At 37.3% G+C, this 62629-nt stretch overlaps 1 protein-coding gene across 1 annotated transcript; it reads right to left on the minus strand.

Moving 5' to 3' along the window:
• Positions 1-888: 888 nt before the first annotated feature.
• On the minus strand, positions 889-18669 carry ALB (albumin). The gene is made up of 15 exons (XM_006046949.3): positions 18519-18669; positions 17753-17810; positions 16768-16900; positions 15308-15516; positions 14631-14763; positions 13091-13188; positions 11487-11616; positions 10352-10566; positions 9110-9242; positions 7603-7700; positions 6417-6555; positions 5595-5818; positions 3918-4050; positions 3176-3243; positions 889-1058 (listed from the first exon to the last, which is right to left on the minus strand). The coding sequence occupies exons 1-14, from the start codon at positions 18595-18597 to the stop codon at positions 3202-3204; spliced, it is 1824 nt and encodes a 607-aa protein (XP_006047011.1). The 5' UTR covers positions 18598-18669; the 3' UTR covers positions 889-1058; positions 3176-3201.
• Positions 18670-62629: the final 43960 nt, after the last annotated feature.

Consider the following 62629-nt stretch of genomic DNA (forward strand, 5'->3'; position numbering starts at 1 on the left):
AAGAGTCGGACACGACTGAGCGACTTCACTTTCACTTTTCACTTGCATGCATTGGAGAAGGAAATGGCAACCCACTCCATTGTTCTTGCCTGGAGAATCCCAGGGACGGGGGAGTCTGGTGAGCTACCATCTATGGGGTCGCACAGAGTCGGACACGACTGAAGCGACTTAGCAGCAGCAGCAGCAGCAGCAGTATATATAAGATATATCTGCAGTTCAGTCATCCACTGGGAGTCATGGGATCTATACCCTGCAGATACAAGAGGACTTATTGTATCCTTGCAATCATCTCTATCGTCTCGGTCTCCACATTTATTATTCAGCCCCAGTATATAGGCAAAAGCCATGCTTTATATGCTTTTGGAGAAGGCAATGGCACCCCACTCCAGTACTCTTGCCTGGAAAATCCCATGGACAGAGGAGCCTGGTAGGCCGCAGTCCATGGGGTCACTAAGAGTCGGGCACGACTGAGCGACTTCCCTTTCACTTTTCACTTTCATGCATCGGAGAAGGAAATGGCAACCCACTCCAGTGTTCTTGCCTGGAGAATCCCAGGGACAGGGGAGCCTGGTGGGCTGCCGTCTATGGGGTCACACAGTCGGACACGACTGAAGTAACTTGGCAGCAGCAGCAGCAGTATATGCTTTACCTATACCACAGTTCCTATTCTTTTATCCAGAATTATCATAATGTTAAAACATTACTTTGAATGCTTAGAATTCACAACTCAGAACAGTATTAATGTTTCTTTTATATAATTAACCCATAAGGAACTAGAAGTCCTCCATTGAAATGGGGAAAGAGAGAACAGTGGGACTTTTACAGCACCTAACGCAATTTTCAGGATGGCAACACATCTTTGAAAAATAACACTCATGGACAGTTATGTTAGAGTCTTTTCATTTTTTATTAATTGTAGCACAAACAAAAGAAGCAAAATATTTAAAGAAATTTATGTTCTTTAGAGAGGGTGTTGGTTTAACACCAACAGAAAAGAAAAACAGATGAATAAGCTCTGAGTTTTCATTTCTCTTTTTTCCTCTTACTCTCAGGGTAGGCTGAAAAACAAAAGATAAATATAATTACTGTTTATAAAATGGCATGTGCTTTTTCAAATATATTCAAATGAATGCCAGATTGCTTAGATTGTCTTTCTATTTCCATCAACGAAAACAATTCAAGCCTGTCCTAGACTCATGGCAGTTGAATTCTTCTGCCGGGCAAGGGGAAAGGACAGAGCAATAAAGTTCGTAAAGTCCTCTCTTCGTCATGATGTCAATCAGGGTTGAACATTATAACACCAGCTTTTCATCATTAATTCTCAGAGTCATTTACTTAACAACTACTATTTTTTGGCCACACCATGCAGCACAGCTTGAGTGATCTTAGTTCCCTAACCAGGGATTGAACCTGTGTCCCCTGCCGTGGAAATGTAGAATCATAACTATTGGATCACCAGGGAATACCTGACACCTACTTCTTACCTAAGTTAATTACAAACAAAAAAGTTGTCTTCTCAAAGTTAGACCTCTAGGAAGAAAATCTTGCCATTTCGGACTGAAACAAGTATACATTTTGAAATGCCCCCATTTGCAAAGATATGAAGCTGTTTCCTGTCCTGAATGCACAAAATATAGGTATTACCATACAGGCAAAGAGCAAGTTAAAATCTAATAGTGGAATAAACATCACAGTCAGTTTGAAAAAAATAATTCATGCTAAAGAACAGTTGGGCAACTTGTTTCAAAAATGAAGTTCATTCTATTTTTTAACTTCCCCCACAATACTATAATAAAATGGGTTAAACACATTTATTTATGTTCAAACATCTAAGTTTTAAAGTGAGCCTTTTTGTCATAAGAGAAATCCTCTTAAGACTTAGTATCTTGACACATTGGAAACTTAGTAGCAAATTATTTACTTGTAGTAGAAGTTCACACAAGGTAGACCTCTCATATTCACCAATGAAATGAATTTGTTTTTGAGCTATTTGGTTGAACCATGTGAAATCATTGCTATTCAATTGTTTTTGTACATATGAAAATGCACTTTCATACAATTCAGCTTATTACCTACAGGATCCCATTGCTGAGCCAGTACTTAGTAGAATGACTCTGTCTTCCATATCACATTAGGGCAGAACAAGATAGTGGTTAATTCTCAAGCTCTAGTGTGAATTTTTAATTTTGGCTCCACTTCTCACTGATTGGATGGTCTTTGGGTAAATTACTTAACCTATGCCTTGATCTATACTTTCCTTTTCTCATCTGCAAAATGGGAATAATAATGGTTTTCGACTCAGACAACTGTTTTGAGAATTAAAGAAGTATATATATATATTAACATATATATTTTATATATATATATAATGAGTTTAGAATAGTGACTGGCATTAATCAGTTGATCTTTGCTATTTTAATAACTAGGAGTTTCCCAGGTAATGCTAGTGGTAAAGAACCCGCCTGCCAATACAGAAGACATAAAGAGACGCAGATCCAATTCCTGGGTTGGGAAGATTCCCTGGAGGAGGAAACGGCAACCCACTCCAATATTCTTGCCTGGAGAATTCCATGGATAGGAGTCTGGTGGGCTACAGTCCATAGGGTCGCAAAGAGTGGGACACAACTAAAGTGACTTAGCATGCATGCATGCATTATAATTACTTTTTAAAAATAATTCTATTTACTTATTTATTTTTGGCTGTGCCAGGTCTTTGCTGCTCAGGCTTTGCTCTAGCAGGGAGTAGGGGCTGCTCTCTAGCTGCGATGTGCAGGTTTCTCATTGCAATGGCTTCTCTTGCTGCCGAGCATAGGCTCTAGGGTGCACAGGCTTCAGCAGTCGTGGCTCCCAGGCTTTATAGCACAGGTTCAGTAGCTGTGGTGCATGGGCTTAGTTTCCGCAGCATATGGGATCTTCCTGGATCCCATATGAGATTGGGATCCACGTTTTCTGCACTGGCAGGCAAATTCTTTGCCCCTGAGCCACCAGGGAAGCCCTATATAACTACTTTTTTAAAAAAATCTAAAGTATAGTTCCTGGAGGAGGGCATGGCAACCCACTGCAGTATTCTGGCCTGGAGAATCCCCATGGACAGAGAAGCCTTGTGAGCTGCAGTCCATGGGGTCGCAAAGAGTCGGACACAACTGAGTGATTAAGCACAGAAAAGTATAGTTACCTGAGATGCTTGTGGTTGTGTCGTGTTTAGGTTAAGGCTGTTTGAGTTGAAGTAACAAGTTTTGGACCCTAAATACAAAGAAATGACAGATATGGGGGAAATATTAGCACCACTGTTAGGATTTTTAAAAAGTAACATTTATACAGCCATTGGTGATTACAAAGTAATTTTTCATACATCACATCCTTTAATAACAGTTCAGTACTAGACTCTCTTGCAGAGAGTCGGACATGACTGAGCAACTGAACTTAACTGAACTGAACTAGACTCTCTAGAATGAGGCTCCCTGAGGAATAAAATACTGTCAAGTCCTAGGGGGAAATATTAAATGATTCACACATTTAAATAGAAATTTCCCCTGTAACCTATAAAATCAACTATTCATAGTCAACCAAATCACAAATTACCATTTTCAAGAAAATGTTAAACTAAATTAAGTTTTGGTTTGATGATTGTCTCTACCAAAATATTTCAGGCTTTAGAAATATTTCTGTCTAAATTCATAAACATACAACTTTGGAAACAGAACAAATATTAAAACACAACTACAGTGCAACAAGAGATTTTTTTTTAAAAAAAGAGTATTTCAGTCATTTGGTAAGACAATTGTATGAAGAATAAGATTCCTGTTCCACACACACATAATTTCTTTCAGGTACTTAAACCACTAACCCCTAGCTTGACCAAATGCAACAGCAAAGGAAATTAGACATATTAAAATGAAGACAAACAACTCCAGTACCTCCAAAGCAAAGCAGGCCTCTTTGTCATCAGCCGCGCAGCACTTGTCTACAAAAGCCACAAAATTCTCCATAACGGTTTTCAGTTGCTCCTCTGTTGCCTTGGGCTTGTGTTTCAACAGCTCAACAAGTGCACTGCATTTGAATAAAAACAACAAAAAACAGAAAGAAATGCACTCACTGAACAAAAATGGAGATGGTAAGAATGGTAGCAGTTCTGCTAAATATTCTAAGTTTTAGAGCCAGACAGCTCTGGATTTGAGGCCCAGGCTTGCCATTATAAGCTTCAATATTCTCACTTGCATAATGAGAATAAAATCCACCTTCACAGGGTTGGTGGAAGGATCAAATTAAGTAATCAATGTAAATTGCTCAACATTTGTAGTGTCAGTATATCTCAACTAATGGTTCTTTAGTAAATCACTGGAAAAGATGATGTCATTGCATTCATACGTTATCTGATTTGGGGAGTTATGGCATATTGAATTGTATAAATTTAAGAGCTAAAAATAATTTTTAAAAATGTACTTATCCTGGACTCCATTTAAAAAGTTTCTAATCTGAGAATGTTTCTCTTGGTATTTTGTAATCCACCCCATTCAAAGTTAATAACAATCTTGACCCAGGGATTGAACCCAGGTCTCCTGTATTGCAGGCAGAGTTTTTAAGTCCTGGACCACCAGGGAAGCCCTAATAATATAGAGACCATAGGAAATAAAACTATCCAACTCAAGGGAGCTGGTGGTTCTCTTTCTTTGACATCTGCAGACAATAGGGCTAGAGAAAGAGTCATATGGGCACAATATAACTTTAAAATCTTGCTCCATGATCAGAAGCCACCAGAGGTAATAACAACTTCATGTTGCTAAATTTCTTGCAATTATAACCCCTTGTGACAGCAATAAGGAATCAAGGGAATCAAGCCTCTGAACTCGAAATGCCAGATGTTTTTAATCCAAGTTCCATTCTCAAAAGTTAGATCTTAAGGGGCTGCCTTATCTGTAGGTTGATACAGAACAAACTGAAAGTAACTATTCATGCCCAGAATTAAATTCTCATATGATTTCTACTGACTAATTTGCTATCTACAAAAATGCATCAGTTAATTGTTCAGCTTATTCTACTGAATTAGCCTAAGATACAGGGAAGGCAATGGCACCCCACTCCAGTACTCTTGCCTGGAAAATCCCATGGACGGAGGAGCCTGGTAGGCTGCAGTCCATGGGGTTGTTGAGGGTCGGACACGACTGAGCGACTTCACTTTCACTTTTCACTTTCATGCATTGGAGAAGGCAATGGCAACCCACTCCAGTGTTCTTGCCTGGAGAATCCCAGGGATGGGGGAGCCTGGTGGACTGCCATCTATGGGGTTGCACAGAGTCGGACACGACTGAAGCGACTTAGCAGCAGCAGCAGCAGCCTAAGATATAATTCTGCTGCAGCTTTTATCCCACAAGATTATTCTGAATGGTTTGTAGGCAAGATGATGAGGGTTTTTTTTTTTTTTCTTTTGCTAAGAAAACAAAAGGCTATCCATTTTATTCTTGACATTTTTATCTGCTTAACATGGCCGATACTTCTGTACTTTGGGTCTATAATCACTATTTCAGAGAAAGCTGCTTGTTTACAGTTCTCACTATCAAGATTACCAACACAAAGAGTAGTGAAATACTCCTCACGTTTGTTTCTTGATTTGTTTCTCAGTATCGGGAAGTGTGCATATATCTGCATGGAAGGTGAACAATTTGTCATCAAAGCCTTTGGGTACATATGTTTCATCAGGTGTCAGAGCAGAGAAACATGGCCGTCTGTTCACCAATGACTCTGTGCAGCACTTGGTGACTTTTTCACTCACTGGTGTCTTCTCATGCAACACGCACAACCGGTTCAGGATCAAGCTCAGCTAAAAACAGGCAAGAACACAGAAGCCCAAAGAAAGCATAATGAAAAGTTTTCCAGGAACTCCTATCTTCCACTGGACCAAAACAAACTCTATCTTTTAACTCACAACATTGAATCCAAGGTTGATTTGAGGCAACAGTTTACTTTAGAACTACAGGTAAAAAGGGACTTTGAAAAATCTTCTCAATTAAATATGTCTACATTTTAGGAATAATATATTTGAGAAAATAATTGATGGCATAATTTAAGAGGAGTCCTGAGACATGTATTGGAGTAGGGAAGAAATAGTCTTATACTGATACATTAAAGGAAAAAAACCCCAAAAAGTAAAAATTTAGAAAATTCAAGGATGGAACATTAAAAATTCATGAATTTTTTTTAAAACAATTTATCACTTTTGGAATCTTATCTAAATCCTCTGATGGTCGAGACAATATAGGCAACCAAATCCTGGTTGCCACTACCATATAGACAATACACACACACACACACACACACACACACGTGAAAGCAAGCACTTTCACTTGCTTCTGAAAGCTTTGTCAACATCCAAAGACAAAAATTCGTCCTTACTGACAGCTCTATTCTAAAAGACTCACATAGTCTTCAGTACAGGGCATTCTTTCTGATTCCGGCTTTGTACAACACTTAGTGCCCACTACTCCTAGGCTTCTGGAAACCTCCACGAGAGTTGGAGTTGACACTTGGGGCACTTTCTTGGTGTAACGAACTATGAGCCTGTAACAACATAATCCATGTGTTTTCAGTCAGACAAGAAACTCTTTTTCTAACACATCAGGTCAAGCAGAGAACACTTAGCCAAAATCCACCAAGATGGTTTCCAGGGAAGACCTATTCCATTCATAAATTGTCTTCATCTTCACATGGGCGGAATAATGTGGGTGAAGACCTTGTCCTGAGCAACTAAGTAACCTAGCTGTGGATCCCACCTGTGCTATATAATCTTAGAAAAGTGGCTTACTTTATTATAATTCAGTGACATTAAAATACTTTTTAATTGCTTCTTTCTTTCAATAAAACCTACTGAGAGCTTAATACACATCAGCACTATCCTAAATCTGAAAGATATGGATGAATTTTCTCACCTATAAAACAGAAGGAAATACACCTGACTCAAAAGGGATGGTGCAAGGACTAAACGAAAAGAAACAAAGTATGCAATCAGCCTAACATGGTATCTGGCATGTAATAATCATTTACTAAGAATGCTAATCACTATTGAAAGTCCATGTATAACAATAATCTACTCAAGGGAAGAGACTGTATCTTGTTCAATGTTATTCCAAGCACCTATAGTTAAAAAAGTGGTAACAGGTGTAAGCTGAAAAATAAATATCACCTAAATGATGTGCCCCTTCCTGTCTTAACTTCCACAGATAAGGCTGTATTTAATCAGAACATTAGTCTATCACCTTATTGAGCTACAGCCACTGAAGACTTATTTTCTGCTCTGTAAAGCATTGTTTTTATTTTCTTCACTCATAAACTGTCTAACTGTCAAACAGCATACTCAGTTCCTATAACCCAATATTTGATATTTTTCCTCCCAGATTTGAGCCCAATTTTTTAAACTGCCCTCAAATATAAGCTCTTCACCCCATCAACTATTTTATCTCATTTTCTCTTGTCTTTCTTGATGGAGAGTGATTAGAAATAAGACTTTACTTTCAAAACTAAAAGTTCTATGATAGGTGGCCTATGAATATCATCTTAAATATTTACTAAATGAACAAGAAAAATTAGCCAATAAGCAAATATACTTACGCATTTTGGAATCCATACTCTCCAAGTTTTTCGAATTGGTCACAGTTTTGTTTGATTAAATTCTGAGGCTCATCCACAAGATGCTTAAGTTTGTCAAACTGAAAAAGAAAAGAATTGTGCTTATAACATTCTATATGAGGATCATCTGACTCATTTTCTAGTTGTTCAACTTTACTTCCCATCTCAAAGCTCTAGAACCCTCACTTCTAAAATGGAGATGAAAATGATACTCACCTCAGAGAATTACTCTGTAAACCTCCTGAGCTCATGAAATTAAAACAGAGCCTGGGATACAGTAAAAACCTAATAAACGGTGGCTATGGGCTTCCCTGGTGGCTCTGTCAATAAAGAATTTGCCTGCAGTGCAGAAGACCTGGGTTTGATCCCTGGGTCAGGAACATCCCCTGGAGAAGGAAATGGCAACTCGCTCCAGTATTGTGGCCTGGGAAATCACATGGACAGGGGAACCTGGTGGGCTACAGTCCATGGGGTTCCAAGAATCAGACATGACTTAGCGACTAAAGCATCAAACCACCTTGTAATTATAAATATATTATAATTATAATATTATATTATAAATTATATTATAATTATAAATACTCGTTATTATTAAGCCATCTCTGCAGTTGGATCCCGAGCTCTCTAAGATAACAGATTTTGTCCTGGTCATCAGTTCTTGTGTGGCACTTGGCATATAACTAGTTTCTTGATAGAAGAAAAAATGACTTTCCTCTGATTCTTAAGTTTGAAAACCACTCTATGTACTGAGTGCTAAATATCTCAAACATGAACTAGTTGCTAAATATTTGCTGTTGCTGTTGTTCAGTCGCTCAGTCATGACTGACTGTTTGTGATCCCATGGACTGCGGCACACCATTTCCCTGTCCTTCACTGTCTCCCAGAGTTTGCTCAAACTCATGTCTACTGAGTCAATGATGCCATCCAACCATCTCATCCTCTGTCACCCCCTTCCCCCTCTGCCTTCAATCTTTCGCAGCATCAGGGTCTTTTCCAATATGCTAAAATTTTAGCATAGCTAAATATGCTAAAAATTCTTGAAGCAGATTTCTTCTACTTATTTAATTTCTTTCAAAACCATTCCTAAACTGTTTCAAAAGAGATTTGAAAATATTCTACATCAATAGATTTCACCATCTTCTCTAAGATACTAATTCTTAATTACTTAATAAAACTTGAAAACAGGTTAACCTTCTTTATATCTATGTTAAATTTCTTTTAATTAACATTTAAATTTGCCTTATTTTGTTCTCAGGAGTCTAAAAAGGAAAAAAATGCCTGGTCAAGATTATGTAAAATTAAGAGAGTGCTCTCTTCGACCTTTCTTTTTTATTGAAGGTTATTATTCCTATAATGTTTACAGGCACAGAACTGAAATCATCTTAAGAAGAGCTCTACATTGCATGATATAATAATCTGGCATCATTTTTATTTCCTGTTATTGGAATCATCAACCAAAGAGCTATATGTCTTCCTTCCAGAAACTTACCACTGTGGAATAGCATGCATGTGGATCATCTTTGGCACAGCATTCCTCCAGTGTGGCTTCATATTCCTTGGCAAGTCTCAATAGCACTGAGACAGCATATTCAGGATGCCTTCTTGAATATTCATACAAAAACCTAATTAAGATGACAATAATATAGATTTTGTTAGACAAATGAGCAAGAAAAACCACATAATTAACCATATATGTAAATCATATCCTAAAGGTTTGAATTAGACTAAACCAGGTGCAGTCAAGGACTAAGGGCTTGAAGGTTCAGAGTTAAAGCTATCAAACCCTGACTCTACCACTTGTTTTATTATATCCCCTTAGGTGACTTATTACAATTTTTGAGCCTTGGTTTCCTCCTCTGTGGAATGGGGATGATAATAGTATGTCTCAGAAGGTGAACTGTGAGAAATACATGATGTAATCTATGCAAAACACACACTGTTGGGCGCATATTATTTAATGAATGACACTTGTTACTATTAGGTACATCTTGTCTAATTTGGACTACACTTCAAAAATGTTCTGATAGATAACTAGAGACATATTCTTAATTTTTTTCTTCTCTGTATGAATAAACTCTTTATGGGTATGTCATTTTATAAAAGATTTAGTGCATAGGATACTATAATTGAGCAATAAAAATTTAAAGTTTATCACCACACTTACTGATTTTATATAATCATTGATTTTGTCATTTAATTATATGCTACCTTGCATGCTACTGGACTCTGGTCTTTTCAACCAAATCTGACTCATTTTCATTTTAAAGCACCTGGTAACAGATTCCATACTTTATAGTTCTTCGCTGGCATCAGATAGATAGATAGATATAGAGGCATAAAGATGTATTACATATATTCACACATATATAAGTTCTAGAAATACACTTTGAATGAATGCATGAATGAATAATACATATAATTTACATGTAAACAAAATATTTCTACATGTATTTCCAGAAATACTTCTAAGGAGTCAGGGGTGGGAGTAAAAATAAATTTTTATTATTACATTGTACTCTATTGATAGAGCATCTGCCATAAGCATGTATTATTTTATGACAATTTTTTAAAATCAATTTTTTCAAAAATGTTTAAAGGCCGGAAGAGAAAAGAATAAAGAAACATTGTAGGCAGTGTGAAAATTGTAGCAATTCCAAGGGAAAGCCTAGAATAATTTCCTAAATTCTGAGATCATATAAAAGTATGAAAGGATCATTTCTTATCCACTTACGAGCCCAGGAAGGCATCTTTTGCTTCCTGATAGTTTTTGCAAACTTCCTTATCTTCAGCAAAGTCAGCAGTTAATGCGGGCAGGTTTTCAGGCACGGCATCTTTTTCTGCCTCAGCAATGCAGTGGGATTTTTCCAACAAAGGCTTATCACAGCATTCCTTCAGTTTACTGGAGATTGTATCTTGATTATCACATATGTACTTGGTAAGATCTGCCTATAAGCAAGTAGGTGAAAAGTGTTCAGTGTAAACTGACATTCCTGTGCTTCCTCCCCAGACTTCTACTATGTTGACAGAACATATTCATTGTGTTCTAAGACCACACTTATACCGATATGCCTTCTATGAACATTTTCAGTCTGTGCTGCTAAGCCTAGAGGCACAGATAGAACTACTAAAACATGATTGGAAAAAAACTAGTCTTAATTGGGGCTCATGTCAGTTATTTATTAACTTTATACCTACTTTTAAAACACTTAAGTTTTTAAATTAAAACTCAGTAGTGTTTTTCTAAATATCCCCCCAAATTAAGTGCAGGCATCTTGAAACCAAATAACCAAATAAAATGCTGGAAATTTTTGAAAAGTTAGTCAAGATCATGGTCACAGACCCCACTTACAGATGTAAAATATCTGCCTTAAAGTTTTCAGAAAGTGTCCTGAGAGGTTAGGATTCTTGTCAATTTGAGAAAAAAAAGAGATATCATTCCAAATATTTGTATTTTTAATGTAGGGTGTTAATTAAGAGAGAACATAGAGGGGAAAATTACATAATTTCCAAAGCTCTCTTCAGGTTCCAGCCTTTCTCCAACTCCCTCCACCTCTTCAAGAAATCTTCTTAGAAATCTACCTTTGTGACTGTCCTACTTCAGATTTAAGAATTTGATCTCAGAATTTGAATGAAAGTGATTACAAATTATAAATGAGTTTATTAGATCATTTAGTGAATAGGATATCAGAGAGAAAAAAAGAAAGAGGGAGGGAGGGAGGGCAGAAGGAAGGGAAACAGGGAAAGGATTGAGTAGACCCAGCAGAGAAAACAATCTCAAACCGCTTTCAGTTGTTCTGATGCTAAACAAACTAATTCTACCAACTTAAGCAAGTATGTTACCATAAAGCATACTGAGGATTCTTTACCCTGTCATCCGCACATTCAAGTAGGTCACCATGGCAGCATTCCTTGTGGACTTTTGTGAGATCTGTCACTAGCTTGGTAACCTCTACAAACTCAGCCTTGGGAAATCTCTGGCTCAGGCGAGCTACTAACCTAAAAAGAAAATTCTCCCATCAAAATATTATTAACAGACAACGTTTTATGTGAAAGCATTAGGAAAATACCACACATAACTAGAAAATTTAGGCTCAAATAACATACAGAAATAATTTGTAAGATATAGTAGCTCTTATTTTAATGATAATTCTGAACCAAATGTTAGAGCAAAATGTTTCCTTAGGGCAGCACATAGGGAGGTTAAAAGTCCAGCAATTCATAAAAACAGAAATCAAAGAGGGATTCTAAAAAAGGTAACATGCTGAGAGGACCCAGGTTTAGAGCCCAGGAATGACTTCCAGATCTGGCTTTATAGCTTAATAATCATGAGACCCTAGGCCAGTTACTTAGCCTCTGTGAGCTTCAGTCCCCACAGAGTCACAACAACATGCTAAGTCAAAGCATTGTTGTGAGGATTAAATGAGATAATCTATATGAAAGCATTTTATGAACTGGGGAATGCCATACAAATTCCAGTTACCCCTTTTTTAAAATTATTAACCAAAGTACATTCTTCCTGACTTCTAAAAGCCTCTGAGAAAACAAATTTTGTTAACTTCTACAAAAATTAGAGAGTTTTGACTCAGCATACTTTTACCAAGAAATTGATTCAGCATTATCTCTGTACTCATTGATAAGATGTAAAACCTAACATCCACAAGCTTTCTCAAATCATTTCAGAGTCACTGAAATCAGGTAAAAGACACTTCCCCAAAACTAATCATACCCTGTTTAACTATGTATCATTTCATGTTAGGGTTGTTTTGTTTAGTGATTTTATTGATGGTAGGGATGACAGGCAAGATAGTTCAAGTGACAGTTTCTTGACAGCTTCCAAAATGTCTGTTTTCAATTGATTTTCTGCCCAATGTTGATTTATTGTTGACTAGAAAGTAAGGGATTGGTGGTGGGGATGGCAGGGGGTCGCAAAAGGGATTCCTTGGTCCAAATATTGAAGGATGCTTCTAGAGCTAGCTGATAATATCCAAACAGAGGCCCAGGCAAAAACAAGAGATTAAGAGCAGAACTGGTGCTACCAGAAAATAAGAAGAAACTTTGATGACTGAAATTAGTTATCAGAACATAAAAAGACAAGCAGACACCTTCAGATAATTGGTTGGAGGGATGGATGAGAGATAAAATTAGATAAAAGACCCTAACTATAGATCTATATAAACAGTGGATTATTATACTAAGATCACAATCGTTAAAAATACATGGAAGTTTAAACACCTGTCCTGGAAGAACATAAAAGTTGTCGTCTAAATTCTCTGACTTAGGGAAAAAAAGGTTAAAAATAATGACAAATTGTCTTTGATGCTCTGGTTTTCATCTCTATCAAATTTTTACCTTTTAGACAACCAAAAAGATGTATGTGAAAGCACTGTGTAAAATGACATATGATGAACAATTTTTTCAACTGAACCATCCATTTACATTGTGAAAAAGATGCAAACCAAATGTAACATACCATGCTTTTAAAGCTCTTTCTCCAAATTTTTGAATACTGGCACACCTGAGTCTCTGTCTGGCAGATGAAGTCAGTACTTTTTCTCTCATAGTTTCAATCTGCAAAAAGAAATAATTTGAGGAACATTAGAAGAGAAAATTTAGGTACAGACCACCCCTTCTGGAGCTCAGATGAGACTGCTGCTGCTGCTGCTGCTGCTGCTGCTGCTGCTGTGTCGCTTCAGTCGTGTCTGACTCTGTGCGACCCCATAGACAGCAGCCCACCAGGCTCCCCCGTCCCTGGGATTCTCCAGGCAAGAACACTGGAGTGGGTTGCCATTTCCTTCTCCAATGCAGGAAAGTGAAAAGTGACAGTGAAGTTGCTCAGTCATGTCCGACTCTTCGCAACCCCAAGGACTGCAGCCCACCAGGCTCCTCCGTCCATGGGATTTTCCAGGCAAGAGTACTGGAGTGGGGTGCCATTGCCTTCTTCGGAAATAGGGTTTACATAAATCAAAATTATCTCTGACAGTAGCAAGATTTAACCTTTTGAGCAAACCCCAATAGACCAGCATTACAACTGAAATGATTAACCTAATGTGTAGTTGCTAAGTCATGTCCAACTCTTTGCAACCCCATGGACTGTAGCCTACCAGGTTCTCCTGTCCATGGGAGTCTCCAGGCAAGAATACTGGAATAGGTTGTTATTTCCTCCTCCAAGATTAATCTAATACATAATGATAAATATGAGACTTTACCAAATTAAATCTTAAAGAGAAAATTTAAACCTCAATTCCCAAGTATTCATTATTGGCAAATAATTATTTTGTTCTATAGAAAGAGGAAAAGTCAGTCTGGTCATAGTGGAACCTCCAGGTGGTTAAGAACCAGCGTGGAGGTATTGCCAGGGAAAAGGGAATGAAAAGGAAAATTAGAACAGTGTACACTAATATCCAAGGGAATAGAACTCTGCTGACTTCTTAATTTTGCACATAATGCATTTTAATCCTTCCTCCACAACTCCCATAACATCAATAAACTCCTTAGAAAAGAGAATGCAGTGTAAATATTTACGGAATAAATCAATAAACCTAGGCTTCTAGATGCAGTTAAATTCTCCCCCACTTTGAATTCTCCCCTCCCCCAATAAAAAAAAAAAAGCCTCATGAAAAGAGAAAAATGGTGAAATGGTGTCCTCTTACTGTGCAATTTGAAAAATGAGTTTCTGCATTTCACTATAGCAACTAGCACTATAGAAAGAGGCAGGATATTTAGACACATACAAACCAGTTCCCTCTACCAGATCCACTTTGCAAATCTTGTTAGAAAAAGGAAATGGAAGACATAGCTCTTCAAAAAAGGTGAAAAGACATAGCCCTTAGTGAAGAAGACATAGCCCTTCAAAAAAGGTGAAAAATTCTTTAATTGGGGGAAAGAGGGAGGAGTTTAAACCATGTAAAGAAGTTTCTGCTGGAGGCTTCAGTTTCCTAAATTTAGCCATAAGATGTCCTGAAACTGAGGTTTGATTATGAATTGGTTCTTCTATTCATTCTGAAGAATACCTTTGGTAGCAGGCAGGCACCTTTATCTTCAGCTTGGCAGCATTCTTGAAAAACTCCATTATATTTATTAGCATAGTAAAGGAGTTCTGGTGCATAAAAGTAGGGATGTCTTCTGGCAATTTCATATAGGTATCTAAATTTTTAAACAAAAAAACAGTCACTTTTCTATAGCAGGAACAAATACATTTGTAATATACCTTCTCCCCAGAGCCTTCAAAATTCAAAGACTTCTAATCAACCAATTAAGCTCAATTTGCAAATGATGAACTTGCCTTTGTCATTCTTTAAGTCAGTGAAAAGGTCAAACTCACACACATATATATATACATATAAGTATACACGCATGCATAAAATAGTTTAATTTCAGTGATATGTTATTGACTAATTTGAAATAAATTCTGAGAATGCTAAATATATACGTATATCTTTATAATATCTTAATACATGTCAACTTCAATTATTTTCATATAGATCATATCCTGTTCTGCAAAAGATCTTTGATCACCTTTTTCATCATGTAGAATGATAATAAATATTCTATTTCTTTGAAAATTGTCATTAGAACAAAAACTTCAAGTCTTATTGTTGATAATAATTTTCATAATAGTAATTGTTATAGTGAATCTTGACATATTTCATAATTTTTTATTTTGAAGCTTAAAAATCTGATTACTTACTTTCCCCAAAACTTCTTTTCATCTGCCTTAAACTCGGCACACAAAGTATTGGGGTCTGGTTTCAATTTAGGGAGGTCTGGGCTATCATCTTTGTGTTTCAGGAAGCATTCATTTCTTTCAGGCTCTTGTTTCTCGCAGCAGTCGGCCATGTCACCATAGGTTTCACGAAGGGATGCAACTTTACACAATTCCTCTCCAAAGAGAGTGTGCTGCATGGAAGAGAGCAGGCTTCAAATTGCTGAGCAGCATTTTATTTTCCTTATACCCAAAGAATAGTACAAGAAATTAATATCTTGGTAAACCTTGGTTAGTATGTCATATAAAAATCCACTTTTTTTCTCAGATTTAGAGAGTTTCCCTTGATTTGACCATCTATGGGTGATTACCATAGGAATTAAGTGTCACACTATTACTTATAGTGGATAAAACAGAAGGGCAAAAAGAATGCCTTTAAGGAATGAACAAAACTCCTGTTTCCACCTGAGGTTAAAGGCCAGGAGAGAAATCATTAAAGTAAAAACTCAAGGGAAATTATCCTCTTAGTAGCAATGAATTCACATTAGGGAGGACAATGTTCAGATAGATTCTCATTTGATCTGCTCCTTTTCGAGAGGTCCAAATTTTTAGTAGAAACCATTCAAAACTGAGGAGTAACACTATCTACTATATATTAATTGTTACTGCATTAGAGTATAATTTTTTTGTTCTAGAAATTTTTGCCTCAATGCACAGTCCATTAAATGAATCCTTTCTGTATCAATTAATTTTGATTATGAAAGTAATTATAACTCCAGGGGAAATAAGCTTAAGACAAAATTTATTAATTTCTTTTAAAATATATTTTTAAAAATTCATATTTAGAGGAATATTATTGTGGGTAGTTAAAGAACTGATTCTGCCTCGAGGCAGAAGTACATATAGAGAAAAACAAGAAGGAAGCCTTCTGTGATAAACAAAAAATTGCCTTGTCCCAAGAAAGGCATATATAAAGCAGTAAGAGAAATAGAGACCTATCTTTGTATTAAAGATCTATCTGAAAATATCACAAGTTCAAAGTCCTGATTGTTTATTGTATGTAAAAATATGAATATCCCTAAAACAAGGAATACATAGCCATACTGTTGTTTTTACCTAGATAACAAGGTAAAAACTATCTATCATTATTAGTGTCTATGAAAAGAAATTTAACTTTAAATTAAAAAAAAGAAACTTCTAAAAATAAAAAATGTCCAAAAACACTATGACTTTTGTGTGTGGTTTCAGTAAAGCAATGTTTTTTAAAACTGTGAGTACACTAGAACATCTCTATCATCAAAGAAATGCTATACCCACTTTTGAGTGTTGCTTACAAATATAGTCTTTGATAATAATTGAGAAAACTAAAATGAGATATTTTTACTTTTTAAACATTCAAGATTATGTTACAGAAGAAATACTATTCAAAACCAGAATATACTTACAAGTGACTTATCACAACCGGCATGTGACTCATCAGCAACACATGTTTTTGCAAACTCAGTTAGTTCGTTCACTAATTTTACATGCTCATCATATGGACTCTGCTGGAGATACTGAGAAAAGGCAATCAGTACCCTGAAATAAAGATCACAGAAAAATGTTGTATAATAAATTTTTAATATACACTAGATTTCATGTTAGAAAACAAATAGTGTCTGTATATGTTCTATATTTTACACACCTTTCTCATGATTATTCAGAGATCCTATTGACGTCAGCTGTGTTCTGAGGCCTAACCACGTATATGTGGCTTTCTAAGAAAAAAGGATGTATATTTCCACCATGTTTAAATATATGTGTGTGCAGGTCAATATATGCATACTATCACATCATCTATGTGAGCAAGCAAGCAAAATGCATTCTAAATAGACTAATAGACAGGTCCTTCAACTATTAAAACAAAAATCATACATACATACACAATATCTCATTTAATCAGGCAATAGGATAAGACAGACTTTGAAAAACAAGCTATTTCCTTACCTTTTACTAGATTAAAAAATATTCAAATTGTCTCAAAAAACCACAGAAATATTTGCTGGGTAAAGAACTTAGTAAATGAGTTGTGAAAGGAGTCATATAGTAAAATGTTTTCTACCATGTAGATTATATAAGAGTTCCAGATCTACACTGTCCAAACAGTTTTCATTAGCCACAAATGACAATATATATTTGAAAAAGTTAAAATTAAATACTGTTTAAATTTTTGATCCTCAGTTTCAATTGCCATATTTAAAGTCCTCTATAGCCACAGTGGCCAATGGCAACTATATTGGTCAACACTGATACAGAATATTGCCACTGATGCAGAAAATCCTTTTGGAGAGTACTGTTCTACAGGCTTTGATGACGGGACTATAAGGACTTCAAAATTGCAACTAACACTATTAGAAACATTAAATTTGATTCTTCAGTATTTCAACTTACAGGCCTTTAAAATGTTCTTCTCCCAAATCTTTAAACCGATGAGCAATCTCACTCTTGTCTGGAGGGGAAAATGGGGGGAAAAAAAGATTTGCTTTAAATTCTGAAGAAACAACTGGTTATGATATTATTTTTTATGTTTCTCTCCATTTGACTTGGGTATTCATTTGCTCCAAGATATTGAGCTCTGATTCTGTACAGAAAATCTTAAGATGATGATTAAATGTTTCTTCTGCATTTAAGCAGAAGTGTTATTTAATCACCAATGATACTACTTGAAAAATCATTGAAGTCATTACATATTTATAGTTTTATATTCAAACTTGGATAAGATCTAATGCTCTTGCAATGTCTATTAACTGAGAGGATAGTCCAAAACGGAAAATATAAATACAAGTTCTATTTATAAGATTAAAATCACAAATTTTGTATTTTTTATATAAATTAAAGTACAGCGAACAGGCCTTTGGAAACTTGGATTTTTAAATTCTATCTTCAACTATATTTTGTGAAGTTTAAGTCACTCTGCAGAAACTCCTTCATGTGCAATAGGAAATTACAGTTACTAAACAATTCTCACTATTTTTTTCACCTAGGATGTTAGAAATATATTAATAAGGTATCTTCCTAAGGGTTCACAAATACAAAATATAGTAACAGTCTAAAAATAAACGCTAAAGGAAAACTTTCTTCATTAATGATTCAAGGTTTACTAAAACGTTCTTGTCTAGGAAAGAAAAGTTAAACAATTGAAAACTAGAATTCTTACGTGTATCTCGACGAAACACACCCCTGGAATAAGCAGAGCTGAAGAGAAGGAGAAGAGAAATAAAAGTCACCCACTTCATTGTGCCAAAGTTTTGTGGGGTTGATAGAAAAGATAGTATGATAGAGGGAAATCAGCACTAATATACTTCTTTAGCCAATAATTGTAGATTATTAACTAGACTCATCTTTGTATTTCATTGGTTCATAAGTGATTACAAAATTCATAGCATTCTTGCCAAAAAATTGTTTGACTGAATCCCTTGCGTATGTTTGCCATCTGGAACCGGTTTTTCCACAAGACCTTGTCAATTCAATAGTTGTGTAAAACATCTTATCAAATTTTACATAAGAGTTTAAACGATTTGTACCATTACTGTGTTCTCTATCTGTGATTTACTATTTGAACATTTTAGTTTTCAATATTTTCAAAAATTTGACCAAATCAATAACTTAGCTTGGAAATAAGATATATTAAGAGTTAATCTCTGAGCCACCTATGGCTGATTCATGTTGATGTTTAACAGAAAACAACAAAATTCTGTAAAGCAATTATTCTTCAATTAAAAAATAAATTAAAAAGTTAAGCTCTTAATTGTATTGTTACTAACTCAAAGTATACTTTAACTGATAAATAATGAAAGATGTACACATACACACATTTGAGTGATTCAATGTCTTTTCATTTTTCTGAAACTGTTCTGTCTGAAAAAGCTGATGATTTGGTTGCAAATTAAGGAAAGGCCATAGCAACAATGACAACTAAAATGGATACACATTTTCATCTCAGCTCTGGCCCACATGTGATTCAGTCCCCAGAGCAAAGTACTTAGAGGAAATGTGGATATTGCCCATGAAGCTTTCTGTTAAACAGGCATGGGGAAGAAAATGGGCACAACGGCTGGAGCCAGCACAATATACACAAGACAAGCTGAGCCTGATTACACCCTTAGTGCTTATAAGAATCCTAGATCTTCTTTACCAGGCATCATATCCTTTCCATCCCTGTTGCACACTTTTTTTCCTCTTTCTCTTTTAATAAAAAGTCACAATGCTTTTCTTTAATGTTATTTTAAATTTCAGAATAAATTAAATTTGGGGTCTAAAAACAAAGCAAAACAAAGATAATTTTTCAAAAATGTTTTTTCAAAGTTCTTTGCTTATTCTTCCCACCCAAGATTTGATCTCTACCTCTGAAAAATTATTTTCTCTGCCCTTTTGCTCTACAGATGAAGAACTATGGATTTCAATCAGTAGGAAAATTTACTTTCTCTGATACTGCTTTCTCTAGCTCCAATTATTATCAATCCAGATATTTCACTTAATTAAATAACTGAGTCAATCAAAACTGTCAGTCATGTTGCCCTATGGCACATACAAGCACACAGACTAGTAAGTGCTTAAGAGAAGCATTATTTTTCCTATTCAGTCATATGATACAAGAAATACACTTTCTATGATCTTATTTTATTTTCAGGATACTGATTAAGTAATCAAGCACAGAAGAAGAGATAATAGAAAAACAAGTGATAGATATTTAGATACATGACAGAGATGTATAATACACATATAGATGATAGCTGGCTAGCTAGAGCTGATAAAAGTTTTTTTTAATGGCTTAAGGGAGTTCTGAAGAATGGAGCCAAACATGCCTTTCTGGCCATAGCTGAACAGAAATAAATTAATATCTGCCTGTGGAATTATTTCCACTGGAGAAAAACATTTCTTTAAAGTCTGAAAATTTATATTGTAAAAGGAAAAAGGAAACTATGATAATTTTCTAAATAAAAATATAATGCCTTTTGGGGTAAATTATGGCATCTTTTATTTGAAGTCAGTATTAAACCCTGGCCTTTTCCTTAAAATGCATCTTCTGGGAAGACTTGATCAAATACACAGTCCTTATCATTGGACATAATTGTGTTACTAATTCCCCAAATCAGGCCCTTGTCATTCACACATACACTTTGTGCATATTTTTTATTTAAAAAATGAAAAGAATATTAGTTTCTCCACCTACTTTGTACTGTAATACTATATTGAAATATAATGGTAATATAGAAAACAAAAAAAATTAAATTTATTATGATTCTGGAAACAAAATTGATATTCCTATATTTAGTGAAAATCTCATAGTTTTCAAATAAAAACTGAAAACACCCAAATCTTTCCTTATAGTATGATAATGCATTTTCCATGTGTGTATCCTTTTGAACAATTAGCAGATATATGAGAAATTTAAATATTTAATTTTCAACATTATCTGCTTAAAATTTATCTTAATCAATCTTAATTAATAAGCAACAGTTCCCAAAATAAGGATACCTAGAGTTTTCTTTGATTAATTCTGAGGTATGTTTTAAACTGAGAATAAAACTACCTATTTGTTAGTTATTTCTAAAAATTCTCTTCTTTGAAGCTTTTATTTTTTTATTATTTTTTTAATATATAGTGTGGTTTTATTCAAATCAAATTGAAAAAGACAATATTTAACTATATATTTTCAAGTCAAGATAGTGGAGAGGAAAGAGGAAGCAGAAACTGGAAAAGTATAGTAGGAAAGGGCTTCTGGGGTTGCCGATTTTCTGTTTCTGGATCTGGCTTAGTAATGTTTCACTGTTCTTGTTTTGTAATTTTCTGTATGTGTTTGCTTCTTGGAAAAGATTGCATATAAATTAGTATGTTAAAACAAAATGAACGTTTCCAGAGGTTGACACCAAATCCTCTTTATCATTCAAATTTACTTTTTAAACACTTGATTTGGGTCTGCTATTTCAATAACACATTAAAACTCCTAGAAAATAATTCATTTCATTCTTTATTTTTTCTGTTAAATTCAAATGTATTTATTTTAGTTAGAGGCTAATTACTTTACAATATTGTATTGGTTTTGCCATATATCAAAATGAATCTGCTACAGGTGTACACGTGTTCCCAATCCTGAACCCTCCTCCCACCTCCCTCCCCATACCATCCCTCTGGGTCATCCCATCGCACCAGTCCCAAGCATCCTGTATCCTGCATCAAACCTGGACTGGCGATTCGTTTCTTATATGATATGATACATGTTTCAATGCCATTCTCCCAGATCATCCCCTCCCTCCCTCTCCCAGAGTCCAAAAGACTGTTCTATATATCTGTGTCTCTTTTGCTGTCTCACATACAAGGTTATTGTTACCATCTTTCTAAATTCCATATATATGCATTAGTATACTGTATTGGTATTTTTCTTTCTGGCTTACTTCACTCTGTATAATTGGCTCCAGTTTCATCCACCTCATTAGAACTGATTCAAATGTATTCTTTTTAATGGCTGAGTAATACTCCATTGTGTATATGTACCACAGCTTTCTTATCCATTCATCTGCAGATGGGCATCTAGGTTGCTTCCATGTCCTGGCTATTATAAACAGTGCTGCGATGAACATTGGGGTACAAGTGTCTCTTTCAATTCTGGTTTCCTCGGTGTGTATGCCCAGCAGTGGGATTGCTGGGTCATATGGCAGTTCTATTTCCAGTTTTTTAAGGAATCTCCACACTGTTCTCCATAGTGGCTGTACTAGTTTGCATTTAAACTCATATTTAGTTAATCATCAAAGGAATCTGGCATGGGAATAAATGCAAATATTTAAACCAAGAGTTATAAATATGGCTTAAAGAATCTAGTTTCTAAGTAAATAGGAAACTAGCTTCAATAATTTTTCAATGCTTTCCCATTTTTATGGAAGAAGTTTAAAGAGAGAGTGGTCAAGATTACTTCTGGACTTCCCTGCTAGTACAGAGGATAAGTCAAACCCAATACAGGTTTGACGCCTGGTCCAGGAAGATCCCATATACAGCCAAGCAACTAAGCCCATGCACGACAACTGCTGAGCCCACAGGCTCTGCAACAAGAGAACCCACCGCAATAAGAAACCCACACACAGCAATGAAGAGTAGCCCCTGATGACTGCAACTAGACAAAGCCCGCACAAAAGCAACAAGGCCCTGGAGCCACATGCTGCAACTACTGAAGCCCGTGCACCCTAGACTCTGCTCCACAACAAGAGAAGCCACTGCAATGAGAAGCCCCCGCAACTAGAGAGTAGCCCCGACTCCACACCTAGAGAAAAGCCTGTGCAGCAAGGAAGACCCAGCACAGCCAAAAATAAATTAATTAAATCATTTTAAAAAGAAAGAAGAGTACTTCATATGGAAATACTAATAATGTACTGATCATTTAGAAGCAAAAAAAACCTCATTTGAAATATAACTGGGAATTAAACCTGAGCCTTTTTCCCTTTTGTCGTTTGTTTTTGCATTCACTTCAACACGATAGAAAAAGCACAGTTTTGAAACAAATGAAATCTCTCTTGAGACCAGTCCCCCACTTATTTGTCATGCTAGCTATAACCTTAAACTTACACCCTCCAAACTTAACTCGAGATTCCTGAAGCTTTTCACCAAAGTCATCCAAATCAGGTTTCCTTCCATCTGTTCATTTTCTGGGTCCAACTCTTATGCCGTCTCCTTTTGTGATAGATTACTACCTCTTGGTTGCCTTCTCTTAGAAAAAAAAGTGAAACACATGCATCAGAATGCAACAACAATATCTGATAATAGCCTTGGTATTTAAATAGAGACTTTCTGCTGCTGCTGCTGCTAAGTCGCTTCAGTCGTGTCCGACTCTGTGCGACCCCATAGACAGCAGCCCACCAGGCTCCCCCGTCCCTGGGATTCTCCAGGCAAGAACACTGGAGTGGGTTGCCATTTCCTTCGCCATTGTGTGAAAGTGAAAAGTGAAAGTGAAGTCCCTCAGTCGCAACCGACTCATGGTGACCCCATGGACTGTAGCCCACCAGGCTCCTCCATCCATGGGATTTTCTAGGCAAGAGTACTGGAGTGGCTTGCCATTGTCTTCTCCAGAGACTTTGTAGAAACACTTAACTCAAAGTCATTCCAAAACAAGGGAAATTTGGATCTATTTGAAGAGAAATTTAAGAATAGGAAAATCTTTTCTTAGTATGCTTCCTACTATACTGTGGACTTGGATGTCTGTATGTATGGATAGGTAGGGTAGATCCTACATCGTGAAGGCCCTGGACTGCTTTCCAAAAAATACAGAAGGGTAGAAAAGTGAAAGACCATTAAGCATCAAACTAACTAACTGAAATATGGTAAGCAATTTAACTTATTCACTTGTAAAGATACATTTCCCATTAAAAAATAAGAAAATAAATTGTCCAGATTGCATGAACTTATATAGGCATTTCGAATACAAACACAAAATTGTAATATAATCCAAATATCAATTGTCCCCTCATCTCCCTCCATAAACACTTGATTAGTAAGAAAATTCTTTGCTGAAAATTTTGTAGGGAACAAAGAAAAAAAAGTTTACATTATAAAACCCACACTAGATCACCATTGTCAGCTTGTCCAAGTTCCCAAGACTCTGTCTCCAAATCTCCCATGGCAGGAGGGTCCCTTGTCTCCCTATCCTCATGTTACTTTGGGCCTCTAGAATTCACTATACCTTCTTTCAGATTTCCTAATCATTTTCTTCAAATTCCTCAACTCTTTACTATCGATACAGCTTAATTCATGTTAGTGTGAATTTCTAGCTCCAAGCTTGAACACACAAATCTGTTTATATCTTTATGCCATATGGGTCAAGTTGGATTAACTCATTGTTAAGGACCCTTCTACCCTGAACATTCTGTTATTCCATATAGTCAGTGAAAGAGTCATAGTGGGGCTTCCCTGGTGGCTCAGTGGTAAAGAATCTGCCTGCCAATGCAGGAGACATGGGTAGGATCCCTGACCTGGGGAGATCCCACATGCCACAGAGCAACTAAGCCTGTGCACCACAACTATTGAGACTGAGCTTTACGACCCATGAGCCGACAACTACTGAAGCCCATGCACTCTACAGCCCATGCTGCACAGCTAGAGAAGCCACCACAGTGAGAAGCCTTCACACCACAACTGGAGAGTAGCCTGGACTCACCACCAAGTAGAGAAAAGCCTGCGCAGCAATGAAGACCAAGCACAGACAAAAAATAAAATGAATAAATAAACATTAAAAAAGGAAAGAAAGAAAGAGTCATAGCATGAGAAAAGGGCCTGACAGAATGAATATAACAAGTTAGGGAATTGGGATACAAAGCTGAGAACTGGTCCATTGCTAAGCTGCCCAATGGCTCCTCAGACATTACTTTCTATCTAGATCTCTAGATGGCTCCAGGCTGAGCATCTGAAGTTTGCTCCCTGTGAACAGATACTCTGAGATAAAGATAATAGCAGGAGCAAGAGAGAAGCTGAACCCTGTCCAGATAAGAGACCACATATTTCTCATTCTCAAGGTCAAGGAAATCTTCCCAACTACAGATGCACAGAAAGGCTCCTCAGAGGTCAAAACGGAGGGGCCATCACTTCATAGTAAGTGATGTCAACCTACCCATAGGCCGCTTTGCTACAATCCATCTTGGCGAAGAGATGCAGTGCACACGTGAAAGGATCCTAAGATATACCCAATACAGACTCAGAACCAAGCAAAGCAAGATGATTGGCCAAATGAAACCAGAAGAAACGCCCCAGATGATTCAAACTCCCAAGGGCACGACGCTCTCCAAGTCCACTCATATGAGTCTATTCACACGTACACTTTCCCTCCGAATAAACACTTCACTTGTTTCACTACATTCCATCTCTTTGTAGGAATTCAATTCTACAAAGCCGACAGGTCAGGTCTTGTCACTGGCCACTGGCCCTGGTGGTCTAGCGGCTAGGATTCAGCACTCTCGCTGCCACAGCCTGACTTCAATCTCTGGCTGAGGAACCAAAATCCTGCTTCAAGCCACTGCAAGCTGAGGCCACATGAGATCAGTTCAGATTAAAATTTTTTTAATGAAAAGATCATTTAGCTTGTCTAAATTATAAAATGACATGTTCCCATATCTTTTCATCATTTTTCCAAACCAAGAAAAATATAGCTAATGCCTAAAATCCTTGTTTATCCATTCTTCATATAGCAACAAATAGTCTACAGACATAGAAATCGAGGTTAATGCTTAGTAACTCCTCTGTCACAATAGTAGCTACAGATTGAAATCAAACAGAAATTAATACACTGCTGAGGGTTTAATAGTGCTTACTCTCTTCATATTCTATACTTTTTTCAAAAGTAATTCAAGAGACAATACTTAAAAAGGAGATTAAAGTTACAAAATGGAACTATTTTTAACTTCCTATAAAACCACAAAGGTTGTGTAGCTAAAATATTCCTAAATTAAAAGGTCAGTGGATTAATTTAGAAAGTTTTCATTAGAGGATAAAATTTTTTTTCGCCTTGATGTCTTCTAAAGCTTAAACTTTAGCAGATGTTTTGCAATATTGCAGGGCTGGACTTTAGCTGAAACTTCTCTGGCATGCCACCCAACTGAGCCATGATATTTCAGTCTTGAACTTCTTGTCAGCTTTTTAACCATCTGTGTATGGGTTAACATCAAGAAATAAATAATTTGACTTAAAAAATTGTAACTATTAAGAAATATATCACATAAATAATTGGCCTAATTTTCTCTTTTTAAATAGAAATTCTTCTCTAGCCTAATTTTAATAAACTAATGTAAATATTTTAAATGATTTTAAACACAATTATTGCACATACAAGCATTGAATTGTTCAAAATTGGTTTTTCGTTATGTAGATACTGAATAGAACAAAACTCTTTTGTTAGAATAATATTTATAGGTTCGGAGTTTCTTTTGTAAAAAGTTATTTGATAATAATATATTTCAATAAAAATATGCATTCAAATGGCATAAAGAAGTAATTTCAGTAACGTATGACATTGACAATGCACTCCCTTTGCAAAATGCTCTTCATTTACAGTTGTGAGATATTTGGTATATTTAACACCAATAGTTTATTATATGAAATATATACAATTACTATTTTGATTGTAATTTTATACTAGATATTCCTTCATTGATTAAAATTACATAAATTGATGTCCCAGCATTTACTGTCTTAAAGGCAAATACTGTTACTGATAAGTTCAAATTTCTCTTTGTTATTACATAGAAGATTGGCAAAAAAAAAAAAATACACATTGAAAATCATGGTATCTAACAGCAAACATTGTCCTAGCATCAACAGACCCATTATTTACTTAGGAACACCAATGTTCTTGCTGACAGGGCACAATTCTGATAACAATGTTTCAGACTTATTTTATTACTTATTATTTTAAGCAGCACCACCTAGTCTTTCATTTATGCTCAGAATGTACTGAATGCTTACTAAATGTCAAGCATTTCCTAGGTTACTAGGATACAAAAGATTAATAAGATATAGTCCCTGACTTTTTAAGTTCTTGAAGACCTCCCTAGATCTTAAAAGCCACCTTTAATAGGGAAAATAGATACATGAAAGACAATTACAATTCAACATTGTAAAGTACTGTGCATGTAGAACAGAAAGTACTCTTGAGCTAATAAAGAAGTATCAGAGAAGCTCTAAATCCAAGGGCAATCTTGTCCGTAAATAAGATCTGTGGACTCTAGCCTTTTCAGGTAACTATGCAACTGAACAGACTGTAAAATTTCAAGTTTGCATTCTCTCTGTTCATGTTTGCTTATGGAGGAAATTTGCCTGAATAAATGGAATGAGTAGGTATTGGATTGAGGGAAGGAAAGAAGGTATAAATATGTGTAATTTCTAAATGCTTCATAAAATACAAAAACACAGAAAGCAAAGAGGATTCAATTTCGAAGATAATGAAATTCCCCGTAGAAGTGGAAAAGCAGGCTGGCAGTCAGAAAAGAAAAGCAGAACTTGCAATTATTTGGATTACAGGCAAAGCTAAGGATGAGATTGGTCACTTTAATAGTGATCCAAGAGAAATGTACTGTAAGCCCCAGAGAAATGTACTGTCCTTGTAGAAAGCTACAAAACTTCTATGGGGAAATAGTTCATCTAAGATGATTGACAAAATTAGAAGACCTCCCAAATATTTAGTGGTAAAACAGTGTTCTTGATCCAAATCATAGTTATTTAATAATATCATGAGTCTGGAGGTCTGAGAAGGAGCTCCAGGGATGTGACTTTTAAACTGAGAATTTTTAAAATGAGCATATGAAAGAAAATAACCATCTAGGCACAGGGTACAGAATGTGAAAATGCTTGAGAAAAGAAAGGGCATGAAAGAAACTGAGAAAGGATAGATGAAGAGTTAAGGAAGAGCACAATGTGCGATAAGATACATGAGTAGATGGTTTGTATGTCATCTTATCTACTGTAGTATTTTTGGTTTTCAATCTAAAAGCAATGAGATGTTGAATGATTTTATTAGCCCAATGATAAAATCTGATTTATGCTTCAGGAAATTACTCTGGTTGAAGTCAAGGGAAGAGATTAGAGAAGGCAAGAGTATATTTAGGAAGACTAGTCTTGGAACTAATGCAATAGTCCCAGGACCAGATGGTGAGATCTTGACCTGTATCAATGGTATAGAAATGGAGAGAGATGGGCAGATTGAAGAGATATTTAGCAACAGTACTGGTCTTGGCCCAAGCAAGAGATCCTCTTCTCTAAAATCCATGCTTTAGAAGGCCTCCTCTTGCCTCTTCCAGCTATAGTCTGCCTCGGCTATGTTCTGCTTCCAGCTATGCTCTGCTCACAAAATCAAGTGTATGTCTTCCTCTTTTTCTAGACCACGAGTCAGGTACCTGACCCTAAAATTCCTTGTCCAAACAGTTCTGAACCTCTTTGAGAACCAGAGAGCCTCTTACATGAGTACATCTTCCCATGGGCAGACCCTATCACTGATAGACTTACTCCAAGGCCTGAGAAGTGGCCAAGAGGCAGTTTTTTGAAGTGGTATAGACAAAGCTGGGATATGATGAATGCCATGTCCACATGTCAACAAGTAAGGCCCCTTCACAGAACAGGATAAGGGCTAGTTCTCTCCAGCACAAAACTCCAGAGAGATAAAATTAGCAGGACTGGATGGATTGAAAATGGGTAGTGAGAAAAGTAGAGGTGTCATAATAACTTATAGATTTCTGTCTTATATAATTCAGTGATTGTGGCATGACTCACAGGTCTAAGGAGCATTGGACAAAGACCAGAGCTATGTAAGAATATCATTAATATGATTTGGACATGTTTGATTTCAGATATCTTTGAGACATCTAACAAGAGATGTCAAAGATAAAAAAATAAATATAAGGAATCCAAATTGGAAAAGAAGATGTAAAACTGTTACAGTTTGCAGACAATATGATACTAAACATAGAAAATCAGTAGAATGCTAACAAAAAACTACTAGAGCTCAACAATTTGATAAAGTTGCAGAGTACAAGACTAATATACATAAATTTGTTGCATTTCTATATAACAATGAACTATCAGAAAGAGAAATTAAAGAAACAATCACATTTACAATTGCATCAAAAAGAATAAAATACCTAGGAATAATCCTAAGAAGGTAAAAGACCTGTATCCAGAAAACTATAAGACATTGATGATGATATAAACAGATATAAAGATATACTGTGTTCATGGATTAGAAGAATCAATATTATTGAAATGATCACACTACTCCAGGAAATCTACAGATTAAATGCAATTATTATCAAAATACCAATGGCATTTTTCAAAAAACTAGAACAAATAATTTTAAAATTTGTATGGAACCACAAAAGACCCTGAATAGCCAAAAAAATCTTGATAAAGATGAGAAAAGTTGGAGGAATCACTCCATGACTTCAGACTATACTACAAAGCTACAGTAATCAAAACAGCATGGTACTGGCACAAAAAGCAGACACACAGGTCAATGAAATTGAGTAGAGAGCCCAGTAATAAACCCACATACTCATGGTCAATTAATCTATGACAAAGGAGTCAAGAATATACAGTGGAGAAAAGACTGTCATCAAGAATACCACAAAGAAAACAAATGTTGACAATGAGAAAAGGGAATACTTGTACATTGTTGGCTGCACTGTTAATATAACCACTGTGAGTAACAGTATGTAAGTCTTCAAAAAACTCTAGAAGTATTACATAATCCAGCAATTCCACCCTTGGGTGTATATCCAAAAAAACAATAATGTGAAAAGATACATGCATCCCAATGTTTATAGTAACATTATTTACAATTGCCAAGATATGGTAGTAACCTAAGTGTCCATCAACAGATGAATGGATAAAGCTATGGTATATATTATACAATGAAATACTACTCATTCATAAAAAAGAATGAGATTTTGCCATTTTCAAGAACATGGATGGACCTGGAGAGGATTATGCTTAGTGAAATAAGGCAGACAGAGAAAAACAAGCACTGTATGCTACCACTTATATGTGGAATCTAAAAAAAATTAAAACTTAATGAATATAACAAAAAAAGAAACAGACGGACAGGTATAGAGAACAAACTAGTGGTTACCAGTGGGAGGAAGAAAGAGAGGAGGGACAAAATAAGTATAGGGGATTAAGAGGTAGAAACTACTATGTATTAAGTAAATAAGCTATAAGAGTGTATTGTACAGTATGATGATAATAATCCATTTTCTTTGGTAACTATAAATCAAGTACAATTTTTAAATTGTGAATCGATATGTTGTACATCTGAAATTTGTATAATATTTTATTTTATTTTAATTATTTTATTTATTTATTTTTTTACTTTACAATATTGTATTGGTTTTGCCATACATCAACATGCATCCGCCACGGGTGTACACATGTTCCCCATCCTGAACTGAAATTTGTATAATATTTTAAATCAACTATACCTAAATAGATTTTAAAAATTAAAGGAACACTGTAAAAAGGAGATGCCAAGTGAGACAGAGTTTAGAGGTCAGAGGCAGGGCCTGAGCTTGGAATACTATTTCTGAATCACAAAGCAGTGCAAGATTGAGATAGTCTGTTAAGAGAGTAACATAAGACAAGAAGGGGCACATTATGGAGTGGAAAGAGCAGAGCTCAAATAACAGGTGGCCAGAGAAGAGGAAACAAGTCAAGGCACTGTTATACCAGGGAATGTAAGGGAAGAGAATGTTTATGTTGGAATAGGTAGAGTCCCAAATGTTACTGACAGGGATGGTAGACAAAAATTGAAATTATACCTATTGCAAGGGCTTTACTAATGTTCTTAATACAGCTGTTTGTTGGAATGATGAGACCAAAAATCAGACTGTAGTGGCTGGAAAAGTACATGGGAGGAGAGGAATAAATAATACAGTATACATAACTCTTCCAAGAAACTTGGATGTGAAGGGGAGCAATGGAAGAGGGTTGAGGGTCAAAGAAAATTTTCACTGATGAGCGTTTAGAACCAGTGACCAGGGTTCCACTGATCGTGACTTTTCTCTATAAGGAAAGGATTAGTGAAAATTAAAGGATTAGAATTGAATATTTGAGGGGAATTGAGAACGTTGAAGTACTTGTGAAAAACGAGGGCATGCACTGAACAGAGAGACTTATTACCTGGGGCTAAATTGAAAAGGAAGAAAATTCTATTTCTGGCATTCACTCCTTCTTCATTCTCTCACGAAAGCTCATGATAAATCCTCTCTCCCATTACACTGTCCTCAGTTCAGTTCAGTTCCGTCATTCAGTCATGTCCCACTCTTCGAGACTCCATGGACTGCAGCACACCAGGCCTCCTTGCCCATCACCAACTTCCGGAGTTTACTCAAACTCCTCTCCATTAAATTGGTGATGCCATCCAACCATCTCATCCTCTGTCCTCCCCTTCTCCTTCCACTTCAGTCTTTACCAGCATCAGAGTCTTTTCAAATGAGTCAGTTCTTCGCATCAGGTGGCCAAAGTATTGGAGTTTCAGCCTCAGCATCAGTCCTTCCAATGAATATTCAAGACTGATTTCCTTTATGATGGACTGAATGGATCTCCTTGCAGTCCAAGGGACTCTCAAGAGTCTTCTCCAACACCACAGTTCAAAAGCTTCAATTCTTTAGCGCTCAACTTTCTTTATAGTCCAACTCTCACATCCACACATGACTACTGGAAAAACCATAGCCTTGACTAGATGGACATTTGTTGACAAAGCAATGTCTCTACTTTTTAGTATGCTATCTAGGTTAGTCATAACTTTTCTTCCAAGGAGCAAGCATCTTTTAATTTCATGGCTGCAGTCACCATCTGCAGTGACTTTGGAGCCCCCCAAAATAGTCTTTCACTGTTTCCACTGTTTCCCCATCTATTTGCCATGAAGTGATAGGACAGGATGCCATGATCTTAGTTTTCTGAATGTTGAGCTTTAAGCCAACTTTTTCACTCTTCTCTTTCACTTTCATCAAGAGGCTCTTTAGTTCTTCTTCACTTTCTGCCATAAGGGTAGTGTCATCTGCATATCTGAGGTTACTGATATTTCTCCTGGCAATCTTGATTCCAGCTTGTGCTTCATCCAGTCCAGCGTTTTTCATGATGTATTCTGCATATAAGTTAAATAAGCACAGTGACAATATACAGCCTTGACGGACTCCTTTCTCTATTTGAAACCAGTCTGTTGTTCCATGTCCAGTTCTAACTGTTGCTTCCTGACCTGCATACAGATTTCTCAAGAGACAGGTCTGGTGGTCTGGTATTCCCATCTCTTTCAGAATTTTCCACAGTTTGTTGTGATCCACACAGTCAAAGGCTTTGGAATAGTCAATAAGCAGAAGTAGATGTTTTTCTGGAACTCTTTTGCTTTTTCAATGATATAGCAGATATTGGCAATTTGATCTCTGGTTCCTCTCCATTTTCTAAATCCAGCTTGAATATCAGAAAGGTCACGGTTCACATACTTTTGAAGCCTGCCTTGGAGAATTTTGAGCATTACTTTACTGGTGTGTGAAATGAGTGCAATTGTGCAGTAGTTTGAGCATTCTTTGGCATTGCCTTTCTTTGGCAATGGCAACCCACTCCAGTATTCTTGCCTGGAGAATCCCATGGATGGAGGAGCTTGGTAGGCTACAGTCCATGGGTCTCAAAGAGTCGGACACAACTGAGCGACTTCACTTCACTTCACTTCTTTGGGATTGGAATGAAAACTGACCTTTTGCAGTCCTGTGGCCACTGCTAAGTTTTCCAGATTTGCTGGCAGCACTTTCACAGCATCATCTTTTAGGATTTGAAATACTCAATTGGAATCCCATTACCTCCACTAGCTTTGTTCGTAGTGATGCTTTCTAAGGCCCACTTGACTTCACATTCCAGGATGTCTGGCTCTAGGTGAGTGATCACTCAATCATGGTTATTTGGGTCACAAAGATCTTTTTCACATAGTTTTTCTGTGTATTCTTGCCACCCCTTCTTAATATCTTCTGCTTCTGTTAGGTCTATACCATTTCTGTCCTTTATTGTGCCCATCTTTGCATGAAATATTCCCTTGGTATCTCTAATTTTCTTGAAGAGACCTCTAGTCTTTCCCATTCTATTGTTTTTCTCTATTTCTTTGCACTGTCTTCTGCATACCTCAAATGAGTGTCTTAGAGGCATTTCAGTGTTACAGTTCTGTTAGGCTCATCAACCCCCAGTGGCATCCCACCTTCTCTTTGTGTGCCTCCTCTCTAATGGGCACCCCATTCTGAAACTGTCATTTGTGAACTTGAGGGCAAGTTCAGGTGAGTGTTAAAATTAACTCTGTAAAATCGGAGTCTCTCTTTACCTCAACCCCATGGCTTCCCTGGTGGCTCAGATGGTAAAGAATCTGCCTGCAATGCAGGAGACCCAGGTTCAATCCCTGGGTTAGGAAGATCCCTTGGAGAAGGAAATGGCAACTCATTCCAGTATTCTTGCCTGGAAAATTCCATGGACAGAGGAGCCTGGGAGGATGTGATCCATGGGGTTGCAAGGTGTCAGACAGAACTGAGTGACTAATACACACATGGTCCTAAAACCCTCAGCCCTTTATTTTCTCCACAAAGCTCTACATAACCTTCTTAGAAACAGAGGCATTTTAGATGACTGTTGTTCTGTCTGTGAATTTCTGAGTGGAATCTCAGACAGGTAACCAAGTGAAGAACCTCAGGCAGTGGTTCCATAGCTCTCAACTCTCACCCTGCAGGTGCTATCCCACTAGGAGAGAGGTTAACTGACTCTTGTAAATAGCCTGTAAGACCTGAACTTTGGTGCATGAACTTTGAAATCTCTATTTTGTTGTTCAGAAATTTATTTTGCTCTCTTTCTCTCTTTTTTTTATCATTAAGATTATTAGATCAATGTTTCCTTACAATTAAAATGCTGCAATTTGTATCCTACATGTCCAGTATAATAAGGTCCTTCAAGGCATACCTCATGTATTATGTTCACTATACCTAACACCAGATTCAGTGCATGCTTAGGGTATGGAAGCAATTCAAAACTTTCACTCACTGTCAATTTAATTTGATTGACAGAGAATCAAGTGCCCTAATGTGGTTAAGAGGTCATGAGCAACCTGATATTGATACTGTATGTCCTCCCACATTTTTTAATTTCTCATTGGAATGTAATCTGGGAATCAATTTAGTTGGAGGGATAAAATGGAGGTGAATATATTAGCAGTAGACTTCAATTCTGGCCAACTGAAAAAGCTGAGACACTCTTGCCATTAGGCATGTGAAGATATATTTATCAATAAATAGCCCAATAATATATCCCATTGACCCCGTAGCCACATTCATTGCCTGGAGAGTTGCTCAATTCTTAGCCTGTTGCTGTATGACTGACACTTCTTTGCACTCCCTATCCAAATCCAAGCCCCAAGTCACCACTGATTCCCATTTATAATCTTTTGCATGCAGTTTAGGGGAGTAAACAAACAGGGTGCTAGAAAAGTTCAAATATGAAAATCTTTCCAATGACTCAACCACCCTGTGTCACAAGGCCATCTGTAGAGAGATTTGTTCAAGGTCGCTTACTACCCTGGTACTATTGCTTCTTCATTAACCAAATTAAACTTATGGTTACAATAACTTAAACCAGTCCATTCAGAGGTTGCTTCTTTGGTTCATTTTGACTTTACCTTAAAATTGTGAGCATATTCCTGGGAAATATCAAATATGAGATGTGTCTGCAAGCATGAGGAGAAAAGGTATGAGTAACATTCCTTTACTGTCTAGGAAAAATCTGGTGTAGTCAGACATTAATACAGATGTCCTTCTTTTTAAACTAAAACACAATTTTATATTAAAAAAATATGATTAGATTGCATGCTATTTTTGACATTCCTTGCTATCCAGATCCTGGGGTATGTCTAACTAACTTGTTGGAGTCTGCCTGTAACCATGGTCATCTAGGAAGAATTTCTTACCCTGTGAACTTGAATTTATTTCCTAACACCTGATGGCACAATCCAAAATCAGTATTAGCTTGCTCCTTATTGCCAAAAATCTCTACAGTGCACCAACTACAACAAGATCCTGATTTCAACTATCTTTAGAACAGTTTTTCATAAAGGGTCACAAAATAAATTTCATGTAGTGACCAGTATTTTTTAGAAAAATGAAATGAGCAGAACTGATCAGAGTGCATTACATATTGTAGGGAAAATATCATTTTGTGGAATGTTTGCTATATATGTGTATATTAGTTCATCGTGTAAAATGTATTTCTTACTATGGTCACTGTTAAAACACTTGAAGATCTATTCCTCCACTTACATAAGCTCAGTATGTGAGTATGTTCAAAATCAATTTGTCATCTTCCCACCACAACCCTCATTTAATTTTTTTCCAAATTTATCCATTTGACCTATTATTCCTTAATTCTCCATGTCACTCATTTTTATAAGCTTGTAGTAATTTTAATATCTCTTTCTCCTTAACTTCAAGTATCCAATCTGTTCCTGAATAATTTTGATTCATTCTTTAAATCTCACATTTATCCTTAACTCCAAAATACTGACATAACTCTGGTTCAGGCTCTCACCAAATAATGCCTGAATTATTATAATAAACTCTTAATTAATGTTCATATCTCATATTTATATCTTCTAATTAATCCTAAGACATTTTTTCCTTGAAATTTTTTAATGTTTCCCTGTTACATTTTAATAAATTCCAGGCTCCTTACCTTGGTATGCAAAATGTTCAGAAACTTGATTTACTAGTTTATAACATCCATGAAAGCAGAGGCTTTATCTTTCAACAGTCCTTCAATATCCTCAGGGAATAACACATGATTGGCATGTAACAGATATGCAATAATATTTGTTGAATGGGTGAGTAAAAGAACAAACAAATAAATGTAGCATAATCTTTTACTTCTCTTTCACATATGAGTTCCCCTACTGAGTCAGGAATATTCGGTGTGACATTTTTCACAATCCTATAAAGTATATAACATTGTAATGTGTGAGAAGACTGTGCAAGGGGCTGCAAGGTCATCTTCATCTTATCCAGCCTACCAAGTTCATGTCCAGACCAAGGTCTCTGTTTATTAGGCAGTCTCCCACCATGATGACTCCTCTGCTTTCTATTTCTATTTCCTCCTCTTCAGAGCATACCTCAGAACTTTCTCTCCCCCAGTCTTATAGTCTTATCACTGTCTTCTAATCATTTCTGCTACTTTTACTAGTTCTTAAGCTACCTCTTAAATTTTATGGTCTGATTAAATTTTCATTTTTTGTAAGAGTAAAGATTTGTTCTCTGGTGGCTTAGTTGGTAAAGAATCTGCCTGCAATGCAGGAGACCTGGGTTCAATCCCTGGATTGGGAAGATCCCCTGGAGGAGGGCATGGCAACTCACTCCAGTATCCTTGCCTGGAGAATCCCCATGGACAGAGCAGCCTGGTGGGCTACAGTCCATTGGGTCGCAAAGAGTTGGACACGACTGAGTGACTAAGCACATTGCATTCTCCACAAAATCTCGGTCTAGTACTAGACGCTCAGTTCAGTTCAGTTCAGTTGCTCAATTGTGTCCGACTCTTTGCAACCCCATGGACTGCAGCACACCAGGCCTCCCTGTCCATCACCCAACTCCTGGAGCTTGCCCACACTTATGTCCATCAAGTCGGTCATGCCATCCAACTGCCTCATTCTCTGTCGTCCTCTTCTTCTCCCAACTTCAATCTTTCCCAGCATCAGGGTCTTTTCTAATAAGTCAATTTTTTGCATCAGGTGGCCAAAGTATTGCAGTTTCAGCTTCAACATCGGTCCTTCCAATGAATATTCAGGACTGACTTCCTTTAGGATGGACTGGTTGGATCTCCTTGCAGTTCAAGGGACTCTCAAAAATCTTATCCAACAACACAGTTCAAAAGCTTCTTCGGCACTCAGCTTTCTTTATAGTCCAACTCTCACATCCTTACATGACTACTGAAAAAACCGTAGCTGTGATTGGGCGGACCTTGGAGGCAAAGTAATTGTCAGTAAAGTAATGATGCCTCCTCCCTATAACTGCCATTTAAATTCACCAGAACAACAGGGAGAGAACACAGCCCTGCCCGTCAACAGACACCTAGTAGAGAAATGTTAAACCCATTAATTAAATTTAATTTTAAAAATTTATGAAATGATTGTATTATGGGAAATAGGAAACGTTATTAAATATCCATCTCTAGCAAATTTAAGACACATACAAGTAATTGCATACATTCTTCCATGTAGTATTTATGAGTATTCATTCACAATGTTTGTTGGGTGAACAAATAAGTAAACAGACAAACAGTTTCTAGTCTAGGATCTATAAACCCTTTGATATCCATAAAAGCATCATGAAAGTCCATGGGTTTTATTGGGCTTCCCTGGTGGCTCAGACGGTAAAAGCATCTGCCCACAATGTGGGAAACCCAGGTTCGATCCCTGGGTCAGGAAGAACCCCTGGAGAAGGAAATGGCAACCCACTCCAGGACTCTTGCCTGGAAAATTTCATGGATGGACTATAGTGGTGGACTATAGTCCACGGGGTCGCAAAGAGTCAGACACGACTGAGCAACTTCACTTCACTTATTGTCAATAGTGTAAATAATAATAATAGAAATTTTGCATTCACTCATGATGAAACTTCAAATATTAAGATCTCAAGTGCCTTTACACTAGGTTAGAGCTAGTTCAACTATACTGAAGCACTGCTGGGTGTGTCAGGAGAAAAATGCAGCAGTTTATTTAATAAACATTTATAAAGTGCCTACAATATGCCAACCCGTGTTCCTAGCAGTGCTCAGATTAGCTCATTTGCTCCTCAGGAGAAGCTTACAAGGGCAACACTGTTATTATCTTTATTTTACAACTGAAGAAACCGAGGTAAAGTAACTGAGGTTACGTAATTAGCCCAAGGTCAACAGTTACTGAGCAACAGAGCAAAGATTATGAACAAACATATGTAGAGTCAATTGGTAATGTCACTCAAAAAATTAGGGCAGTTGTCCTCCAATGATAGTCCTTAAAAACTTTCATTATACTTGCAAAGCCACATACACTGGTATTGGCAGAAGAAATATTTTTCCTTCGGTTTGAGCTGCAGAAGCTCCCATAAAGATCTACCCTTTGCATTTTATGCTTTATTCTTTGTTCTCCTAAAATCAAGTCTCTGTCACAGAGGCAAGACTTTTTACCTTTCCTGGGAGAATCTCAGAAGCTGCAGCAGCAAGATAGACAACTGGTGGAAGTGACAGTGCAAGATAAGGAAGAAAACAGACACTGGCAACCACACTGGGGACCAAACACTAAAGCATCCATAAATATTTCAAATTTCAGATGATCCAGCAATAAATTAAAGCTGGAATCTACTATTTTATTTTATTTTACTATTTCAAAAACAAGCACACAAATCCTTATCTTAAAATATTTTAACTCATATTCTTTTTAATCACTGCTCTTCCACTTCTAGAAGACCTATAGAAAGGATACTCTTCCATAACTCTAAAAGCCAAAGTCCTTCTAAGTCACGCAAAGTCCTGCTCATCCTAGGAAGATTAGGTTTGAGGTTATTTTCAATTTAGTTTTACTAACAATTGCCTTTCAAGCTCAGTGGGTTAGATAAGACATCTGTGGAATTTGTTTGAAGACAAATGGATGCTCAGATATAAAGCTGCTGGGTTAAGCAGAAGCAGAGTGGACTGGAATGATAAATACAAATACAAGCCATGTGAAGGTGATATAATTGATATTTTCACTTCAACTCTTGAAAGTGAAGTTGCTCAGTCATGTCCAACTCCTTGCAACCCCATGGGCCTACCAGGCTCCTCCATCCATGGGATTTTCCAGGCAAGAGTACTGGACTGAGTTGCCATTTCCAGGGAATCTTCCTGACCCAGGGATAGAACCTGGGTCTCCTGCATTGTAGGCAGATGCTTTACTGTCTGAGCCACCAGGGAAATCCAAGGTGGCAACCAGAAAAAAAAAACAAGGTATTCGTGGTAATGTGCATCTTCTCAGTAATAATTTCTTGGGAAATTTCTGGATGAGATCATATAGCCATGACATAGAACTGCTACTGTACATTTTTCTCTTTGTTATTTATTCATTCAGCTCACTCAAATGAATATCTAATGTCTCTTATATTCCCCACATATTTCTAGAGTCTCTGTCAGGTACTATATGGGTCAGTGTCATGTGTTGAGCACAGACTTGGGAATACATTTCCCAAGTTTAAATGTCAGTCCCACAATTGATTATATGGAATTAGGCAAGTTACTTCTGCTTTCTCTACTTCGATTTTCTCTCCTCCAAACTGGGGATAATGTTAATTCATGGGATCATTATAAGGATTAAATTAGTTAATGCATGTCAAGAGTAAACAGTGCCTGGCACATATTGACACTCAATGAATTTTAGGAAAAGCAGGCTGGGACTAGCACAGGCTCTTACTTTTGAGTGTGTTCAAATGAAACTGAACCTATAGACACACATGCAAGAGCACTTTAACTAAGAAGGCAAAACAGCATAGGGCTAACTGCAAATGGGCCTTTAGAGACGCTGAAGTTATCCAGACAGAAAAGGCCACAGGGAGCTCCGCAGAGCAGGGTGATCAGAGGTATGACTTAATCTAGGTCTTAGAATATGGGTTCCATCTGGACATTTTCCTATCCTCATTATTCTGACCATACAGTTATAAGGGACAAAAGCAAGATTTTAGGACTAGAAAAGTCCTTATAGATAATTGGTTCCATGTCTTTTGTTTTACAAAAAAGAGTATAAAGGCCAGGTAACCAGCTCATCATGCTTCCCAAGTGGTACTAGCAGTAAAGAACCTGCCTGCCAATGCAGGAGACATAAGAGACGCAGGTTTGATCCCTGGGTCAGGAAGATCCCCCGAAGGAAGGCATGGCAACCCACTCCAGCATTCTTGCCTGGAGAATCCTATGGACAGAGGAGCCTGGCGAGCTACAAGTCCATTGGGTCGCAAAGAGTAGGACATGACTGAGCACACACATACATATATATGTGACAATCAAAACCAGATTTACCTTGATAAAAAAGATAATAAATTTCTACTTTTACTTATTTGCAGTCCCACTAAGTTTCAAATGGTATTTTTGTGTAATATTGCTTGGTTATCCTTATGAATAATTCATTGGTTAGTCACATACACTCTCTGATTTAATGATACAATACCTATCTTGGCAACCATACCTATATATCTTGACCCTACACTTTAAATATTCTTGTGCAAATAATGAGATAGATTTATAGTTACATTTAATTTGGACAAAGAGTTAATTCAAAATCTTTCTTGAGAATATACATTGTATTATAATCAATTTGGGTCCTTTATAATATGCACAAAAATATGACTATGCACAGAAATTCCTCCCAAGGATTTTACAAGTTAAAAAGCAGAGAAAAGCCAAAAAATCTATGATACAAGACATTTAGCAATGAGGGCTAAATAAAGATATAGGCAAAAAGCACTTCTGTTCACTCAAAGTTTGGTTTCACATTTTAATATATAGAAATATCTCATCCTTTAAACTTTAGAATCACCTCTGATCATAGTTAATTTATTTTGCATACAACAAAGCATCCTGTAGAAATCTTTCAATATACTAAAGAATGAAATCATCTAAAGATTTTTTTAAAACTATAACATCAGGCCACATAACGCTGAAGGCCAATAACCTGATGTTTACACTTTAATCCTTTACCACAGACAATTTGCAAAACCTTAGGCAGACAGCAAATACTTTACAACCCTGATCAACAAAGAGTGAACTATGTCCATTGTAAAGTATACTCTGGGCAAATGAATTACAGAAAGTCCACACAAAGAAGTGACCTCCAGGGAGTAGCTTAGCTTTGGGGAGAAAAAGAAATGCTGAGTTCAGCATTTGTGTTATCAATCAGGGAGACCTTACCTGGTAGATATTTAATAAATGTCCCATCATTCTATAATGTGGTGATAATGAACAATTGTGAAGAGCTCCAATGGTAAATACAATCAAACAAGCACTAACTTAAAATATGACAGTGATCTAATTTGGGGAGATATTTTAAACTATTTGTTATGTCTCACATGTTCTGCTGAGTCCTCTTAACACGTCAGTGAAGAGGCATTTATAAGGGACAACCTGGTGAAGTAAAACTAGAGATTCTAGTATCGGTTTTCTATACCTGACATCACTTTACCTCTTCCAGTATGAAAAGTCTTAAAAGTATGGCTGTGGGTGCCATGCATGTGAGCATGCTCAGTCGTGTCTGACTCTTTTGCAAGTCCATGGACTGTGGCCCTCTGGGTTCCTCCGTTCCAGACAAGAATACTGGAGAGGGGTGGCGTTTCCGACGCCAGGGGAATGGGTGCCATCCTACACACAAATTAGCGAAATGATTCCAGGACATTAGACTTAGTTTGTTTGGAGAAGTTCTTTTTCCCTCTGACCTGCTGTCAAAACCTCCTAATGTACAATATAAGAAGAACCCACAGCTCTTATAACAACACTCTCATGTTCATAGAGAAGCAGCTCAGTGCACAGACTGTCTCGGTGTGATCTTCCCTCCACCATTTACTAGTTTTTGCCATCGGACAGGTTACTTCTTTATGCCCCAATTTCCTCAACTATAAACTGGGGACATGAGTTTGTTTTAAAGGATTCAATGATTTAATATATGTAATGTATCTAGAAAGTACCAGGGACACAGCAAGAACTCATGCTAAGTTGCTTCAGACTCTTTGTGACCCTATGGACCTTAGCCCTCTAGACTCTTCTGTCCATCATATTCTCCAGGTAAGAACAATGGAGTGGGTTGCTGTGCCCTCCTCCGGGGGATATTCCCCACCCAAGGATCAAACCCCCATCACTTATGTCTAACTGCATTGGCAGGCTGGTTCTTTACCACTGGCACCACCTGGGAAGCCATAAGAATTCAATAAATGTTGACTATTATTACTATATCATTTATTATTGCACTGTATGTTATAAACACACAAGTACATGTATATGTGGAAATTGTGATGTCCAAAAAAAAAAGAAAAGAGCAAACAAATGGGAATGAAGAGTCCAAGATGTTTAGCAAACAGGATATACTTTAGGTGTAGAGATAAAAAATGCACATAGCAACTCACATATAGCTTATTTTTTATTACTGATATGTGCCCAGATGACTCCAGGAAACGTTGGCTAGGTTAACCTACCAATCTTTGTAAATAACTTTTACATTCTCCCTGTTTCAAAGTCTTAATATAGTTAAAAGCAGCCAAGATTAATCTGGGATCCCTAAGGGGAAAAAGTTTTAAAAACTACTAGAAATTTGTTATTTTATTTCATTTTAAATATACATGTTACATGCCTAGAATAGTGCCAGGCACTGAGCAGGACCCTGATACGAGTGTTAAAACAGGAGTTAAGAGTCAGTTTCGAACTCTGCCACTAACAGGCTGTGACCTTGAAGTGAATTACATTTCTGTCTCAGGTTTACAGCTACAAATGCAAGAGATAATAGTGACTACCTCTTATTCTTAAGTGTCCTCTGGTGTTCAGCACTTAAATTTTTTTTAATGAATTGTCTCATTATTGAATAGTCTTACTTTATCATTCTCCAAAACATCACAGGAGAGATCATTTCTCTAAGGATTCTTACCTTTTGTCTTAATCTGATCAAAAATAAATTCCTCAGGATGCCCTTATTTTATAGCAAAATTCCCAAAATTTGGGGGGCGGGAGGGGTTGTTGAAACTACTGCCACTGGTTATTTACCAAATACTCACTAACTGAAGATGGTCTGACTCCATAAAATAAAATATCTGTACCTACATGATGGGATCACATTTGATCTAGTAACTTCTCCTTTCTACATAAAATGTTGATTTTTGTCAAAAGTAGTTAAGGTATTCTGTGCTAAATGCTTTGAAGGAGGGCTAAAAAACAATGGACAAAGAGTTCTCTTTAATGTTTGGGTGGCTTCTAAAACTTAAGTTCTTAGAGGAGTTGAAACTATTCCTGAAGTAAACAAAATGTTTGGGAGAAGGGCTTGAGGAAGAGCAAAGGACAAGAGACGAGACAAGAAATAATTTCTTAGGCTGGGGAGAGGAGACAGACATGGAGACAAATATTAAAAATACAGTCCCTGGCAAATAACATATGAAAGGATTTATATGTGGAATCTAAAATATGATACAGGGACTTCCCTAGTCATCCAGTGGTTAAGAACCCACCTTCAAATGCAAGGCACATGGATTTGATCCCTGGTGAGAGAGCTAAGATCCCACATGCCAAGGAGTAACCTAAGCCCTCCTGCCACAGCTAGAAAGAAGCTAGCACACCATAGCCAAGAGCTGAGGCAGTCAAATAAATAAATCTTATAAATAATAAATAAAACGTGATACAGGCGAATATACATACAAAACAGAAACAGACTCACAGACACAGAAAACAAACTTATGGTTACCAAAGGGGAAGGGGACAGGGGATAAATTAGGAGTTTGGTATTAGCAGATACAAACTACTGTATACAAAATTTAAAAAGTCCCACTGTAGAGCATAGGAAACGTCATTTAATATCCTCTAATAAGCCACAATGGAAATGATATAAAAAGAAATATATACACACATATGTGTGTACATACATACACTGAATGTACATATATGTACATATATATATATATGACTGAACCACTTTGCTCTATGCCAGAAACTAACATAACATTTTAAATCAACTATATTTCAATTTAAAACAAAAAGAATATGGTCCCTCAGAGTCAGAGAGAAAGACTTGTCTGAAAGATTCTTTTTCTCCAGAAGTGAAGGAAAGATACAAAAAAAATTAGTATCTTGAGAGAAGGACAGACCCTGTGTTCTACTCAGGAAGGGTTTGGGAGGGAGCAAGAACCTAAAGAGGAATAACTGTGGGGGGTGTCTTAAGTTATCCCAAAGTGAGGAAGATAAAAACAACTCTACTTAAGCAAGTTCAAAATTGAAATAAATTTCACTTAAAAAATTTAAAGACATTTGCATTCTTACTGCTTTATTCAAATACACACATGTATTTAAATAAATTAAAACTAATTTTTCTTTGAAAATTGATCTATATCCCCCAAATTTTTAGGAAATGTCAGGGGTATCACAATGCATGATACATTTAAGAACCTAGGATAGCACATATAATTTTAAAAATAATTTAAATAGATTAATTATTCAGACTTGTTTTTGCTATTATTTATAAATCATATAATTTTATGAAAATAAGTTATAGTACAAAGATTTTTCAGAAGAAACTGGATATAAGAGCCATATTCAAAATGTCCTTCATCTTGATTAAATTATCAATATCTCTAAATACATGTTTTTTCAATATAGTCACAATATTGCATATATTTGCACATATTCAGAAGCTTCCTTCGTAGCTTAGTCAGTAAAGCATCTGCCTGCAATGCGGGAGACTTGAGTTCAAATACAATTTTTCGGTAACTTCTATTAGTTACTTTCTTTAAACAATGGAAGTCAGATTTATGATTCAATCTGACAACCTGGATTTGCTACATTTCTTTCGGTTTTTATATCACTGTTAAGTATATTCAAGAATTTAATCATATACCATAGTAAGAATTTTTAGATAACTCTTTAGCTAACTTTGAAATATACTAAGCATTTAGTCAGTCATTCCACAAACTTTTACTGAGTGCCTATAGAGTACTAGGAATTATGCTAAGGTATAAGCAAAATACCTTGTTACCAATACACCACTGTTGAATAGTCAATAATAAATATTTTCAACATGTAGCTTTTAACACATTTTCATAAAATCCAATGTATTAGTGGAGATTATAGTGAGGTGATTACACTACTAGAATTCTGTAGTTTACAAAAAGCTTGAGAAATTAGAAAATTTCATTAATATGAAAAATGCATAGGAATAGCTAATTTATTTTTCAATTACATATCTTACATGAAATTGAAATGAAATGAAACAAAAACTTATCCTCTCATATTCCATTTGATTTACATTATTCATCCATATTAATATATCAGTTATAGATGTAATTTGACAATTTAGTAGTAAATTTTCAGAGGAAAAGAAAGAAGGAAAAAAGAAAAACCCACCTTGAAAAACATATATCAGTTGCAAGATGCTTCCTAATTTTAGAAATGCTACAATGATAAAATAAATATTCATTTTAGATTAGGAAACTAAGGTATTTAAAGACCATTTTGAAGTTATTATTTTATTTCCATTGAGCAGATTTATACTATTCAGAATGCAGAATACAAATTTAAATGGAATACTCCTTGAAAATTAATACACAACTTTTGTCAAAGAAATATCTAATAAAGTATCACTACTTCAGATAACAAATCTATCTGAACCTATCAATTGCAATCAGAATTTATCAGCTAATTTTAATATTGAAGATGTCACACATACCTTATCATACATTCTATCAATTCTGCATATACATCAAATTCATAGATCATTGTAGTAGCTGATGTTCCGGTCTCAAAATTCAAAAAATAAAGAAATTTTATAATAAATTGTAACAAATTTTATGTTTATAGCAAACTTGCATATACCATTGCAAGTTTGCTATACCAACAGAAAAATTATAGAGTCTATGAATTCAGGATGTATTTAAAGTGAATTTAATTTAATTTTATTCAAATTAACACAAAAGATGGTATTCTGAGTGCTGGGAAAAATAAACTAAGACGTATGTGATACCAGTCCAATTAGAGACTCAATCAGAGTAGAAAAATATATCAGACCTAATTCAGCCACCTAGTCTCAATGACCCTTCTATGTTATATATCGTTTTAAAGGTTGAAATATGTGAGATAATATACAGTCAGTCAGTCAGTTCAGTCACTTAGTCATGTCCAACTCTTTGGGACCCCATGGACTGCAGCATGCCAGGCTTCCCTGTCCATCACCAACTCCCAGAATTTACCCAAACTCATGTCGATTGAGTCGGTGATGCCATCCAACCATCTCATCCTCTGTTGTCCCTTTCTCTTCCTGCCCCCATTCTTTCCCAATATCAGGATCTTTTCCAATGAGTCAGTTCTTTGCATCAGGTGGCCAAAGTATTGCCGTTTCAGCTTCAACTTCAGTCCTTCCAATGAATATTCAGGACTGATCTCCTTTAGGATGCACTGGTTGGATCCCCTTGCAGTCCAAGAGACTTTCAAGAGTCTTCTCCAACACCACAGTTCAAAAGCATCAATTCTTCAGCGCTCAGCTTTCCTTATAGTCCAACTCTCACATCCATGCATGATCACTGGAAAAACCATAGCCTTGACTAGGTGGACCTTTGTTGACAAAGTAATGTCTCTGCTTTTTAATATGCTGTCTAGTTTGGTCATAACTTTCCTTTCAAGGAGTAAGCATCTTTTAATTTCATGGCTGCAATCACCATCTGCAGTGATTTTGAAGCCAAATAAAATAAAATAAAATAAAGTCAGCCACTGTTTCCCCATCTATTTGAGAAATATACAATAGGTCCTTAAATTGTTGTCTTAACTCTGAATTTGTTAATACCACAGTAATGAGTTACTAGACAAAGTAACTAGAAACCTAAAAAGCAATACTGAAATATACATGGGGCTGGCTAGACATTTTAGGTGACAGCCTGGCTTACAGTAAATGCACAACAAATATTTTATTTATTTGGTGAAAGAGAGAATAAGTGAGTGACTCAATCAACATTCCAACATCCTCAGTTAAAACATATGTCTCAGCACAAGTATCAACTTTTACATACAAAGGACCTTCAGAGTTGCTTGAAAGTAATACAAACTCTGACTGTCAATCTGCAATTTCTAAGCATCTAACTATTCCAAAGCCTTTGACTGTGTGGATCACAATAAACTGTGGAAAACTCTGAAAGAGATGGAAATACCAGACCACCTAACCTGCCTTGAGAAACCTATATGCAGGTCAGGAAGCAACAGTTAGAACTGGACATGGAACAACGGACTGGTTCCAAATAGGAAAAGGAGTACGTCAAGGCTGTATATTGTCACCCTGCTTATTTAACTTATATGCAGAGTAGATCATGAGAAATACTGGACTAGAAGAAACACAAGCTGGAATCAAGATTGCCGGGAGAAATATCAATAACCTCAGATATGCAGATGATACCACCCTTATGGCAGAAAGTAAAGAGGAACTAAAAAGCCTCTTTATGAAAGTGAAAGTGGAGAGTGAAAAAGTTGGCTTAAAGCTCAACATTCAGAAAACGAAGATCATGGCATCTGGTCCCATTACTTCATGGCAAATAGATGGGGAAACAGTGGAAACAGTGTCAGACTTTATTTTTCTGGGCTCCAAAATCACTGCAGATGGTGATTGCAGCCATGAAATTAAAAGATGCTTACTCCTTGGATGGAAAGTTATGACCAACCTAGATAGCATGTTAAAAAGTAGAGACATTGCTTTGCCAACAAAGGTCCATCTAGTCAAGGCTGTGGTTTTTCCAGTGGTCATGTATGGGTGTGAGAGTTGGACTGTGAAGAAAGCTGAGCACCAAAGAATTGATGCTTTTGAACTATGGTGTTGGAGAAGACCCTTGAGAGTCCCTTGGACTGCAAGAAGATTCAACCAGTCCATTCTAAAGGAGATCAGCCCTGGGATTTCTTTGGAAGGAATGATGCTAAAGCTGAAACTCCAGTACTTTGGCCACCTCATGCGAAGAGTTGACTCATTGGAAAAGACTGATGCTGGGAGGGATTGGGGGCAGGAGGAGAAGGGGACGACAGAGGATGAGATGGCTGGATGGCATTACCGACTCGATGGACTTGAGTTTGAGTGAACTCCGGGAGTTGGTGATGGACAGGGAGGCCTGGCGTGCTGCAATTCATGGGGTCGCAAAGAGTCGGACATGACTGAGGGACTGAACTGAACTGATTGCATTTAGGAGCACGACAAAACTGAGAACTAAAATATCGCCTGCTGTATCAGTAAGCAAAAGATGTTGTAGCCATCAGGTCTTTAATATTACAGCCTCCAGATGGTGAGCCCTCAGAGAACTCAGGGAAGAGACAAAAGGGCTGTTCACTACCAAGCCCATCTAGCAGTTAAGTGCTGCAGGCACCAGCAACAGTGTGCCTGAGGAGACTCGGGATACTGGCCCAGACAGCTGAGGTACATTATCAAAGGAATGATCATGGTAAGCCCAGACTCATGCATCTTCTTATACATAGAAAGGCACTAAATTTTTCAACTTGGTATATCAGGGTTTCTTTTATGAAATGTAATTTTTTGATGTTCCATCTACCTGGTCTTTGTTGCAAAAACTCCTATATATCCTTGATCCTCCCTTGCCACTTTGGAGCAGTCTCTCAGAGTTACCTGAAACGTTATGTCTCAGGCTTGAGTTATCAGTTTGTCCACTGAATAAAACATAACTCTCAACTTTTAAGTTGTGCACTATTTTGTAAGTCAACATAACAGTAAACCCATTATCTGAAGGTCAACAAGTGACTCAATTGGCTCCAACAAAGAACTAACATAAATCAAAATCTCAGGGAGAAAAGGACTTCCCTAGTGGCACGGAAGATAAGAATCCCCTTGCCAATGCAGGGGACATGGGTTTGATTCCTGGTCTGGGAGGATTCCACATGCTGTGGAGCAACAAATTCCATATACCACATCTACTGAGCCTGCACGCTCTAGGACCCACGAGCCACAACTAATGAGGCCCTGTTCTGCAACTTCTGAAGCAAGTGTGCCCTAGAGACAGCAAGTCACGACTCCCAAGCCTGCATGTTGCAACTGCTGAAGCTCACGCGCCTAGAGCCTGTGCTCCACAAGAGAAGCCACAGCAACAAGAAGCCTGTGCATCGCAACTAGAGAGTAGCCTCGCTCTCTGCAACTAGAGATAGCCCACATGGAGCAATGAACACCCAGCACATCCAAAAATAAATCAATACAGAAATATATCAGCGTGTACATGTCAGAAAATAAACTTTTTAAAAATCTCAGGGAAAAAAAATACTTGTATAGAAATACTCCTTACAAGTAATAGCTTTCCCTTAATACAATACATCTGTTACTGCCTGTCTCTCTATCTGTGCTTCCTCCAGTGTGGCAAACAAGATTTTGCATGTTAAATTGAATTAAATAGAATTTAGTTAATTTACACACTTACAATAACATTGCAATAAAATTACTTTTTCTAGTGTTTTATCCAATACAGTGAGAATACTCTTTTTTATATATCCTGCTATAAATTGAGTCAATGATAGCGTGTATTCTTGTTATAGAATGCCATGGACTGCTACTGCTCTATCCTCAGTATTCCCTGTTTTCCATAATCCACCAATCTTCTTTTTTTGTCAAAGAGAGTAGAAATATTTCATTTACTTGAACCTATCTTAAGCATTTGCAGCTTCATACTGTTCTCTCTCTTAACAAGAATTCTCATATGGGGGCTCAGACAATCCACATAAAATACGAGAAAGCAAAAGTCAGAGTAGGCCTGGGAAAGCCTCAAAAAGCTAGAGGCTTTGAAATCTGGAATTTTGATGCTGCACATTAATAAGGCTTTCCACATACATAAAAATGTAAATGCACAAAATTAGAGTATCTTGCATCAGAGAAAGACAATAAATGCAAGTCACGGCACTTAAGCTCTACTTAGGTTTTCTTATTCCTTTTGTAGACTTGGATAAATTCAAGCTCTTAAATCTCACTTCTACTTGGTGGGTTTTTGTAATTCAGTTCAAATCAGTTCAGTTCAGTAACTCAGTCGTGTCCAACTCTTTGTGACCCCATGAATCGCAGCACGCCAGGCCTTCCTGTCCATCACCAACTCCTGGAGTTCACTCAAACTCATGTCCATCGAGTCAGTGATGCCATCCAGCCATCTCATCCTCTGTCGCCCCCTTCTCCTCCTGCCCCCAATCCCTCCCAGCATCAGAGTCTTTTCATAAGTCAACTCTTCGCATGAGGTGGCCAAAGTACTGGAATTTCAGCTTTAGCATCAGTCCTTCCAAAGAACACCCAGGACTGATATCCTTTAGAATGGACTGGTTGGATCTCCTTACAGTCCAAGGGACTCTCAAGAGTCTTCTCCAACACCACAGTTCAAAAGATCAATTCTTTGGCACTCAGCTCTCTTCACAGTCCAGTTCTCACATCCATACCTGACGACTGGAAAAACCACAGCCTTGACTAGACGGATCTTTGTTGGCAAAGCAATGTCACTACTTTTGAATATGCTATCTAGGTTGGTCATAACTTTCCATCCAAGGAGAAAGCGTCTTTTAATTTCATGGCTGCAGTCACCATCTGCAGTGATTCTGGAGCCCAGAAATATAAAGTCTGACACTGTTTCCACTGTTTCCCCATCTATTTCCCATGAAGTGATGGGACAGGATGCCATGATCCTAGTTTTCTGAATGTTGAGCTTTAAGCCAACTTTTTCACTCTCCTCTTTCACTGTCATCAGGAGGCTTTTTAGTTCCTCTTTACTTTCTGCCATAAGGGTGGTATCATCTGCATATCTGAGGCTATTGATATTTCTCCTGGCAATCTTGATTCCAGCTTGTGTTTCTTCTAGTCCAGTATTTCTCATGATGTACTCTGCATATAAGTTAAATAAGCAGGGTGACAATATACAGCCTTGACGTACTCCTTTTCCTATTTGGAACCAGTCTGTTGTTCCATGTCCAGTTCTAACTGTTGCTTCCTGACCTGCATATAGGTTTCTCAAGGCAGGTGAGGTGGTCTGGTATTCCCATCTCTTTCAGAATTTTCCACAGTTTATTGTGATCCACACAGTCAAAGGCTTTGGCATAGTCAATAAAGCAGAAATAGATGTTTTTCTGGAACTCTCTTGCTTTTTCCATGATCCAGCAGATGTTGGCAATTTGATCTCTGGTTCCTCTGCCTTTTCTAAAGCCAGCTTGAACAACTGGAAGCTCATGGTGCACGAACTGCTGAAGCCTGGCTTGCAGAATTTTGAGCATTACTTTACTAGCATGTGAGATTAGTGCAATTGTGCAGTAGTTTGAGCATTCTTTGGCGTTGCCTTTCTTTGGGATTGGAATGAAAACTGACCTTTTCCAGTCCTGTGGCCACTGCTGAGTTTTCCACATTTTCTGGCATATTGAGTGCAGCACTTTCACAGCATCATCTTTCAGGATTTGAAATAGCTCAACTGGAATTCCATCACCTCCACTAGATTTGTTCTTAGTGATGCTTTCTAAGGCCCACTGGACTTCACATTCCAGGATGTGAGTGATCACACCATCGTGGTTGTCTGGGTCACGAAGATCATTTTTGTACAGTTCTTCTGTGTATTCTTGCCACTTCTTCGTAATATCTTTTGTTTCTGTTAGGTCCATACCATTTCTGTTCTTTATCGAGCCCATCTTTGCATGAAATGTTCCCTCAGATCAGATCAGTCGCTCAGTCGTGTCCTACTCTTTGCGACCCCATGAATCGCAGCACGCCAGGCCTACCTGTCCATCACCAACTCCCGGAGTTCACTCAGACTCATGTCCATCGAGTCAGTGATGCCATCCAGCCATCTCATCCTCTCTCATCCCCTTCTCCTCTTGCCCCCAATCCCTCCCAGCATCAGAGTCTTTTCCAATGAGTCAACTCTTCACATGAGGTGGCCAAAGTACTGGAGTTTCAGCTTTAGCATCGTTCCTTCCAAAGAAATCCCAGGGCTGATCTCCTTTAGAATGGACTGGTTGGATCTCCTTCCAAGTCTATGCCCCAACCAGTAACGCTGAAGAAGCTGAAGTTGAACGATTCTATGAAGACCTACAAGAACTTTTAGAACTAACACCCCCAAAAAGATGTCCTTTTCATTATAGGGGACTGGAATGCGAGAGTAGGAAGTCAAGAAACACCTGGAGTAACAGGCAAATTTGGCCTTGGAATATCGAATGAAGCAGGGCAAAGACTAATAGAGTTCTGCCAAGAAAATGCACTGGTCATAACAAACACCCGCTTCCAACAACACAAGAGAAGACTCTACACACGGACATCACCAGATGGTCAACACTTAAATCAGATTGATTATATTCTTTGCAGCCAAAGATGGAGAAGCTCTATACAGTCAGCAAAAACAAGACCGGGAGCTGACTGCAGCTCATATCATGAACTCCTTATTGCCAAATTCAGACTTAAATTGAAGAAAGTAGGGAAAACCACTAGACCATTCAGGTATGACCTAAATCAAATCCCTTAGGATTATACAGTGGAAGTGAGAACTAGATTTAAGGGACTAGATCTGATAGATAGAGTGCCTGATGAGCTATGGAATGAGGTTCGTGACATTGTACAAGAGACAGGGATCAAGACCATCCCCATGGAAAAGAAATATTCCCTTGGTATCTGTAATTTTCTTGAAGAGATCTCTAGTCTTTCCCATTCTGTTGTTTTCCTCTATTTCTTTACAATGATTGCTGAGGAAGGCTTTGTTATCGCTTCTTGCTATTCTTTAGAACTCTGTATTCAGATGTTTATGTCTTTCCTTTTCTCCTTTGCTTTTTGCTTCTTTTCTTTTCACAGCTATTTGTAAGGCCTCCCCAGCAGCCATTCTCCTTTTTACATTTCTTTTCTATGGGGATGGTCTTGATCCCTGTCTCCTGTACAATGTCATGAACCTCATTCCATAGTTCATCAGGCACTCTAGCTATCAGATGTAGTCTCTTAAATCTAGTTCTCACTTTCCTGTATAATCATAAGGGATTTGATTTAGGTCATACCTGAATGGTCTAGTGGTTTTCCCTACTTTCTTCAATTTAAGTCTGAATTTGGCAATAAGGAGTTCATGATCTGAGCTGCAGTCAGCTCCCGGTCTTGTTTTTGCTGACTGTATAGAGCTTCTCCATCTTTGGCTGCAAAGAATATAATCAATCTGATTTAAGTGTTGACCATCTGGTGATGTCCATGTGTACAGTCTTCTCTTGTGTTGTTGGAAGAGGGTGTTTGCTATGACCAGTGCATTCTCTTGGCAAAACTCTATTAGCCTTTGCCCCACTTCATTCGATATTCCAAGGCCAAATTTGCCTGTTACCCCAGGTGTTTCTTGACTTCTTACTTTTGCATTCCAGTCCCCTATAATGAAAAGGACATCTTTTTTGGGTTGTTAGTTCTAAAACGTCTTGTAGGTCTTCATAGAACCATTTAACTTCAGCTTCTTCAGCATTACTGGATTAGGGCATATCCATCAGTAAAAAGCTGTAATGAGCTTACCTGCCTAATGGGAGTTTTTTTAAGTGATGTTGGACAAGCTGTGGAAAATTCTTAAAGAGACAGTAATATCAGACCCCCTGACCTGCATCTTGAGAAATCTGTATGCAGGTCAGGAAGCAACAGTTAGAATGGGACATGGAACAGACTGGTTCCAAATAGGGAAAGGAGTACATCAAGGCTGTATGTTTTCACTCTGCCTATTTAACTTATATGCAAAGTACATCATGAGAAATGCTGGCCTGGATGAAGCACAAGCTGTAATCAAGATTGCCAGGAGAAATATCAATAACCTCAGATATGCAGATGACACCACTCTTATGGCAGAAAGTGAAGAAGAACTAAAGAGCCTCTTGATGAAAGTGAAAGAGGAGAGTGAAAAAGCTGGCTTAAAGCTCAACAGTCAGAAAACTAGGATCATGGCATCCTGTCCCATCACTTCATGGCAAACAGATGGGGAAACAGTGGAAACAGTGTCAGACTTTATTTTTCTGGGCTCCAAAATCACTGCAGATGGTGACTGCAGCCATGAAATTAAAAGATGCCTCCTCTTTGGAAGAGAAGTTATGACCAACATAGACAACATATTAAAAAGCAGAGACATTACTTTGTCAACAAAGGTCCGCCTAGTCAAGGCTATGGTTTTTCCAGTAGTCATGAATGGATGTGAGAGCTGAACTCTAAAGAAAGCTGAGCACCGAAGAATTTATGTTTTTGAACTATGGTGTTGGAGAAGATTCTTGAGAGTCCTTTGGACTGCAAGAAGTTCCAAGCAGTCCATTTTAAAGGAAATCAGTCCTGAATATTCATGGGAAGGACTGAAGTTGAAGCTGAAATGGCAATACTTTGGCCACCTGATGTGAAGAACTGACTCACTAGAAAAGACCTCGATGCTGGGAAAGATTGAAGGCAGGAGGAGAAGGGGGCAACAGAGGATCAGATGGTTGGATGGCATCACTGACTCAATGGAGATGAGTTTGAGTAAACTCCAGGAGTTGGTGACAGACAGGGAAGCCTGACAAGCTGCGGTCCATGGGGTTGCAAAGAGTTGGACATGACTGAGTGACCGAACTGAACTGAACTGGATGAACAATTCAACTTCGTTGAGTCTCTCAAGTTTCTTGTCTATAAAATGAAAGGACAGGGCCGGATGATTCATAAAGTTTTTCTCCAATTTGGATTCCTCTGAAGCCACTATAAAGTGCAGATCTTTTGCTCCATGTCTGAAACCTAAATCCCTAAGAATAAGGCTGTACAGTATCAGCCAGAGGAAATAAATGTTTACTCCCTAAAACTTGAAATAGCATTTATGATGAACCTTGCTCTAATCACTTTACCCATAAGCACACTTTTAATCCTCACAAGCAAAACGGGTATCATTATTACATCGTTAACAGATAAGGAGCATGAAGCATCAGGTTAAGCAGTTCAGCTTGTTCCAGAGTACATAGCTAGTAAATAGTGGAATCAGGATGCAAACCCATGCTGTTTGGCTTCAGAATCAGTGCTCTTTACACTGGTTATTTCAGACTTGCAGAACTTTTCCAGGTTCCCTACACATTAACTAAGGTCAAGGGACAGGACTAACTAGATGTGTGTTGTAGGAGCTTTGGAAGGATATGTGACTTGAAACTGCTGATGTAGCAAATTTAACAGTGATCAAAAGTAGCCTATCCTTGGGGGAAAAAAAAATTATAATAACCCTGAAGTTCCACTCAACATTATAATGATATTTGTTATTAATTCCATTCAATATTACCTTTAGTTGGAAACATAACTGCATATGATTTAATTTTATATACTACAGTTTAAGTTTTGCCATTTACTCAAAAATTTAAAAAAATAACTTCTTAGACTAAGCATGTATTTTTGTTGGAAATATGATCCACATAATTTAATTGAATAGGCCCTGGTCTTTTACTCCAGGACTTTGTGATAGTTGTAATAATGCTGTATATCAATGCAACATAATTTCTCATGTAATGTTAAACATAATTATTTCAATGACTCTGGGAGACAATGAAAATAGTCCAGAGAAAAGGACAAACAGATCCAAGGTTAAAATTTGGGTAAGTAGTAGCAGGACATAAAACCTAGTTCTTCTTAGTTGGGGTCAGCAGCTTTTCATTATCTAGTCCTCATTTAAAATACCTTAAGTAGCTAATCAGTTAAAGAATAGAGAGATTTATCAATTACTATCAAAATATCCAAAAGCTACATATGTCAAATAAAATATTTTTAAAACAACATTTACCCAAGGAAAACAAAACTACAACAACAACAAAAAAAGAACACCATGATTTATTCTGTATTTTGGGGCAGGTGAAAGAATGAAACTGGGAAATAACAATAACAATTGTGGTTTGCTTATGCATTGTAAGGTAGAAAGGCAAGCTTGTCTTTTTAGGAACTTTAAAAGAAAACTGAGAGCCAATCACAATAACACTAGGAAAGAAGAACCTAAATGAGCTTTAGGAGGTACTGACTGAGTTAATGTGCTTGTACATTAAGCATCTATTAAATGAGTTTCCATGAAATTCAATCTCAATCAATGATGGTTTATATGGTCTCATTGAAAGAGCAGTCGTTGTTGCAACGCACAAAAGATCTCTTCAATTAAAAACAAGATATCTGATTTATACTGTTGACTTAAAAAATGCACAATGTGAGAGCTGTGAGTTAAGTTTTTGGGGGCATAAAATCAGGATTGCAGCCGGGGAGAAAGCATTTCAGACAGCTCTGAGAAACTGCTCCAAAGAGGAAGGGGGGGAGGTCATATACATGTGATTAAAGTGAAAGGGGAATCTATGAAATCAACACATACTTTTCCAGAAAGTTTCTGCTACTCTGATGAAGTTTTAAGCTAGTCACAAGGAACAGTCATTACCATAAAGGATTTTAGTACTTCTCTAGAGAAAGGCAAAGGAGAAAACGAAAGATAAACCCATTTGAATGCAGAGTTCCAAAGAATAGAAGGGAGAGATAAGAAAGCCTTCCTCAGTGATCATTGTGAAGAAATAGAGGAAAACAACAGAATGGAAAGACTAGAGATCTCTTCAAGAAAATTACAGATACCAAGGGAAATTTTCATGCAAAGATGGGCACAATAAAGGACAGAAATGGTATGGACCTAAAGAAGCAGAAGATATTAAGAAGAGGTGGCAAGAATACACAGAAGAACTATACAAAAAAGATATTCATGACCCAGATGATCACGACGGTATGATCAATCACCTAGAGCCAAACATCCTGGAATGCCAAGTCAAGTGGGCCTTAGAAAGCATCACTAAGAACAAAGCTAGTGGAGGTGATGGAATTCCAGTTGAGCTATTTCAAATCCTAAAAGATGATGCTGTGAAAGCATAATCAATATGCTAGCAAATTTGGAAAGCTCAGCAGTGGCTACAGGACTGGAAAAGGTCAGTTTTCATTCCAATCCCAAAGAAAGGCAATGCCAAAGAATGCTCAAACTACCACACAGTTGCACTCATCTCACACACTAGCAAAGTGTAGTACTCAAAATTCTCCAAGAAAGGCTTCAACAGTACATGAACCATGAACTTCCAGATGTTCAAGCTGGATTTAGAAAATGCAGAGAAACCAGAGATTAAATTGCCAACATCTATCTGTTGGATCATCAAAAAAGCAAGAGAGTTCCAGAAAAACATCTACTTCTGGTTTATTGACTATACCAAAGCCTTTGACTGTGTAGATCACAACAAACTGTGGGAAATTCTGAAAGAGATAGAAATACCAGGGCACCTGACCTGCCTTGAGAAACCTATATGCAGGTCAGGAAGCGACAGTTAGAACTGGACATGGAACAACAGACTGGTTCCAAATAGGGAAAGGAGTACATCAAGGCTGTATGTTTTCACTCTGCTTATTTAACTTATATGCAAAGTATATCATGAGAAATGCTGGCCTGGATGAAGCACAAGCTGTAATCAAGATTGCCAGGAGAAATATCAATAACCTCAGATATGCAGATGACACCACCCTTATGGCAGAAAGTGAAGAAGAACTAAAGAGCCTCTTGATGAAAGTGAAAGAGGAGAGTGAAGAAGCTGGCTTAAAGCTCAACATTCAGAAAACTAAGATCATGGCATCCTGTCCCATCACTTCATGGCAAATAGATGGGGAAACAATGGAGACAGTGGGGGAATTTATTTTGGGGGGCTCCAAAGTCACTGCAGGTGGTGACTGCTGCTCCTGCTGCTGCTAAGTCACTTCAGTCGTGTTCGACTCTGTGCGACTGCAGCCATGAAATTAAAAGATGCCTCCTCCTTGGAAGAAAAGTTATGACCAACCTAGACGGCATATTAAAAAGCAGAGACATTACTTTGTCAACAAAGGTCCATCTAGTCAAGGCTATGGTTTTTCCAATGGTCATGTATTGATGTGAGAGTTGGACTGTGAAGAAAGCTGAGTGCTGAAGAATTGATGTTTTTGAACTGTGGTGTTGGAGAAGACTCTTGAGAGTCCCTTGGACTGCAAGGAGATCCAACCAGTCCATCCTAAAGGACAGCAGTCCTGAATATTCACTGGAAGGACTGATGCTGACAGTGAAATTGCAATACTGTGGCCACCTGATGCAAAGAACTGACTCATTTGAAAAGACCCCGATGCTGGGAAAGATTGAAGGAGGGAGGAGAAGGGGACGACAGAGGATGAGACAGCTGGATGACATCACCAACTCAACAGACATGAGTTTGAGTAAACTCCGGGAGTCGGTGATGGACAGGGAGGCCTGGCGTGCTGCAGTCCATGGTGTTGCACAGAGTCGGACACGACTGAGTGACTGAACTGAACTGAACTGAGGTCTGAGGAGAAACAAGAATTGGGCTCATAATATCGGCTCCTGAAAATATCTAACTATCTGAAGACCTGTCCTACCAGTCCCCCGCCACCCTCTACCAAGCTGAGAATGCCTCATTTCTGCTCTCCACCTTGAACTCCTTTCAGGGGATGTTGAAGGTCAGCAGCTCAGCAGCTCATGATTTAATCCTTGTAGAGATAGATGGCAAGTGCCAATTTATAGTCGACAATAGATATTTTTGTTTCAGCAGCTAAGAGACTAAACAAGAAAAAGCCTAAACTTGAGTTTAGCAATCATGTTGTGAGCTTAATCCTGTTGTTCGCACAGAGAATGTTGAAGACCCCTAACAACTATATTAGGCCACCTGACATTTATTAATAAACAATTAAAATAAACTCCAAAAAGAACAATCTAAAATTGTGGGGTATGGGAAAAAACAAACATAAAATATAGTCACCCATCTGTAGAATCAAGGAACCTACAGTGGAAAATGATTACCTGAACCTTGAGATAAACATTAATGATTAAAATGTGGATGATGGGTCCCCAAAATAATAAGCTTGTGCTTGCACTGAAAGAGTGTCAAGGTTATCACTGCTTTTCTCTAAACAAATTCAAAAACCCACGCATGGTAACCTTTGAAATTTTAACAGAGCATCACCAGACTTGCACTGATTGCTTCAGTTTACATGCCACTGGTCATAGAACTTTGAACTGATCATTTTGTTTGGAAAACTTGAAGATACTGTATCTCTTTAAGTTAAACAAACCCTTGGACATACACACATGCTGTTTAATGAGTGTGGTCCCCCACAAATGGAAAATTTTCCTGATAAAGAATTGAATGGAATAGTACAAACCAAATCGAAGAGTCCCCAAGTTGTAAAACTGATCTAATTTTCCATCTTTTCTCTCATCTATATATTATATACTTATATTTTAAAAAAAACTTTGCCTTTCTGTTTCATTATTCAAGAGAATGATCCTTTGTAATCTAAAGCTATACCTATTTGGACTTAACATTAAAATGTCTTATTTAGATATCATAGATATGATAAAACTTCATTTTTGCTTTACAATATCTTTATTCAAATACAGAGATGTTTATAAGCAAATTTCTGATACTGCAATTCTATTTTTCTGCTTAATTTCATGAAAATATCATTAGCATATTTTATAGGAAAAAGTAGAGCCCCTTGGTAAACCAAATCTACATTTAATTCAATAGCAAAAAAAGTTTAAGCCATTTAATTAAATAAATGAAAATAATTTCCCACAAATATTGACAAAAATGTTCTGAATACTATAATTTTATTGTATCTAATTACTACATCTCAGAATAAAAATATCAAACAGAAAATAAATAGCTGTGTTAACTCTGACAGTATTCATTTGTTTTTCTTTTATTGAGGTTTTAAACACATTGGTGTTTGTTTTTTGTCTAGATTTTTCTACTGCTTCAGACTAGGCTAAAAGTGGGTGGAGGTTAGAATACATTCAAGTACTTGCTAACAATGCAAAAATTGCCCAGTCTAAGCTCTACAATGAAGGCCGATCATAGTGACAATTCAGTGAAGTACTCCTATTGCCTTTTCATTTCCCAAACTTTTAAGTCAGTCATGAGCAAAGATAATATAAGAAATCTGAAGTTCAACCCATGTATCCATTTGATACAGGGCACAGTTGTATGACTAGCCCAGGTGACAGGAACAGAAACTCAATGAGAGACCCTTTTTTTTTTTTTTTTTAATTTTATTTTTAAACTTTACATAATTGTATTAGTTTTGCCAAATATCAAAATGAATCCGCCACAGGTATACATGTGTTCTCCATCCTGAGCCCTCCTCCCTCCTCCCTCCCCATTCCATCCCTCTGGGTCGTCCCAGTGCACCAGCCCCAAGCATCCAGTATCGTGCATCGAACCTGGACTGGCAACTCGTTTCATACATGATATTTTACATGTTTCAATGCCATTCTCCCAAATCTTCCCACCCTCTCCCTCTCCCACATAGTCCATAAGACTGTTCTATACATCAGTGTCTCTTTTGCTGTCTCGTACACAGGGTTATTGTGACCATCTTTCTAAATTCCATATATATGTGTTAGTATACTGTATTGGTGTTTTTCTTTCTGGCTTACTTCACTCTGTATAATAGGCTCCAGTTTCATCCACCTCATTAGAACTGATTCAAATGTATTCTTTTTAATGGCTGAGTAATACTCCATTGTGTATATGTACCACAGCTTTCTTATCCATTCATCTGCTGATGGACATCTAGGTTGCTTCCATGTCCTGGAGAGACCCTTCTTATACCTCAGTTTAATAGAAGCATTCCCAAAACAGGTTTTTCAAATGCATTTAAACTCACATTGCTTGTCCTGCAGCAATGAGGTTTTTAAAAGCTTCTCAATTTGCATACCATTGGGTGGAGCACACCCTATCCAGTTTATTACAGGAACATCACTCCAATAGTCTTATACCTAGCCTTATTCATATGTTTGTGTTCTACCCGTCTGGTCTTGGTTGACAGTTGATTTTCTAACCCTGTGTTAAACTGGCGCGTATCCATGAGAGCAAAGAGAACTTCAGGAATGTCCTTTTTTATCATGACAAATAGAGAGAAAATGATTGTTTTAAAGTCTAGGAACATTTACAACTTTATAATTCCCCCAAACGAAAAAAAATAAGTATAGTCAAGCTGATCAGGGGAGTGTCAGGAAGCCTGGAGCCCTGAAAGCCTCGTTTCTACTCTGACAAAGGAGTCCTGATAGTACTGGATACCTGGACAGTAGCAGAGGCAGGCTTCCCTATGATTAACAGAAAGATTAAAGAAAGGGAAGTCGTGAGGCCTCCCACCACTGCACTCTGTATGCTCAGTCGTGTCCTACTCTTTGCAACCCCACGGACTGTAGTCTGTCAGGCTTCTCTGTCCATAGAATTTTCCAGGAAAGAATACTGGAGTGGGTTGCCATTTCCTACTTCAGGGAATCTTCCCAACCCAGGGATTGAGCCTGTGTCTTCTATGTCTCCTGTGTGTGCAGGTGAATTCTTTAGCAATGAGCCACCTGGGAAGCCCACCCGTGTAAGGCCTGTGAATGTAGAGTTCAGTTCTTAACAGGAATTTTCACCACATCTTGTAGTGAGATCCAACCTAAAGAAAAGTGTGTCATAGCCATGGTTCTCCCATGTGCAATTACCTGATAATGACACCTAAATGAAACTACTCATTCCTCTCAGTTTCCTCCAAATGCTTTCCATCTCTACCACTGCTATGAATTGAATTGCCTCTCAAGTAGAGTATTCAACTGTAGTAGGAAAATATTTGCTACATGTTTCATGCATAAAAGAGGACCAAGTCAATGGCATTTGACTGGCCTCTTTTACATTGATTCCATAAAATTACATTATTCTAGTTCCTCATTTCCTTGAGCCAATTGTTTTCTTTTTTATTTGCTTATAACACTTTTTTATCATCGAACCAAGGGCTTCTTCATCTTCTATTGAGTCAGTCAAAAATCAGTTAGTGCTTTCTCTTTGGGTCTTTCTCTTTAGTCTCTCTCTCACTTTCATTGCAGTTAATGTATTATAGGCATACTTCAAACCACAAGCAGGACCTGTATATTACTTCCACAAATATCTTCCTAGAATATCATGTGCAATCATTACTCTCCTTTTGCTCAAAAGTTTGTAATGATTCTGTATTGCTTAAAAAATTGAATCCAAACTAATAATGTGCTGAACCCTGTGCTTGGTATGCAAAGGAATTGGGGACAAGGAATGTCACCTGCAGTATCAGTACACAAAGGTTGCTGTGGCCATTATGCCATCAGCCAATGCAGCCACAACTCCACCCCGCCTCAAATATGCAGAAATTAACAGAATTGCATGATGATAGAGTTCTTTAATATGATCTACAACATTGTGTCTTACTAATTTATAATCATATGTTACACAAATGAAGGAGAGGTAGGATACTAAGCTGATGGGTGTGAAGTCAGGGCAGGACAACCCTATTTGGTGAATTCTGCTTTGCTTCTAAGTGTAGCCATATATGGTGCCACAGAGTTTTATCATAGTTATGCACATACAGTTGAATTTTAGCATTTTCTCCCCTGTGTAGAGAGTATGCTGTAGAATCTTGTGGAATAGGAAATTAAATGCAGGAATACTGAGAAGACTACACAATACTCCAGATCAGTGAAAGTTAAACACATATATTCAGCAGACTGGGAATGCTAAATCTTAATCATTTCTTCAGGTTCACTCTAAATCAGAAAAGAAATGAGGTGCCGAACAGTGATCATCACACTGACCTTCTTGGTCTGTCTTGTGATAAGAACATGTATTCTAGACAGGTCACAAGCAGAGTGGCCCAAAACGTCAGGGGGTAACAGTCCCTTTGGCAATAGTTTAATCACTAAGTTCAATGTCACATGGAAAAGTAATCTAGAACATTCACAGTGTGTCTTATCCCAGAGAGCCCACCCACACATGTTTGTCTATGTGCTCTACACAAAATTTTACCACTCCTGCTGAGAGCTTGTTTGTTGACCCAGCCATGAAACACTAAGCTCAGGATTAGAAGTCACACATTACCAAGATAGAACTCATTCCCTCAACAAAAAGTAACAGAAGACAAACATCCCTCCCTTCTACAATTTTCCATTCTTATTCTAAAGTTTTCTCACTACTCTCAACAAAACACCATATCTCCAAAACACCAAATAA

The sequence above is a fragment of the Bubalus bubalis genome, chromosome 7, assembly GCF_019923935.1.
Source record: "Bubalus bubalis isolate 160015118507 breed Murrah chromosome 7, NDDB_SH_1, whole genome shotgun sequence".
NCBI lineage: Eukaryota > Metazoa > Chordata > Mammalia > Artiodactyla > Bovidae > Bubalus > Bubalus bubalis.

Bases quoted from the DNA above. Each gene is read 5' to 3' on its own strand.
- ALB (XM_006046949.3), bottom strand. From the start codon at position 18,597: ATGAAGTGGGTGACTTTTATTTCTCTTCTCCTTCTCTTCAGCTCTGCT. The intron at 10,567-11,486 runs GTAAAGAATCCT...ACTTGCTTATAG, and splicing joins TTGAATGTGCGGATGACAGG to GCAGATCTTACCAAGTACAT. The intron at 5,819-6,416 runs GTGAGTCTTTTA...GCCTGTTTTTAG, and splicing joins TGCCCTGTACTGAAGACTAT to CTGAGCTTGATCCTGAACCG.